The sequence below is a fragment of the Ambystoma mexicanum genome, chromosome 14, assembly GCF_040938575.1.
Source record: "Ambystoma mexicanum isolate Mex_15411 chromosome 14, UKY_AmexF1_1, whole genome shotgun sequence".
Lineage (NCBI taxonomy): Eukaryota > Metazoa > Chordata > Amphibia > Caudata > Ambystomatidae > Ambystoma > Ambystoma mexicanum.
This window is the reverse complement of record NC_090940.1, coordinates 641,537,781-641,609,869: the sequence shown is the minus strand read 5'-3', so window position 1 is coordinate 641,609,869 and position 72,089 is coordinate 641,537,781.

Here is a 72,089-nt window from a genome sequence, read left to right as displayed (position 1 = left end):
TCAAAATTAACAAGAACAAATCAGAACTCTTACTTTTAGCCGGAGGGAGGCCGGAATTGGAAAGAATAGCAATCTCGCAAAACCTGAAAATAGCCGATAAAGGAATTAAATATTTAGGGATCACCTTAACACGTAAAATAGAAACATTATATAACGAAAACTACCCCCCCCTACTGGTACGGGTAAAGAGAGACCTGGAGCGCTGGAACCCCCTAATGGTCTCATGGTGGGGTAGAATTCAAGCAGTAAAAATGGTCATCCTCCCCAAAATGCTATACCACTTTCAGGCTCTCCCAATCAGGGTCCCCAAATCGTTCTTTAGAGCACTGACCAAAGCTATCTCGTCCTATATATGGAACAAAAAGCCCCCGAGGATTGCCAGAGCGACCCTTACTGCCCCAACAAAGGAGGGGGGAATGGCCCTACCACACTTTCGCAAATACTACATGGCTGCGCAACTCTGGGTCCTGAGAGAATGGCTGGGTGACAATCAACAAACAATATGGGTGTCTCAGGACAGAGCGGTAGCCAGATCCCCATTGGAGGAAACCCTATGGAAAGAAAAACAACTTAGGCACCCAAACCTCCGCATAAGCGAAATCATGAAAACCACCCTAGAGGCCTGGGATGAGCAGACACGGAAGGGCATCATGACCACAGTGGAGGGACCGTTCACACCCATCTGTCGGAACCCACAGTTCCGACCGGGAATGGAACAGGGAGCCTACGAGAAATGGGAGGCAGCAGGATACACAAAGATAGGCGAAATGTTCCAAGACAAAGAAATAAGGACCTGCAAAGAATGCAGAGAAATATTAAAACTAACGGAAGCAGACAAATACAAATATGGACAGCTAAGGCACTGGCTCACAACCTCAGACATCAAAACAGCAGCCACAAGGGATCTCAAGCCATTTGAGAAGTTTCTAATCACCAACTCAGGAACTAGAAAATTAATCTCCTCGCTCTACACATTTATCAACTCCACAGGGGAGGAACTCAAATGGGCATACATGGTCAAGTGGACGAAAACATTGGGGGAGGAAATCCACAAACGCCAGTGGGAAGACCTATGGAACACCATACCGAAAATGACCCGATCAGTCCAAAAAAGAGAAATGTGGCTAAAAATAGTAACCCAATGGCACTACACTCCGGAAAGACTGCACGCCATGTACCCACAAACAACAAACACGTGCTGGAGAGGCTGCGTGGAGGTGGGCACGTGGAAACACATCTGGTGGGACTGCCGGGAAATCAAAGCCTTCTGGTCGGAACTAAAGGTGGAAATTATAAAAATATTTCCAGAGGCCGAATTCCTGGGCGAAAAAGTATGGCTATGCGGAATCAAAGATCAGGCAGCTAAGAATTTCAGGAAATCACAATGGAGGGGCTTCATGGGTCTACTAATACCCGCTTGGGCGACAATTGCCCAAAACTGGAAAAAACAAGAGCCCCCACAAATGTTCACTTGGCTCCAGAAAGTATGGACACAACTGACCATGGAAAAGCTAACACACACATTACAAGGAACGAAAGAGACCTTTGCAAAGGAATGGGGAGAGATACTCGGATATCTGCAATCAGATTACATGGAGCAATGGTGCCCCCATAATATAAGAATATCGGACATATTGAGAACATAGACTTGCACAGAAACGAAGAACTAACGAGAACCTTCCGGGGTGGGAGGGGGGTGGGAGTTAGGTGGAGTTGGGGAACGGCCAGGGGTTCCCATTGTTGTAACTGAAAACATTAAATAAATCTTTTAAAAAAAAAAAACATCCTGGATTCGAAACGTACCAGATCTACGCTATACTATTTAATGGCCTGGAAAGGGTACGTGCCTCAAGACAGAACTTGGGAACCAGGTGAACATATTCACGCACCACGTCTGCTTAAGAGGTTTCACCTGGATAACCCCACCAAACCCGAACCGGACAGGAAGGATACAATGAGAGGGACCTTGGGGGGGGAGTGCTGTCATGACCACTGTGAGGGGGCACAAGTCGTGCCACAAGCAGGCTCCCACCAGAACCCTGAGGGCCTTAAAACCACTGCAAAAGGGCTCCTGGAGCCAGTCCTGGCGCCTTTGGCAACAGGCTCATATGTAGGAAGGAAGGGCTGTTCAAACTAGGTCCCATTTATGTACATGGGCCTTTAAATCCAACATGGAAGCACCCGCACAGTCTAGTTCTAAGAACCAAGCCATGCGGTCTAGTGTTTTGGGTGTGGCAGGCCTGGAACTACTTTCCCTGGTATTACTTTACCTGGGCTATATAAACCGCACCCTGACTGCAGAACACGCTTTGTGTTGTTCTGCAACCAGCAGCATGACGCTCACCATGTTCAGCTCCTGGTCTTCGGCATCTTCCTGTAATTCTGCAAGAACAAGAACAAGATTATTCTGTCTTACCTGAGAACACACCATAAAGCACTCAGCATCGCAACTGGGCTGCAATCTGTGGAAACCGAGAGAAGAAGAAACATCACTCACCTGTGAGTACTAGCTTAAGGACTTCCGGTGAACCGCTACCACAGCTGCTGTTCGAACATTGCGACCTGCAATAACGAGAAAGGGAAAAACAATATTAGAATGCGTACTTCCAAAACATCGAATCCCATCAGTCTTACCTGGATTCCATTGCGCTACGCCACTCTTCCATCCGGAGCACCACAGCAACATCTGAGACATATTCAGGTTCGCTTTCAATATTAAACAACCGCACAGCGCTGTACTTACCTTAACGGATTCCGGGGCCTGTTTTTCATCGCGCTCTCACCCACTCGTGGCACCACAGTGGCCTGTGAGGAGGAGAAGAAGAAAACACAGGTTAGCTTTAAAAGACAATAAAGGCGCTGCGCTTCGTGCTTTCTCTTATCTAAAAACGTGCCTCTCCATCCGGCACGCCAGTATCAAGACCTTCACACCTGAAAAGAAGGAGATAAAGACATTAACAAATTCCCACCATAAACAGAACAAAGACTTACATTTAACAAACTTACCTGCCTACCCGCAGATTCAGGGTTACAGCAGGCCTGGGCCCAAGGAAGGAGTACTGCACCAGTGAAGCAACTCGGGCAGCTCACCAACAAACGTCAAGCGCCCGTGCACAAGAAACGCAGGACGGATAGCTCACCCTACAAATAACTAAGGTGAGAAAAGAACCCAGTGGGAAAGTAATCGGTCAGAGGGAGGTGGGAGATTCACCCATTAGAGACAGTTATCACAAATCCTCTCTTCTGTAATTGCAGATTCATTATTCAGCACTGGGCAACTACGCATCCAGGGCTCCAGATCTCAGAGCCTTTCAGGCGCCCCCGGGAATATCAGGTGAGCGTAACAGACATCTTTTCTAGGAATGTCAGATCCTAGTCTTCAGAAAATAGTTAAGGTGGCTCTTGAGGACCTCTTCTCTAGAAATGTCAGATCCTAGTCTTCAGGAACTAGTGAAGGTGGCTCTTGAGGACCTCTTCTCTAGGAATGTCAGATCCTAGTCTTCAGAAACCAGTGAAGGTGGCTCTTGAGGACCTCTTCTCTAGGAATGTCAGATCCTAGTCTTCAGAAAGTAGTGAAGGTGGCTCTTGAGGACCTCTTCTCTAGGAATGTCAGATACTAGTCTTCAGAAACTAGTGAAGGTGGCTCTTGAGGGCCTCTTCTCTAGAATGTCAGATCCTAGTCTTCGGGAACTAGTGAAGGTGGCTCTTGAGGGCCTCTTCTCTAGGAATGTCACTTCGTAGTCTTCAGGAACTAGTCAAGGTGGCTCTTGAGGACCTCTTCTCTAGGAATGTCAGATCCTAGTCTTCAGAAACCAGTGAAGGTGGCTCTTGAGGACCTCTTCTCTAGGAATGTCAAATCCTAGTCTTCAGAAAATAGTGAAGGTGGCTGTTGAGGCCCTCTTCTCTAGGAATGTCAGATCCCAGTCTTCAGGAACTAGTGAAGGTGGCTCTTGAGTGCCTCTTCTCTAGGAATGTCAGATCTGACTTTTCAGCCCCCATTCAGTGGGACACCATGAAAGCCACCCTGCTAGGGCTTAACATTAGTGAGATTGTTGGGAAATATGGCTTTGAAAGAGCTATTTTACTCAGAGAAATTGTAGTTTTTGGATCTAATTTCCATAACAACCCTTCTAAAGAACCTATTGCTGTACATGGTCATTTTATTTCCAGCACAATAAGGTAATTACCTCAACTTAAATCCAACAGGGAAAGAAGTCTGTAAACCTCAGAAGCCACGTAGTTGTTTCATAATATCTGCATTTTCGGCTGTTGTTAGATTGATTACCCGCTTATGCTGTAGTAAATAACGACCTCCTTGATAAGTCATTATCTCTGTGCATGTTAATTGGACTAATTGATCCCACTCCATCAATGTTCTACTCGGCCTGTAGCACCACCCTGTCTTTGCAAGGCAAACCATGCCCAAAAAAGTCTAGTCATGTTAAATTTCCTGAGTTTGTCCTCAAAAGTGACTTTTGTCCTCCATAAGATACTCTTTACCCTCCAAAAGTAAGTTTAATGCCTGTTTGTTAAAAGGGAAAAATTCCATTCCCTCTTAAAATCCAGAGCAGATCACTGAAATGGTGTTACTTCTCTCCCCACTCCTCTAGCCCAAGTCTTTCCTTTTAATTATCCACAGAAACAGGCAATCGACAAGTTGTCACTGTAGAGTTTTTTACTGACATTGTCAATTGAATATACTTGTATGTTTGATGGTTAGTAGGATTTTGGAGTACGTCGTCAATGAGTGTTTGTCAAGTTTCCAACCGGCTCCAACCCCTGTTTCTCCCTGGATCACCATGTCTGCCGATCCCTTTCTGTCACCTCTTCTGTTGCAGCCCCCTGGATGATCACGTCTCTGCTGTGTCCTTGACTCCGGATACGCGGCTTGCATTCCCCTCTCACAGACCCTTACCAAATACGCTGGATCTTACCTCCTGCTGCCAGCCCACAAATTATCTGAAAGTATAGACTCCAGATCTGGCTCTTATTTGTGCCTCCTCATGCCGTTTCGGATCTGGTCCATGTGGACTGGAATTATTGGCGTTCTTGACTACAAATGCCAAGACCAGCAATTCTGACTAACGGACATTAATACGGCAAGAAACTAAGAGATAACCTAGGTTTCTTGCTGTAAATTCTTCTCACCAAGGCAGTAGGTTATCATTGCTGGGAGTTGGGCTGGTAACTACCTCATTACTGAGTAATTAATTAGCATAATTGTTTTTTTCTGCAGTCTGGGAAAGAGCCATGCATTAAAGTGTTTGCTTCTTTGCTCTTTTCGGGCCGGTAACATTAAAGCCCTCCGTCTCGGGCTTTGGTTATTGTTATTAATGTGTTGTATCATGAATGTTACATGCTTAATAAATATAACTAATAACATTTTTTTAAAGGATAGGTAGTTAAGCGTTAGATGTTGGTGTTGGGTTAATGGACATATCAGAGCCATGGGGGAAATGAGAGAGGCAGAGTTCTCTACCTCTACTCCGCCCTTTTGCTATCGCTCTCCCCACCCTCACTACTTCTCCCCCGACCAGCCACTGCACACAGCTCACATTTTGATAATACCTCAATGTTCTTCTCCCTCCCCCTTTTCTCTCTCTCTCTCTCTCCCACCCTCTCTCTTGGCCTCTCTCTCTCTCTTTCTCTCTCTCAATAAATACCGTACGCACCTTGTGCAGTCATAGTCAGGAAGTGACAGATACAGGGGACGTCTGCATGGGTACTCAGGAAGTGACAGAAAAAGGGGACGTCTACCTGGGTACTCAGGAAGTGACAGATAAAGGGGACGTCTGCCTCGGTACTCAGGAAGTGACAGGTAAAGGGAACGTCTCCGTGGGTACGCAGGAAGTGACAGATAAAGGGGACGTCTTCCTGGATACCCCCCACAGTTCCCTACATGTGAGAGGCACTCACTGTTAGCCTGAGCAATAGAATTCCCTGTGACACAAGAACACATCTCCCCATTACTCCTTGCCAGGGTGGCAGTCCACACCCTCATCCTGCCTTACAGACATGCTCTGCCAAGTGGGGCCTGCTATGTGTCATTGGTGAGGCATTCGTCTGGAGAGTACTGCCTGGTTATTAACCTTCGAAGTGATTTATCTAGTAGGTAGGATCTAGAAGTAGTCTATAGTCAGGGTTGTACCTATGTTAATGACAACTCTATCATTCCTTTGCTCCAATCTGACTTCCGTCCTTCCCACTCAACTGAGACTGCCCTTTTCTCTGTTTGTAATTCCCTGCTCACTGTTCGGAACACCAAGCATTCCTCTCTGCTCATACTGCTAGATCTGTCCGTGGCTTTTGACACTATTGATCAAACTCTCGCCTTGGCTTCTCTGGCTTCATTTGGGTTTGTTGACTCTGTTCTTGCTTGGTTTCTTTCCTATCTTTCTAACCATATGAATTCTGTCTCTTGGGCTGATTCCTCTTCTCAAACATTTCCCCTTGTACATGGGGTCCCCCAAGGCTCGGTTCTTGGCCCCTTTCTTTTTTCCCTCTGTACAACTCCTCTTGCCACCATTATCTTGGCTGTTGGGATTTCCCATCACTTCAATGCCAATGACACACAACGTTTTCTCTCTTTTCCTACCTTTATTGCTACTATTCACGATAATCTATCTTCCGTCTACTTGCTATCAAATCTTGGATGTCAAACCACTTTCTTGTCCTAAACTCCTCAAAAACTGAAGTTCTTTTCTTTCCTACCACCACTGTTCCACCCTTCTCTTCCGTCTTACGTTTCTTTCCTCCCACTTCCTTTCCTCCCACTTCCTTGCCTCTTTTAATCTTGCTCGCAACATTGGTCTTTACTTCGATACAGACTTATCCTTTTCTCTTCATATTTCTACTATCTCCCGGTCTTTTTGCTTCCATCACTTTAATATTCATAAAGCCTGCTTTTTTCTGACTTTTGGCACCACCAAAGTCCTGATCTCATCTCTTATTTTCTCTTGCCTTTTTTACTGTTCTTCTACTTTCTTTGGTCTTCCTCTTTCCTGTTTGGCAGATTATATATGTCTTCTTTACCAGTTATCCTGTTGTGAGTCCATTTCACAATCTTACTCCTTGCTTGGATGGCTGTTTTGTTCTTCCCGGCTCAAATAAAAAAAAATGTGTATGATATTCACTTCCCTTCACAGTCTTGCTCCCACTTATCCATCAGCCTTGGTCTTCTTCTATGTCCCCACTGGTTCCCTTTGTTCTCAATCTCAGTTCTTGCTATCAGTCCCTCGTCCCCCTTGTGCCTAATCCGGTTCCACTCATTCTTTCTTCTTGCTCCCTGTCATTGGAATTCTCTCCCCCTCTGCTCTATTACTTCTTAGCCTGCATTTCACACCTCTCTAAACACCTATCTTCTCGAGTCCTAACTCTCTACCTGGAATTGTTTTGTATCTTACCCATTACTTACTTGACTGTATCTAATTCTTTACTTGGAAATACTTTGTAATCTAATCAATTTTCACTTTATTGTACTGTAACCCTTTCATGTCAGTGCTTTGGAGTAAAGCACTTAACAAATGCCAAATAAATACAAATACAAAATAAAATAATCTCTGTGTGTGGATGGTAAACTGCCAAAGGGTCCACTGACTTACAAATCTTGGTATCAGATCTCTCTACTCTGAAAGATCAAGCCCTTGTACCTGTCCAGGACTTATGAATGGTGATGGAGTCCCAGGATATTTCATATATCAATGTAGGTAACCTCCTCCTCTCAGAGCTCACGGCTGCTCCCCCCACAAAGCGGCCCACCCCGCCGCAGTTCGTATACTCAGCTCTAGAGAATTTGACCCCATCACCACCTCACCTTGTGCCAATTACACTAGCTCCCCGTACCGGCTAGAAACTGATTGATCAATGCGTGTCTCACCGACAAGCAGATGGCTGGACTGGAAACGTTGGGTGGTACACGCTCAACTGGAATGTAGACGGTCTTGCTGGGAGAAAATCGAGAACCATTCCTTCTCGTGCTATGCTCCAGTACTCTGGAACTCCATCCCAGTGGCAATCCGTACTGCTCCAGGGCTCTTTTAGTTTAGGAAAGAACTAAAAGCCAGATTCTTCCAACAGCATCTCAGTGTAACTTAGATTCCAGCTATCGTGTGCACTCCCCTATCCCTATATTGTACTGTGATAATAAATACTAATGTTTATGTGTTGACATGTTAAATTCTCGTTAGCAATGTTTTGCTCGGTGATCTGATAGCGCTCTTTGTGTCCTGAGCTAGTGTCGAAAGAGAAAGTATATTGTGACTCCTATTATAATAAATATATTAATATTGGCCTACGCCAAGCTGCTCGAAAGTCGCTTGTGAAAGAAATCCGTGTTGCAAGGTCCTGACCTTAAATCCATGTAAACCGCCATTTTAGATCAAACCGCCATTTTAGGATTCACTTTGTAAAAGTCACCCTGTGAGTTAAAATGGTGGACGATGTCATTCCAGAATACAACATGGCCGTCTTGACCTCTGTACATAGCTAATATGTAACTTACCTGCAGGCCACTTGTTGAGGTTGTGAACTGAGACCTTATCCTTCGTTGACCTGTGTGTAAAAGGATTACTCGTGCAATGAAACTAATCCACGAGCATATGTTGAAACAATGTATTCAAATACTGAACGTAGAACATCTGTTTAATTACATTGTATTAATGTTAGAGAAGACCTGCATGGAAAATCTTAGAATACACAGTTAGTGCATAGGCTTGTTGATACATGTATTAACGGCAAACCAGTTATATGCGGTTGTTCGAGGCTTGGCACGAACCCTAGATCGGTGATGTATTAAAAGGAATATTAACCCGAAGTGGGACTGGACATCGTGCCCACCGAATGTATAAAAAGCAAATGCATTCTAATGTACAACGTCTCTCACTGAACACACTGAACCACGCTGGAGTTCATTGTGTTGTACTGAGGGCCGATAGCTATCTGATTTTGCTCTGTTTTTGTAACTGGATTCAGTATAAAATAAAGTACTTTGTATGTTCCTTTGTAATCCGTGTTCGGTGTATTTCCTTTTGGGGTGCTCAGCCTCGATATATTGATTTTGTTTTCACAGTTGGTGCCCGAATAGGGACCCTCAAGATTGATGCCGGATTGTTGAAGGTTGACGCACGCAATCGGACCGGGAAAGGACGGTGTGACATAAGGGGACCCCTGAACGAGACGCGAATCCTCAGCAGCGCTGCACGACCCGATTCTTGGACGATAAGCGTGTGGTACGAGACGGCATCTTGACGAGGGTCCACTTATCGAGGCAGGCAGATTTGCCGAAATCACCATACACAAGGTAAATTTAGTTAGGTAAGGTTCTTAGAAATCCGATCGGACCTCCGTAGGTTTGGTCAGGTGAGTCGTGACCCGATTCTTAATTTAACCCTGACAATTTGAAATTTTTGCGCATTGAATCTGCAGACACAATTATTGACCAGGTAACACCAAGAATTTTTAGATATGCCTGCAAAATTGTCTACCTGCTTTAGGGCATTATTCCACAGTGATAGACAATCGTTGGAATTTAGCCGTCCCGCACCACAGGAGGGGTCGCCGGCATGTACTATGTACTATAAGCATGGCATTGGGAGTATAATATTTAATAACATTTGGCACAGACAAACCAGACATGCCTCCGAACTTCAGTGGCCAATCAATGGTAGTTTTGAAATCCCTCGTATTGAGTATTTAGAGTCAATTCTATTACAGAACAAGGCTAGCCCTGCAGCATTTGATGTTTTGCAGAATTGAAAAAAAGAAGTGTTGCAACAACTTAAAAGTAGAGAGAAACATGCACGCCATCATAAAATGAACGCTGAAAAAGCGTTGTTATATGATCAGGACAAACAGTCTGAGGCGACTAAAAATATGGATAGGGCTTTCTCACTCGACTTTCTCACTCGGTATTCAGAAAATCTATCCTTCTAAAGATCTCCGTATGTTCCTCTTCCTGCTGCTTTGCCTCATCCTCCTGTTATTCCTGCTCCACCTGTTGTTGTTCCCGTTGTTCTTGCTCCGCCTAATGTTCCCCTTCCTCCAGCTCCCCCACCTATTTTTATCGCACCAGTTATAGTACCTCCATCAAATATGCCTGCTCCCTCTCTTCCAAGTGGTCCTGAGCCGCTTGTAATCGATCGGGGTGCAGGAACAAAGGTTGTCACTCGCAATACTGTACGGCCGGAGAAGAAACGTGAGTTAATTGCATGGGCTAAGCATTGTATGGAGAAGGATGATCAAGCTAGCGTTTTTGCCACACTTTGTAATATGGATAATTTTCCTGAGAAAAATGTTTTTATTGAAGGTTTAGGGATTCAGTTATGTATAATGTGGGGAATATTAAATAATGCGGATCTTCTGCAAGGGTTAAGGGATCTAAATACTCTAGCGCTTTCTAGAGACACTGTGGAGAAGGTAAATGAGCATGTCAAGAGGTTGTTTGGGTATAGAAAGGAGTTAGGGAAGTTACAGGATGAGGATGATGAGGAGAAAAATATGTATGTGCAGAAAAGGTTCCTTCTGTGTCGTAAACCGATATCTGAGGAAACGCGAATTTGTAAGAAAGACGCGATTAGATGGATTTCAGACATATCCATAACTCCAGTTGAGGTATATGACACATACAGTCAATATATGCTAGAAATGCAGAGGAAAGTGATACAGGTAATGGTAGAGTACCTGCAGGATGAGTGTGTAAAAAGGAAGATTAGTTGCCCCACAGAGTTATTGAGCATTTATAAGAGAGCTTTTTCACTTGACACTTCTTTGACTGCTTTAGCACTCGACTTGGCTCTGTTGCTTAGTAAGAGTTCGGAGTCACCTACTTCTCAGTTGCCTATGAGAGAGGTTCCTCCGACATTTGTCCCGAAGGTTGAGATTGCGGCCGATGTTGCACGGAATATAGTCGCTGTGGACATTCCTGCACATTATGTATCGCAGTTCGTTCATGTCCCGTTCTCGAGAAAGGAAGTGAATACTATAAGGCAATCTATTCCTGATTTTAGGAAAAATCCGACAGGGTTCTATAAAGAGATAGAGTCCGTTTTGCAATCCTCAGTGTTCACCCTGGGCGACATTGATTTGTTTTTTCCTGTACTCCTGCCCGTAGATTTATGGAAGCAAGTTAGAACTATTGACGACGTACCCGGGTTGGTAGATACATGGGTGAATATAACTAGACTCGATGGGGAAAGGCCAGCTCGTGAAAGACGATATTAACTTTGCCTGACACAATCGTTGCTAAATTAAAAACCATAATTCTCGAAAAGAGAATTATTTGGGACAAGCTTACGGCCTGTGTCCAAGGAAAGTCTGAGGGTACTACCGAGTTCTTTAATCGGTTTGAACAGGTATTCTCGGATTTCAGTGGACAAGACTTACGCACAGAGTCTGGGAAAAGATTATTTGTGGACAAATTTGTACTTGGATTGCTGCCTGAGCACATACATGCATAGGACCATGGGCCATGATGACCATCATCATGACATACGCGTCAGGGAGTAGCCATTTCCCTTCTACTATGTCCACCCAACACCGTCATCATCAAGTTTCCCCAAGCCTTCAGCCCACCTTTTGTCACAAATTATGTCTTCTGAGAGCGCTTGGCAGGCGAAATCACAATCAGAAGTACTGCACATGGCTCAGTACTATGAGAACCGCGTCAATAATGAAAAGGATAGGATTGAAAAACGAAAGGCGATTTAAAAACTAAAGTGCTATTGCAGCAAATTGTTAGCGGCCCCAGAGGGAGTAGTTCTCAGGTTAGAAGTCAGTATGTCCCACAGGGGAATGTGCCCTTGGGTCCTGTGAACATTAACCAGTGCGCTTATTGTCGCCGAGAGGGTCATTGGCCAGCACAATGCCCCGTCCTTCAACAAAGGTCAAATAATACATTCGGTAATATGGTTAGGCGATCCAGAGGTCACCAAGGTGTAGGGGGCCCTGGTAGAGGTCAGTTTACAGAGGAATCTCAAAAACCTTTTTCGCAGGACAATCAGACTCCGAGTGTGGACACCAGGAACATATTTGATCATCCTTCCGCTGCATATTTATCTGAAGAGCTTCCTTTTGATGATATTCTGTTTCGTTAGGATTGCCCGAAGCAGGGTTTGAAACCTACACCTATTCCCGTCAATCAGAAAGGTCCCTACGTTGAAATGGTGGTGGGAAATAGGAAACATCAGTTTTTGATAGACACTGGAGCACCGAAGTGTTCCATTGACCATTCACGGGTTCCAAACATTCCACTGTCAGGGCAAACCAATGTTTCTGTAGGGTTTTCTGGTACACCAGCTGTTTGTCCGGTTTCTATGCCGGTACCTATTTCTTTGGGTCCCTTTATGGACCATTGTCCATTTCTGTTGACTTCGGATTGCAGAGAGAACTTGCTGAGGTTGAATCTGTTAAAAGAATTAAATGAAGTGATTTATTGTTCTTCTGATGGAGTGCGCTTGACGATTTCACCACAGCAATTTTCTGCCTTGCAATTTTTGACTAGACCTTTGCCTCCAGAATTCATTAATGTACCAGAGAGCTTGTGGGCTGTCAACGACAATGATGTCAGTGTTTTACAGATTGAGCCTGTCAAGATAGTTTTGAAACATAGAATTGAGCTGCCACGTATTCCTCAGTATAAGATTTCAGTTGAGGGCAAGCAAGCTTTGAAATGCATTGTTTCCGATTTTGTGCATCACGGGGTGATTTGAAGAGATTTCAGGAAGTTTGTGTAACAGTCCGATTTTATCCGTGTACAAGAAAGGCAATAATGCAATTCCATTCTGTTTCATAATTGATTTACGTGCCATTAATAAAAGTGTGTGGCACCACAATTTCCAATTGTGCCTGATGTAACGACAATCCTAACCATGATTCCAGCTACAACTACTTACTTTAGTGTTGTGGACCTGAAGAATGCGTTCTTTAGTATTTGTATACACAAGGATAGTAGATATTTGTTCGCGTACACCTTAAGGGGACGCTCGTTCACATTTACTTGTGCACCTCAAGGGTACACAGAGAGTCCTAGCATTTACAGTAGGGCTTCGAAAGAACAGCTTGATACCCTTGAATTGCCCTCTACCTGTAGTTTGCTTCAGTACGTTGATGATTTGCTTCTAGCTGCTGACTCTGAGAGTGCCTATAAGGAGGGCACTGTGTTATTACTTATCCATCTAGCTAAGCATGGTCACAAAGCTTCGCTTAAAAAATGTCAATATTGTTGTCAGGAGGTGGCTATCTCCTGTCAAAGGAGGGAAGAAGATTGACACCTGAAAGAATAAAACACATTTCCGGTGTGTCTGTCCCGAATACACAGAAGGAAATTAGGGCCTTGATAGGTATGGCTTCTTACTGTAGGTTGTGGATCCCAAATGTTTCACTAGTGATCAAACCGATGTTGGCTTTGACAAAGAAGGGCATTTCTTCGCCATTGCCATGGAACGCGGTACACCAGCAGTCGTTTGACTTGCTTAAGACTGCATTATGCTGTGCAACAGTTTTGGGCACACCAAACTATGAAAAGGCCTTTGTGTTGTTTGTGCATGAATGTGATGGATGTGCTTTGGCTGTACTAACGCGGGAACATGGAGGGAAGAATAGCCCGTGCAGTTACTTTCCTTCCGCCCTTGATCCTTTAGCATGCGCTTTGCCAAGATGTTTGCGAGCTGTCACTGCTGCTGCCGCGTCTGTAAAACAGAGTGAGGGAATGATCCTAGGCCATGATCTAATCCTGATGGTGCCTCACTCTGTAGATGTTCTACTGAACCGAACTCAAACGCAACACCTTACTTCTGCACGGTTGACAAGATATGAATTGATCTTGTTTGCTCCTCACATTCAAATTAAGAGGTGTTGTGTTCTTAATCTGGCTGAACTCCTACCTTTCCCGCAAGATCCTACTTGCGGCGATGAAGGGCCACATGGTTGTTTGTATACGACCGAACAAGAGACAAAGGGTAGAATTGATTTGAAAGATACTCCCTTGGATAATCCACAAGGAGAACTGTTTTGTGACGGCTCCTGCTTCAAACTTCCGGATGGTACATCCACAGCTGCTTATGCGATCACTACATTGAGCACGGTTGTGGAAACTAAGAGAGTCACGCATAATACTGCGCAGGCCACAGAAATTATAGCATTGACCCGAGCTTGTGAACTTTCCGAAGGGCTTGCAGTAAATATATATACTGATAGTCAGTATACCTTTGGGGTGGTCCACAACTTTGGGAGACTTTGGTCAGAGAGAGGGTTCCTAACTTCGCATGGCACCAAAATTCAACATGGCTCCCTAATAGTACAACTACTCTCAGCGCATGTGCTCCCTACTCAGTTAGCAGTTATGAAATGTGCAGCACATCGAAAGATTACAGATGATATAGGGAAAGGGAATGCTTTTGCTGATCAGATAGCTAGGCAAACTGCTACCGATCTCTTTACGGAAATGTATGTTTCAAGGGAATCTGTAGATGCTTATGCAATAGATGAGGGTGTTGGGTCTTTACGGGATATCCAAGCTGATGCCACGTTAGAAGAATCCAAAAGGTGGGCTGAAGGCTTGGGGAAACTTGGTGATGACGGTGTTGGGTGGACATAGTAGAAGGGAAATGGCTACTCCCTGACGCGTATGCAGTGCTTTAAGTGGGGTAAGAAATTGAGGGGGGGCCCTCGTTTGGGGGCGTGGCTTTCATTGTGGGCATGGCCCAAAAGTGCACAAATCATAGTAAGGTGCGCAAACAAATATATAAATGTATGTGAGCATTTATATGTTTGTATGCGTACTACTATGGTGTGTGTACTTTTCAAGCCATATTTTATAAAAATAGCAATGTTACATATTTCTATGTTTATAAAAGGTGGCTTGAAAAGTGCACAAACCATAGTAAGTTACGCACACTTGTGTGCTTAGCTTACTATGGTTTGTGTACTTTTCAAGCCACCTTTTATAAACATAGATATTTGTAAAATGTTTCTATGTTTCTAAAAGATGGCTTGACACGTAAACAATTCAAGGCATCTTTTATAAAGCGTTGATGACGGACAAAACAAACCGCAAGGTGGCTTTGTCCGTCGACAAAGCTTTATAAAAGATGCCTTGAATTGTGCACGTTTCAAGCCGTCTTTTATAAAAATAGAAATATTTCTACCTTTATAAAAGATGGCTTGAAACGTACACAGTTCAAGGCATCTTTTATAAAGCTTTGCCGACGGAGAAAGGCACCTCGGGCTCTGTGATCTATCTGCTCAGAGCACATAGATCACTGAGCCCGAGGCGTCTTTCACTCTCTGCGAACCCGCGGGCTCCGTGATTTAATCTGCATATTAGATCACGGAGCCCGCGGGGGTCAGTGACCTGGGGAGGGAAAACAAAGGGACAGTAACTTCCTCTGATGACCCTGATGAGGGGTCATCAGAGGGAGTTACACTAAATGACAGAAGTGCCGCCAGCCTCAGCATTGCTCTGGCTGGCTGGCACTTCTGTCAGCTTGGCCGACATAATGACGGGCGCATCTCCCGTCACGGCTGCGGCCGCGGCGGGATAATGCATCCCGCCAATGTTGTGTGGGACGGGGGGGCCCCGGCTGGGCCCCGGCTCAGCCCCACTTTCTGGAGACTGCCGGGGCCCGGCCCCGGCAGGCCCCGGCCCACTTAAAGCACTGCGCGTATGTCATGATGATGGTCATCATGGCCCATGGTCCTATGCATGTATGTGCCCAGAAAATGACAAAAATGTTAGAGAAAGTTTGGGTAAATGACACAATTTCAAAAATTGCCCAGCGCTACGTCCAGGATTGCATGATTTGCCTGCAACACAATGTTGGAAAGGGGACAGTAACTCCAAGGGGTAGTTTTGGGCCACCCTCTGTCCCCTTTGAAGTGATCCACTTTGATTTCATTGAAATGGAATGATGCGATAATAAGAAATATGTACTGGTGGTTATCTGTGCTTTTAGTAAATGGGTTGAGGCTTTCCCTGTTAAAGATGCTAAGCTATGACTACTGCAAAAATCATGTTAAAAGAATACTTCCCACGGTTCGGTTTGCCAAGAGTTATCTGGTCGGACAATGGTCCCCATTTTGTCACCCCTGTAATTCTACAGATATGTACAGCATTACGAATTGACAAACAGTTCCATTTGGCCAGACATGCTCAGAGCGCCGGACTAGTAGAAATACACAACGGTATCATCAAGAACAAGCTCGCTAAAACGTGAGTCGGCACCAAACTAAAATGCCCGGACGCCTTACCGATAGAGTTGTTATCTATGCGCACAACCCCTCAAACTAAGACTGGGCTCTTTCCATTTGAGGTGGTAATGGGGACACCTGCCAATATTTGGAACCTTCCTAAATGTAACTCGTTAGGAAATGTTGAAAATGTACTACTTTCAGATTATTGTAGCCAATTGACTAAAAACCTGTATTTGATTTATCACCAGGTATGAGAAGCTTTACCTGTGCGATACGAGGGCCCGGGCCACAGCATAGGCCTGGAAGTTGGGTGCTCGTCAAATCTTTTGAACGCACCTCTTGCCTCGCGCCTCGCTGGCGTGGCCCATTCCAAGTCCTGTTGGTCACCCAGACAGCGGTGCGGGTCGCTGGGAGAAAGAACTGGATCCACGCGTCCCACATCAAGAAACTTCCTCACCCTGTGTCACACGTTACAGAAGAAACAGAACCCCTCGCTGACACTGCAACCAATGATCCCAAAGCAGTAAGTGTCGCTGAGAGTGTGTCGGAGAATCTCTCTGAGCCCGTGAGGCTTGGGGAAGCTGCCATTTTGTCTCTGCACTCTCTACAAATTTTGCATCCGGAAGCTGCTATTTCAAATTCAGCACCTTCACTTGCTTCTGACGCGGTGCTTAGAGCAGGAAGTGACGACATATTGTTTCCAGATCAATCTGTACCGGGAAAAGTAAGATATAATGTACGACCACGAAGATAGACTTACGGCATGGTTTTGCTGTGCATTTGATAGACTTACGGCACGGTTTTGCTGTGCATCTGATAGACTTACGGCACGGTTCGGCTGTGCATTCGGAGAAGGAAAAGAGTCATCGAGGGCTTGCTTTTTGCCCAGATTTGAGAAAGGGGATTCTGTTGGCTAGGGTTGTGGAAGGACTAAGAAGTCGCTCGACCGGGAGGTCGCCAGCAACAAACTTTGGAGTGTCCATTTGAAGACTACGATGCCTGCCACTGCTACTGCTCGTATGGGACTTGTAAATAAGGGGGTGACCAACCGAGACAATGGACAAAATGCCTGGGCCCAAAAAATGTATTGCTGTATTTTGATAATGATATGTGGGTTTTTAATAGTCGCTGCGTTAGGATTGTGGTACCTCGAGGAAACGCACTCTTAAGAACTTTGGTTGCCTACTGAAAGTGCACCCATTGTTCCTACTCCCTTTGTACATTTGCATACTCTATCCCCTAGGGATTCTCAGCACAGACAAAGGTACCACAATAACACTTTACTGCTTATCATGAATGCTACACATGCCATTTTTAATAAATCCAACTGTTGGGTCTGCTTACATTTACCGCAACACAGGGATAAGGGGCAAGGTGACATATTCATCCTTTACCGTTGACAACTGCTTTCTATGCTTCTCTCAGAGTACTGTTCTTTGGCCGATGGAATGATAGCATCTCAGGGAACTTTGATGGCACCAATTTGAATAGTTTTGAGAAACGTGTTTTGACTCCCCTTGGATGCTCGCGTTTTGCAAATAGGAGTAAACCGAATGTTGCTTCTATTAGGCCTTCTGATAAACTGTCTCGTCCTTTCCAATCTTTGATTTCCTTTAAGATGGCTCCAATAGGCAATTAGGATGCCATGCCTTCTTCTTACACTGTTAACCATAGCCCCGATTCAGTTTCTTTTTGCATACAGAGGAATGGAACTCAGTCAATGGGAAATGTTCTAGGTTGTGCCAACGTTGCAAATTTGACTGGGGAAAACAGACCTTTGTATGTAGGCGAACCTGTCTACTTTGTCTACGGTAATGTAGCATTCCCATGGTTGCCCAGGGATTGGCAGGGAACCTGTTATTTAGGGATCCTGTTACCTGGGGTGTTTATAGCTAGTACAAAAGAAGTTTGTAAGGCTTGTCCACGGCGGGACGAGAATGGTGACACCCCAGCACAAATCTTGGGAGATATAGCTAAATCGGTTGTGCCATTTTGGGGGCAGATAGCGAATTTAAAAGATATCGAGAGTACTGGAGAGAACCATCAACCAGACCACGGACATACTCTATAATATGACGTTAGAACAAAAGGCGATAAGATTAGTAGCACTTCAGAACCGAATGGCATTAGATGTCATTCTAGCTGAGCGTGGTGGAGTGTGCAAATTAGTGGGGTCCGCTTGCTGTGTTTTTGTTCCAGATTCCTCCCCATCTATCTTCAAGGCAATACAGAATCTGCACGTCCTTAGTTCCGAAGTGCATGTTTCCGAGAGAAACTGGGATCTAAGCGCTTGGTTCTGGGACTTCTTGCGATCTTGGGGTTGGAAGGTACTTTCGGTCTTACTAATTATTTTGGGAATCCTGTTGTTTCTTTGTTGCTGTATTCAGTGTCTACCTGGTATGTGTTCGATGCTAGGGGGATGTTGCGCATAAGCGATAGGTTCGATAGGACATAAAGTGTATGCCCCGGATAAAACCTCTAAAGAATATGTGTTGAAAGATATTGTAGCAAATGACCTAATGGCAATAGATATTTCCGATAGTGATTCAGGGTGCATGGACGATGATGCATTGAGTTATTTGCAAGGAGATCCAAAGTAGTTTTTAGCACTTGCCATAGGCCAAAAGGAGGGTTTGTCGAAAGAGAAAGTATATTGTGCCTCCTATTATAATAAATATATTAATATTGGCCTACGCCAAGCTGCTCGAAAGTCGCTTGTGAAAGAAATCCGTGTTGCAAGGTCTTGACCTTAAATCCATGCAAACCGCCATTTTAGGTCAAACCGCCATTTTAGGATTCACTTTGAAAAAGTCACCCTGTGAGTTAAAATGGTGGACAATGTCATTGCAGAATACAACATGGCCGTCTTGACCTCTGTACATAGCTAATATGTAACTTGCCCGCAGGCCACTTGTTGAGGTCGTGAACTGAGACCTTGTCCTTCGTTGACCTGTGTGTAAATGGATTACTCGTGCAATGAAACTAATCCACGAGCATATGTTGAAACAATGTATTCAAATACTGAACGTAGAACATCTGTTTAATTACATTGTGCTAATGTTAGAGAAGGCAAGCATGGAAAATCTTAGAATACACAGTTAGTGCACAGGCTTGTTGATACATGTATTAACGGCAAACCAGTTATAGGCGGTTGTTCGAGACTTGGCACGAACCCTAGATCGGTGATGTATTAAAAGGAATATTAACCCGAAGTGGGGCTGGACATCGTGCCCACCAAATGTATAAAAAGCGAATGCATTCTAATGTACAACGTCTCTCACTGAACACATTGAACCACGCTGGAGTTCGTTGTGTTGTACTGAGAGCCGATAGCTATCTGATTTTGCTCTGTTTTTGTAACTGGATTCAGTATAAAATAAAGTACTTTGTATGTTCCTTTGTAACCCATTTTCGGTGTATTTCCTTTTGGGGTATTCAGCCTCGATATTTTGATTTTGTTTTCACACTAGGTTTGCATTTTAAATATATAATAACAATAATAGAAGCGGTAGAGCGTAGTTTAAGACTCGTGTAATATACACCACTCCCAGAATCAACCCATCCCAGCAGCGTGCACGCGCGCACACGCATGTACACGCACACGCACACATACACACACACATCCTCCAGCATAAACATGCGTGGATACAGGATCCCTCAGTCCTTTCCTTGCTGCCCAAACACATCTTCTTGTAGAAGGGATTTGACCAAGCAGTTTGGGCTGGACTGCCCCTTTTGGGGTGGGACCAAGCGTGATTTGCATATGGTCTTTCCCCTTTTGCAATGGCTTGGCAGGCGAAGAGCGATTGAGATTAATTCTAAACCTTCCTGCCATCACCGCTTTTGTTTTTCTCTAGTCACCCTGAGTGGGCCGGGTATGCCCAGACATAGGTCCAATGCCTGCTGGGCCTAGAGACCCAAGCTACTCCTCACTGATGAGGCCAAACGAGTTTGAAACATGTCTGGGGATGCTTGTGGTCCAGTGCAGAAAGGATGTGACCAAGCAGATCAGACTGGTCTGCCCCATTTGGGGTGAAACCAAGCCTGATTTGCATATGTCTTTCCCCTTCTGTAACAGGTTGGTAGGCGAAGAGCGATGGACTGGAGGGTTGCCCAGAGCTATGCCCGTGGTTATGATTAATTCAAAACCTTCCAGCTATCACCTCTTTTGTTGTGTTGTGGTCATGCGTCAACAGGCCTTTCAGTTATCCGTGAGATGGGAGCAGGAATGATGGAGAGAATCCCAGATGGATGCTTGGGGATTGGAGGGCTACGTCTCATCTACGATAACAGAAGCCCGCTGCTGGTGCTGTGACTGCTGCTGCAGTGGGCCACACTCGGGCAGCTAATATCTGTTAGTGGCCCTGCGGCGGCAAACTGTGCCGCTTACTGGCGGCTCTGGGAATGGAAGCGCCCACTACTGGGACTTAATACTGGTCGTGTAGCTTAGGTTTTCGAGGGCCTCGGAACAAATAGGGGTTAAGTACACAAAATACCACTTGTGGCTTAGATTTCTGTTATAAGAAATTATAGAAAATGCAGATCAAAGGTTTCAAAAATAAATATTGAACGGCAAACGCGTGCATGTCTGAAAAATGCTCATCATTTGTATTTGTATTTATTAATTTTATATAGGGCTTTAATCCAAAGCGCTTCAATTAAAACAACTTGAATACAATACAAGCGGGAGGTACAAATCATGAGTCCAATCACATATATTGTTTTTTTTTTAATGTTTATATGTAACACGGGTACTACATAAACCCTTGAGACTGAGCAACTCGTTTTAAACAGATTGTGATACGTACAATTGTAATGAGTGTGTTTGTATTAACATTTAAAAGCCATTTTGATTTAAACAATTTTATATATTCCATTCTTTGATAAACATCATTGTACTTAACCCCATGTTTTTCTTTTGAGAATTTGGAACTGGCAGGAAAGAAATGCTTTGCGAGGAGAGCTTAACGTTCCGCTTCTTGTGGGATAAACTCGGCCAGAAGGCGCGGCTTCCCTGTAAACAGCGCGAGGGAAGGCGCATCTCCCCTGCAGGGGGGTGGGGGGGGCGGGGATTCACGCGCTCCCAGACACGATCCCACGTGGCTTGGCAGAACACCGGTGTCATTTTGTGCAAACAGACCTCGCAGAACAGCTTGGGTTTATAATAGGCAGAAGGTGTGCGAGTGCATATATACATAACTCAGGGGCCCTGGGGCTGGGTGGAGGGGGGGGGGAGATGTGGGGGGCTTGCACAGTGGCTTTGGGTAGGGGAATAAATAATGAAAGAGCCCCCCCTACCAAACACACACACACGCCATCACATCTTTTCAGAGCACTGACAAGGCCCTAACCACGCTGTCAGTCTAAGCATAGTGCTGTGTTAGTGAGTGGAGCTGTGTTGCATGGCCCCAGAGGAGCACACGACACAGCGGGCGGTGTCCAGTTAATGCGAAGGGCATGCAGACCACTGTGTGTGTAAAGATGAGAGTGGGTGAATATCGCCGCTGTGGGTCCGTCAGGCTCGCCAGAAGCCGATGCTGCACGAAGTGTGTGCTTCGCAAAATTCTTGGCTTCGCATTTAAATGCCATTCCAAGTTGCCAACGCCTGTGCTCAGCTGGGCAGCGTGGCTGCATAATTACACCCTGGCATTCCGACCAAGAAGAGAGAAATTGCACGCTTTTAGGGGAAAGTCGGTGTTTGATGAATGCACGCTATTAATTGGGTCGTAAAGGATTTTTCTGAGATGTTTTAGTTTTAAGCAATACCAATAAAAGATAGAAGCACATTGACGCTGACCTCCCCATTGCAGACAACCAATCTCTCGCAGGGAAGCTTACATTTCTCTCTGAGTCCAACAGTCTTTTAGCTCTGTCTCTTACTCCTGGTTATATATCTGTCTGTCTGTCTATCCATCCATCTACATAACTACCCACATGTCTATCTATCTACCTAACTACCCATCGGTCTCTCCATATATTTACCTAACTACGCCCAAGTCTGTCTGTCTGTCTGTCTGTCTGTCTGTCTGTCTGTCTATCTATCAATCCATCTACCGACCCATCTATCTACCTAACTCTCCACATGCCTATCCATCTATCTATGTACCTAACTACCCACCTGGCTATCTATCTGTCTATCCACCGAACTACCTATCTATCTATCTATCTATCGATCTATCTATCGATCTATCTATCTATCTATCTACCTACCTACCTAACTACCCACCTGTCTATCATATATCTATCTACCTTACTACACGCCTCTCTATCCATCTATCTACCCAACTACCCACCTGCCTATTCATCTATCCACCTAACAACCCACCTGTCTATTCATCTATCTATCTATCCGCCAAACTACCCGCCTGTCAATCTAACTACCTAACTACCCACCTGTCTATCCATCTGTCCGCCTAACTACCCACCTACCTATCCATCTATCCACCTAACTACCCACCTGTGTATTCATCTATCTAACTGCCTAACTACCCACCTGTCTATCAATCTAACTACCCGCTAACTACCCACCTGTCGATCTATCTACCTAACTACCCACCCATCATATATCTATCTACCTTACTACACACCTGTCTATCCATCTATCTACCCAACTGCCTATTCATCTATCTACCTAACTACCCATCTATCATCTATCTACCTAACTACCCACCTGTCTATCCACCTAACTACCCACCTGTCTATCCATATATCCACCTAACTACCCACCATCTATCCACCTAACTACCCACCTATTTATTCATCTATCTATCTATCCGCCAAACTACCCGTCTGTCAATCTATCTACCTAACTACCCGCCTGTCTGTCTGTATATCTATCGCCTTTGTCTTTATGCTACTATCACAAGATTTTATATTTCATTTTGTTATTACAGATACACGCAAAGGAATTGTGCCGAATCTAATTAAGAATCAATCAATCAATCAATCAGAAATTCAACAGAAAGTGGAGCAGGCACCAATTATCTAACAAACAGGTAATGACTCTGCCCACTGCTCACCAATATTAATTGGCAAAAGGAGGACAAGAAGGCGGCAAAACCTTAGATCCGCCGAAACATCAAGATAAGCAAAAAAATACCTGTGTAGAAAGCTCTTCGAGAGCAGACGTGATCCTGGTTACTAGTGAAGTGTGTTTTGGGGTAATTAGTGGGAGTCGCCTCACTTCACAGGGTGATTTAGAAAAGCTGTGCCTGCGGAAACAGCATTTCTCTTTGTGAAAGAGGTGATGTGAGTTTTGTATCACTATTACAGTTGTGAAAGCAATGAATTACCAGAGGTCTGTTGAAAGAAAAAAAGAAGAAAAACAATACATCGCTATAAATTAATGCAAATAGTACGTGAACTTGCTACGAAAACCTAATGCCAATATCAAGAGAAAGAAAAAGAGAAAAAGTAAATTAATAAGCTGATTATGTTTGGCTATTACAGAGGAGTCAAGATATCTTTTCCATCACCATTCAGTGCAGTGTACATATAAAAATGCAAACAAGAAAGACAAAGGAAAACTATATGCCGGGTACAATGGTGTAATGGTGTGGTGCAGATTCCGGCACAAGTCTGCTTTTGGGACGCTTTTTATCAGCAAGAGTGAATTGCAAGTCTTGCTTCATGCCAAAGACCAGTGCCCCAACTCCCCCCCTCCACCCCCGCAAACCCACCCAAGGCATCAAGATGGCGCCATGATAGATCTCATGTCGCGGCTGCCAAAGGCTCCAGATGCGGTGAGTATCGCCCCTCTTGGGATGGCATGTGTCATATAAAGCGGGAAGGGGCAAGGCTGAGAAACATCATATACCGATGCTGATGCACGCCCCCCCGCCCCCCCCCCCCCCCGCTGTCAGTGGTGGATGCTTTTAGGGAGGTGTCCCCATAATGGAAGGTCACAGCGATTAGTGCGCTGATGGCTATTCCTTCCATGCCCCACACATTCCTGCCCCTTCTTTGAGTCTGGACTGGTTAGATTGGAGGTGTCAGTTCCTATCTCTACTCACTGATTTCCTTTGTTTCTCCTCAGTCCCTCTGCTGCTGGTGGTGTTGATGCAAAGAGTGGTTTTCAAATGGCGGCCGGCGACAGCACTCTGACCTTCCTTTCCCAAAAGGAATCCATCCTAAAGGAAGCCGGGAAACAACTGGAAAGAAACGACTAGGAGCCTTGGACTCAAGCTCCCAGCAGTGTTAGAGTGGTGCATGTCTCTATGAATCATGCTGTTCCCATCTTCATCTTGCATCCTGGCTTGCAACATTATGTGTTACTACTGACTTCTGCAATTGTATCCGCTCTCCACTCTTGCTTCTCCACTCTTTTTGACTACTTACTCTCTGTTCTCTCCTCCTCTCCCTTTCACCCTTTTCCTATCTCCTCCCCTTACTTTCTTCTGTGCACTTACTCTATCAGAATTGTCCCTAGACCTAGTATGATAGTAACCTCGTCTGTCTCCTACCCCCTTCCCTTATTGTTCCCACCCCCCCACACTATCTGAAATGTCGTCAGGCCTAGCATGATAGTCGCTTGTTTTGTTCCTCCCCTCCCTTTCTGCACCCCTCTCCCTCACCTTTTGTTTTTCTCCAGCTCTACCAGAAATGTCGTCAGGCCTAGTACGGTAGTCGCCTGTCTGTTTCCATTTCCTTCCCCCTCTCCCCCTAACCCCCTCTCCACCTCTCCCCCTCCCTTCCTTATTTATGTCTTAGCTCTTTCACTATATGATAGTTAATTTCACATCCTTACTGTTCATGGCCTGCAACAATGTCATTGTATTTTCCCTTGTTTCCTCCCTTGCCTTGAAGCGCTTTGAAACACGTTGTGTATAGGCGCTATATAAATAAACTATCATATCATATCATACTGTGAGAGTCAATTCTGTTGAAACGACTGTCAGAGGGTTTGATGGGATAAGTGTGGATCTCAGAATACTGCAGGGGTGCACTGTGTTCCTGACTCTGGATGTGCAAGTGGAAACAGAGAGGCGCAAAGTGTCATGTCAGGCCATCCAATTTAGGAATGTTGGCCCTCCCGAATCCAGGGGAATTTGAGGATTTGGAGATCAAAGTACCATTTTTCCAGGGACGGCTTTGCGATCAAAGGCCAAAGTTGAGAAGGCAGTTGATTGCAGGGCGTGTCTGCTCCCCACCCAAGGACCTGAAAAGTGGGGACGTGAGAAAGTGATGGTGATCGGGAAGCGGGGCCACAACCTGGAGAGAGAACCGGTCTTATGAACATCGGCTAAACACGGCAAGACCCTGTCCAGAGATCATAAAAAATGTTTATTTGTGGCACGGTCTGTGATGTGTGGAGAGAAGGAGAGATTGGAGTCGAAGATGACGCCAATGATTTTTGCCACACAGGAGGGTGAGGGAAGGGGGCCCAAAGAGGGCGGCTAGAGGGAGAGGGGAAAAACGGGGGCAGGGGTCCCAATGAGAAAAATCTCTTTCTTACTGGCATTATGGCAGAGGTCGTTAGAGGCGCACCATCCCTAAATAGAAGATAGACATCAGGAATGAACGAGGAGGGAGAGGAGGATGAGGGTAGCCTGAAAGGAAGCTGTTTGTCATCGGCACAACATCGCAGGTTAGAGGAGAAAGTAGAGATCAGGTGGGCCAGGGTGACCAGATAGGCATTAAAGAGGCAGGGCGATAGACTAGAGCCCTGGGGAACAGTACATGTGGAGAGAGAGGTGGTGGAGACAAAAAACCCGAGTTGGGCATGGTAGGGTCAGTCCAAGAGGATAGACGTCAGCCACGTCAGAGCCTGACCAGTGATGCCAAGGTTCACACTGAGACGGTTGATCAGGGTGGCGTGATTGATCGGGTCAAAGGCAGAGGAGAGGTCAAGGAGGATGAGGACAGAGTGGGAGCTAGAGTTAAGGTAAGAGAGCAGATCTTCATGGGAGAGAATTGGTTTGTCCCAATTGATTTTTTGTCTTTAGATTTTTGGTTGTGTGTGTCTGCTGTTACTCAGCCTCCCTTGTCCCCGGCCCACATGAAACTTGAATTTTGTCTCACAGCTTAATGATGGCTTTTGAGTTTTTACATTTTGTTTGTATCCTAAGGTCTTCAATAACAAAAATGGGAAAGTGGTGTCTGCTGGTGGGTGCTAACATGTGGTGTGCTTTTGGTGTGGCATATTTTCCTGATGCACCCTTCTTGTAACATTTCTGTATTATTTCTACCAATAAACAGATTATTAGAAATAAAAATACATTTTATAATTACCATTAGGTGTACAGACTGTTAGGCTGGATAGGTACAAAATGAGGAACAAACTTGCAACACCAACTGAGGAATGTAGGTCAAATCAGGTGAATACAGCATTAGCATCAGAAAACTATATGGGTAATAATAAATGACAGACTTCCAGTCACCAATCCATTCTTGTTACTTGGTAACACTTCCTGCAAAGTGGCAACGATTCCTTCTAAAATAGCCGCCCTCTACTCCCCGCAGGGGGCAATTGGAGGGCTCACTTTGCTGACTAATTTGCATATTGGCATATAGTCGATTGCAATTCGCTAAGGCGTCACTGATGATTACCTCCATGTTATGAAAAGAAAATCGGGCACGATATCACCCCTTCATTTATGAAGCCATGGCGTCATAGCATATTGACCATGCCAGACTATGTGTTTGAACATCTGGCGTTTTCTTTAGGTACCGAGGCCGTTTCAGGGTGACATCTTCCAGAAGCTATTGCCAACCTATTAAAACAAGAGAAACGGACGCATAACATGACTAACAGGCTGACTCAAGCTATCTGAAACATTTACTTTGCAAATAATGCAGCACTGGTGCGCTTCATTCCATCAAGATGTCTGCTCTGATATAAAATGGCGGCCTCGGCACATCTATGCAATGAGCGGGGTGACTCAGAACAGAAGATAAATCCATGTTTCCACCTCAAAAGCTGTCTTCACCAGGCCCTGTGCTCTTTGCATAAGCGTTTGCTAGGGAGCAATTATGCAGCAAAAGGTAGAAGGTTCAAAGGCAAACAATTGCTCTGATAAATTCTAGGGCACCATCGCCTCATGACCAATCAATGCAAAAGTCGCCTTTTGTGACTCCGCTCGTCGTTGCACATATGTAGAGATGGCTGTGTTGGAGCCCAGAATATAGTAGGGAAATGGTCATTGTGCATTCATTGCTATGGGTCTCTTAAGGGTTATCAGATGTCCTACTGAACTCCTACACTGGCCCTCAACTAACCAAGCCGCTTTGCCTTATGATATCACAGAATATTTGCCCGCCGCAATGGAAAGGAAATGTCTTTGTGATGTGATATAAGTATAATTGTTCTTTTAAAATACGATTAATACCAGCGAGTGGTTTCTAAGTGCGGTATCGGGATTCAAACCTGTGTGGTGCTGTGTTATCTTGTTTCCAAGCTGCGTTGTTTTGCTTTCAAGACAAACGCGTTGCCCCTGAGCTGTCCTTCCTGATGAATCAATTATAACGCGCCTGTACACAAGTGCTTCTAGGCGGGACAAGACAGGGTAGGGAAGACAGAGGGAGGACAAAACAAACAATCTTACTAGGCCTTGGGTCATTCAGATTGTGCAAGAGCACGGGGAGAGGGAGAGGAGAAGTGCCAGGGCGAGGGGGAAGTGCTGACATAGCATTATTGCTCTACTTAAGTGCAGCCAAGGCAGCGTGACTCTAGGTAAGTGCAAGAAAGCAGGGGACTGTAGAGGGTACAGATACAGTCCCAAGTGCGTGATAGGCAGTACAGGGGATACTCGTCGTAAAGGCGCCTGGTGCCCATTGGGATTCTGAGGGTAGCCAGACAACCAGTCAGCGCAGCAGACAGGTAGGTCAGCAGGGGAGAGAGAGAGAGAGAAAGCAAAGCTAAAAGGAAGGTCTTGAGTTGCTTCCGGAACCTCAGGTGGTCCGGCTCAAGTTTGGGTATCTTCGAAGATGACTTGATGGCCTGACTAAGTTGCCAGTGCTCACTGTGTTGGGCAGACAGGAAGGGTTATGACGCACACTGTGGGTGGGATGGGATTTAAAGACAAGTGGTCACTATTTACAGGTTGGTGCTTCTCCCCAACTGCAGTGAAAAAAGGCAAAGTGTGTGTGCTTATTTTATCCTCCCTTTTGTGCCTGGTTGGGACACATTCCTTCCTGTCCCTTCTTTGAGTCTGGACTGGTTAGATTGGAGGTGTCAGTTCCTATCTCTACTCACTGATTTCCTTTGTTTCTCCTCAGTCCCTCTGCTGGTGGTGTTGATGCAAAGAGTGGTCTTCAAATGGCGGCCGGCGACAGCACTCTGACCTTTCCCAAAATGATTCCATCCTAAAGGAAGCTGGGAAACAGCTGGAAAGAAACGACTAGGAGCCTTGGACTCAAGCTCCCAGCAATGGACCATCAACGTGAATCCTTGAGTATCTGTTTGGACTCCAATGAATTAGAGAGACGCATGTCTCTACCGCGAGAGTCAATTCTGTTGAAACGACTGTCACAGGGTTTGATGGGATAAGTGTGGATCTCAGAATACTGCAGGGGTGCACTGTGTTCCTGACTCTGGATGTGCAAGTGGAAACAGAGAAGTTCAAAGTTTCATGTCAGGGCATCCAATTTAGGAATGTTGGCCCTCCCGAATCCAGGGGAATTTGAAGATTTGGAGATCAAAGTACCAGTTTTCCAGGGACGGCTTTGCGATCAAAGGCCAAAGTTGAGAAGGCAGTTGATTGCAGGGCGTGTCTGCTCCCCACCCAAGGACCTGAAAGGTGGGGACCTGAGAAAGTGATGGTGATCGGGAAGCGGGGCCACAACCTGGAGAGAGAACCGGTCTTGTGAACATCGGCTAAACACAGCAAGACCCTGTCCAGAGATCATAAAATAATGTTTTTTCACGAATCTTGCCAGGAACACACAAAACACAAGGTTCAGAATTTAAGAAAGGAATTGTTATGGAGAGGGCTGGAGACCTCAGTTGTATTTCCAGCCAAGCACAGAGTTGTCAATGAATGGAAAACATATGCTCACACAGTAGGAGGCAGCCTGCACTTTCATGGAGGGGCTGCCGGGCGCTACTGAGGGCCATAACCAAGTGGCGGCCTCCGGCATTCCTCTCACTCTGGTAATGTATGTCTTGGCTCTGATGAGGTTGGTATTTCCACATGACTGACAGATTGATGGCATTGTTCAGTTGGCGGCAGGCCTCAATAGATGGGCTATATCAATGAAATTATATGGGTTTATAAAGCGCCTTCTAGGCGCCACAAGACATGTAGGGGAGACAGAGGGATGACAAGACAAACAATCTTACTAGGCAGTGTGACATTCAGATCGTGTAAGTGAACTCAGAAGTGTGGGGGAGAGGGTGTGGGGAGAAGTGCAGGCAAGGGGTACGAGGGGAAGTGCAGTCAGTGCACCAGGGCTCAGAGTAAGTGCGAGGACGGCAAGGTCTACACAGGTGCAGTCCCAGGCCGGGAGTTCTGGGGAGGCTAGAAGGCAGTGAAGTGTGACTGGTCAAGGGGGGTGGGGGCATGGTACCCTATGTGACTCTGGGGGCAACCATGCCACCATTGAGGATGAGCAGACAGGTAGATTAGCAGGTGAGAGGGAGAGAAGAGGAAGGTCTTGAGCGACTTCCAGAGCTTCCGGTGATCTGGCTCAAGTCTGAGAGGGGCAGGGAGGCTATTACAGATGGAGGCACCTGTAGAGGAGAGAGATGTACCCCACACTCTCTTTTTGGAAAAGCGTCCCACCCACAGAGAGTATGAGGTAGCTGAGTGGAAGGCTCTAGAAGGAAGGTATTTAAGAAGAGAGTGTTGGATATAGGTAGGGCCACAGCCCCAGAAAGCCTTGTGTATGATGCAGCGGGTCTTGAACTTGATCCTCGTGGCCACAAGGGGCCAGTGGAGAGATTTCAGAGCTGAGAGATGTGGTCCCTGGGCTTGAGGCAAGGATAAGCCTTGCAGTCCTGTTCTGGATTAGTTGAAGAGTGTCAAGAGTAGAGTTAGGAAGATTGAGAAAGAGGCTGTTGCAGTAGTTCAGCCTGGAGAGAACAAGAACTCTGGAGACAGTGAGCTTCTGGGGGAAGGTGAGAAAAGGTATGATACCTCTGAGGAGGTGCAGCTGGAAGTGGGCCATCGTGGCACAGTCTGTGATGTGTGGAGAGAAGGAGAGAGTGGAGTCGAAGATGACACCAAGGATTATGGCCAAACAGGAGGTTAAGGGGAGGGGGCCAAAGAGGGCGGCCAGAGGGAGAGAGGAAAAGCGGGCGCAGGGGTCCCAATGAGGAAAATCTCTGTCTTACTGGCATTGTAGCGAGGTCGTTAGAGGCGCACCTTCCCTAAATAGAAGATAGACATCAGGAATGAGTGCGGAGGGAGAGGAGGCTGAGGTCAGCCTGAAAGGAAGCTCTGTGTCATCGGCATAACTCCGCAGGTTAGAGGAGAAAGTAGAGATCAGGTGGGCCAGGGTGACCAGATAGGCATTAAAGAGCCAGGGTGATAGGATAGAGCCCTGGGGAACCCTACATGTGGAGAGAGAGGTGGTGGAGCGGAAGAACCCAAGGTGGATATGGGAGGGTCAATCCAAGAGGAAGGACGTCAGCCATGTCAGAGCCTGACCAGTGATGCCAAGGTTCACACTGAGACGGTTGATCAGGGTGGCGTGATTGACCGTGTCAACGGCAGAGGAGTGTTCAAGGAAAATGAGGAAAGAGTGAGAGCTGGAGTCAAGGTAAGAGAGCAGATCTTCACGGGAGTGAATTGGTTTGTCCCAATTGGTTTTGTCTTTAGATTTTTGGTTGTGTGTGTCTAGTGTCACTCAGCCTCCCTCGTCCCCGGCCCACACGCCACTTGAATTTTGCCTCATGGCTTAATGATGGCTTTTGAGTTTTGAAATGTTGTTTCTATCCTAAGGTCTTTAATAACAAAAATGGGAAAGTGGTGTCTGCTGGTGGGTGCTAACATGTGGTGTGCTTTTGGTGTGGCATATTTTCCTGATGCACCCTTATTGTACCATTTATGTATTATTTCTACCAATAAACAGATTATTAGAAATAAAAATACATTATATAATTACCATTAGGTGTACAGACTGTTAGGCTGGATAGGTACAAAATGAGGAACAAACTTGTAACACCAACTGAGGAATGTAGGTCAAATCAGGTGAATACAGCATTAGCATCAGAAAACTATACGGGTAATAAAAAATGACAGACTTCCAGTCACCAATCCATTCTTGTTACTTGGTAACACTCCCTGCAAAGTGGCAACGATTCCTTCTAAAATGGCCGCCCTCTACTCCCCGCAAAGGGCAATTGGAGGGCTCACTTTGCTGACTAATTTGCATATTGGCATATAGTCGATTGCAATTCGCTAAGGCGTCACTGATGATTACCTCCATGCTTTGAAAAGAAAATGGGGCACGATATCACCCCTTCATTTATGAAGCCATGGCGTCATAGCATATTGACCATGCCAGACTATGTGTTTGAACATCTGGCGTTTTCTTTAGGTACCGAGGCCGTTTCAGGGTGACATCTTCCAGAAGCTATTGCCAACCTATTAAAAAAAGAGAAACGGACGCATAACATGACTAACAGGCTGACTCATGCTAGCTGAAACATTTACTTTGCAAATAATGCAGCACTGGTGCGCTTCACTCCATCAAGGTGTCTGCTCTGATATAAAATGGCGGCCTCGGCACATCTATGCAACGAGCGGGGTGACTCAGAACAGAAGATAAATCCCTGTTTCCGCCTCAGAAGCTGTCTTCACCAGGCCCTGTGCTCTTTGCATAAGCGTTTGCTAGGGAGCAATTATGCAGCAAAAGGTAGAAGGTTCAAAGGCAAACAATTGCTCTGATAAATTCTAGGGCACCATCGCCTCATGACCAATCAATTGAAAAGTCGCCTTTTGTGACTCCGCTCGTCGTTGCACATATGTAGAGATGGCTGTGTTGGAGCCCAGAATTTAGTAGGGAAATGGTCATTGTGCATTCATTGCTATGGGTCTCTTAAGGGTTATCAGATGTCCTACTGAACTCCTACACTGGCCCTCAACTAACCAAGCCGCTTTGCCTTATGATATCACAGTATATTTGCCCGCCGCAATGGAAAGCCAATGTCTTTGTGATGTGATATAAGTATAATTGTTCTTTTAAAATACCATTAATACCAGCGAGTGGTTTCTAAGTGCGGTATCGGGATTCAAACCTGTGTTGTGCTGTGTTATCTTGTTTCCAAGCTGTGTTGTTTTGCTTTCAAGACAAACGCGTTGCCCCTGAGCTGTCCTTCCTGATGAATCAATTATAACGCGCCTGTACACAAGTGCTTCTGGGCGCGACAAGACAGGGTAGGGAAGACAGAGGGAGGACAAAACAAACAATCTTACTAGGCCTTGGGTCATTCAGATTGTGCAAGAGCACGGGGGGGGGAGAGGAGAAGTGCCAGGGCGAGGGGGAAGTGCAGACAGAGCATTATTACTCTACTTAAGTGCAGCCAAGGCAGCGTGACTCTAGGTAAGTGCAAGAAGGCAGGGGACTGTAGAGGGTACAGATACAGTCCCAAGTGCGTGATAGGCAGTACAGGGGATACTAGTCGTAGAGGCGCCTGGTGCCCTTTGGGATTCTGAGGGTAACTAGGCAACCAGTCAGTGCAGCAGACAGGTAGGTCAGCAGGGGAGAGAGAGAGAGAAAGCAAAGCGAAAAGGAAGGTCTTGAGTTGCTTCCGGAACCTCAGGTGGTCCGGCTCAAGTTTGGGTATCTTCGAAGATGACTTGATGGCCTGACTAAGTTGCCAGTGCTCACTGTGTTGGGCAGACAGGAAGTGTTATGACGCACACTGTGGGTGGGATGGGATTTAAAGACAAGTGGTCACTATTTACAGGTTGGTGCTTCTCCCCAACTGCAGTGAAAAAAGGCAAAGTGTGTGTGCTTATTTTATCCTCCCTTTTGTGCCTGGTTGGGACACATTCCTTCCTGGTCGTTCTTTGAGTCTGAACTGGTTAGATTGGAGGTGTCTGCTCCTAACTCTACTCACTGATTTCCTTTGTTTCTCCTCAGTCCCTCTGTGGTGGTGTTGATGCAAAGAGTGGTCTTCAAATGGCGACCGGCGACAGCACTCTGACCTTTCCCAAAATGATTCCATCCTAAAGGAAGCCGGGAAACAGCTGGAAAGAAACGACTAGGAGCCTTGGACTCAAGCTCCCAGCAATGGACCATCAACGTGAATCCTTGAGTATCTGTTTGGACTCCAATGAATTAGAGAGACGCATGTCTCTACCGCGAGAGTCAATTCTGTTGAAACGACTGTCACAGGGTTTGATGGGATAAGTGTGGATCTCAGAATACTGCAGGGGTGCAGTGGGTTCCCGACTCTGGATGTGCAAGTGGAAACAGAGAAGCTCAAAGTTTCATGTCAGGGCATCCAATTTAGGAATGTTGGCCCTCCCGAATCCAGGGGAATTTGAGGATTTGGAGATCAAAGTACCAGTTTTCCAGGGACGGCTTTGCGATCAAGGCCAAAGTTGAGAAGGCAGTTGATTGCAGGGCGTGTTTGCTCCCCACCCAAGGACCTGAAAGGGGGGGACCTGAGAAAGTGATGGTCATCGGGAAGCGGGGCCACAACCTGGAGAGAGAACCGGTCTTATGAACATCGGCTAAACACAGCAAGACCCTGTCCAGAGATCATAAAATAATGTTTTTTCAAGGATCTTGCCAGGAACACACAAAACACAAGGTTCAGAATTTAAGAAAGGAATTGTTATGGAGAGGGCTGGAGACCTCAGTTGTATTTCCAGCCAAGCTCAGAGTTGTCAACGAATGGAAAACATATGTTCACACAGCAGGAGGCAGCCTGCACTTTCATGGAGGGGCTGCCGGGCGCTACTGAGGGCCATAAGCAAGTGGCGGCCTCTAGCATTCCTCTCACTCTGGTAATGTATGTCTTGGCTCTGATGGGGTTGGTATTTCCACATGACTGACAGATTGATGGCATTGTTCAGTTGGCGGCAGGCCTCAATAGATGGGCTATATCAATGAAATGATATGGGTTTATAAAGCGCCTTCTAGGCGCCACAAGACATGTAGGGGAGACAGAGGGATGACAAGACAAACAATGTTACTAGGCAGTGTGACATTCAGATCGTGTAAGTGAACTCAGAAGTGTGGGGGAGAGGGTGTGGGGAGAAGTGCAGGCAAGGGGTACGAGGTGAAGTGCAGTCAGTGCACCAGGGCTCAGAATAAGTGCGAGGACGGCAAGGACTACACAGGTGCAGTCCCAGGCCGGGAGTTCTGGGTAGGCTAGAAGGCAGTGAAGGGTGACTGGTCAAGGGGGGGGGGCATGGCACCCTATGTGACTCTGGGGGCAACCATGCCACCATTGAGGATGAGCAGACAGGTAGATTAGCAGGTGAGAGGGAGAGAAGAGGAAGGTCTTGAGCGACTTCCAGAGTTTCCGGTGATATGGCTCAAGTCTGAGAGGGGCAGGGAGGCTATTACAGATGGAGGCACCTGTAGAGGAGAGAGATGTACCCCACACTCTCTTTTTGGAAAAGCGTCTCACCCACAGAGAGTATGAGGTAGCTGAGTGGAAGGCTCTAGAAGGAAGGTATTTAAGAAGAGAGTGTTGGATATAGGTAGGGCCACAGCCCCAGAAAGCCTTGTGTATGATGCAGCGGGTCTTGAACTTGATCCTCGTGGCCACAAGGGGCCAGTGGAGAGATTTCAGAGCTGAGAGATGTGGTCCCTGGGCTTGAGGCAAGGATAAGCCTTGCAGTCCTGTTCTGGATTAGTTGAAGAGTGTCAAGAGTAGAGTTAGGAAGATTGAGAAAGAGGCTGTTGCAGTAGTCCAGCCTGGAGAGAACAAGAACTCGGGAGACAGTGAGCTTCTGGGGGAAGGTGAGAAAAGGTATGATACCTCTGAGGAGGTGCAGCTGGAAGTGGGCCATCGTGGCACAGTCTGTGATGTGTGGAGAGAAGGAGAGAGTGGAGTCGAAGATGACACCAAGGATTATGGCCAAACAGGAGGTTAAGGGGAGGGGGCCAAAGAGGGCGGCCAGAGGGAGAGAGGAAAAGCGGGCGCAGGGGTCCCAATGAGGAAAATCTCTGTCTTACTGGCATTGTAGCGAGGTCGTTAGAGGCGCACCATCCCTAAATAGAAGATAGACATCAGGAATGAGTGCGGAGGGAGAGGAGGCTGAGGGTAGCCTGAAAGGAAGCTCTGTGTCATCGGCATAACACCGCAGGTTAGAGGAGAAAGTAGAGATCAGGTGGGCCAGGGTGACCAGATAGGCATTAAAGAGCCAGGGTGATAGGATAGAGCACTGGGGAACCCTACATGTGGAGAGAGAGGTGGTGGAGCGGAAGAACCCAAGGTGGATATGGGAGGGTCAATCCAAGAGGAAGGACCTCAGCCATGTCAGAGCCTGACCAGTGATGCCAAGGTTCACACTGAGACGGTTGATCAGGGTGGCGTGATTGACCGTGTCAATGGCAGAGGAGTGTTCAAGGAAAATGAGGAAAGAGTGAGAGCTGGAGTCAAGGTAAGAGAGCAGATCTTCATGGGAGTGAATTGGTTTGTCCCAATTGGTTTTGTCTTTAGATTTTTGGTTTTGTGTGTCTAGTGTCACTCAGCCTCCCTCGTCCCCAGCCCACACGCCACTTGAATTTTGCCTCATGGCTTAATGATGGCTTTTGAGTTTTGAAATGTTGTTTCTATCCTAAGGTCTTTAATAACAAAAATGGGAAAGTGGTGTCTGCTTTTGGGTGCTAACATGTGGTTTGCTTTTGGTGTGGCATATTTTCCTGATGCACCCTTATTGTAACATTTATGTATTATTCTACCAATAAACAGATTATTAGAAATAAAAATACATTATATAATTACCATTAGGTGTACAGAATGTTAGGCTGGATAGGTACAAAATGAGGAACAAACTTGCAACACCAACTGAGGAATGTAGGTCAAATGAGGTGAATAGAGCATTAGCATCAGAAAACTATATGGGTAATAAGAAATGACAGACTTCCAGTCACCAATCCATTCTTCTTACTTGGTAACACTTCCTGCAAAGTGGCAACGATTCCTTCTAAAATGGCCGCCCCTTTGTCCTCGCAGGAGTCGATTGGAGGGCTCACTTTGCTGACTAATTTGCATATTGGCATATAGTCGATTGCAATTCGCTAAGGCGTCACTGATGATTACCTCCATGCTTTGAAAAGAAAATGGGGCACGATATCACCCCTTCATTTATGAAGCCATGGCGTCATAGCATATTGACCATGCCAGACTATGTGTTTGAACATCTGGCCTTTTCTTTAGGTACCGAGGCCGTTTCAGGGTGACACATCTTCCAGAAGCTATTGCCAACCTATTAAAAAAGAGAAACGGACGCATAACATGACTAACAGGCTGACTCATGCTAGCTGAAACATTTACTTTGCAAATAATGCAGCACTGGTGCGCTTCACTCCATCAAGATGTCTGCTCTGATATAAAATGGCGGCCTGGGCACATCTATGCAACGAGTGGGGTGACTCAGAACAGAAGATAAATCCATGTTTCCACCTCAGAAGCTGTCTTCACCAGGTCCTGTGCTCTTTGCATAAGCGTTTGCTAGGGAGCTATTATGCAGCAAAAGGTAGAAGGTTCAAAGGCAAACAGTTGCTCTGATAAATTCCAGGGCCCCATCGCCTCATGACCAATCAATGCAAAAGTCGCCTTCTGTGACACTACTAGCAGTTGCACATGTGTAGAGATTGCAGTGCCATTGTTGTGTGCATGGCTGTGGTGGAGGCCAGAGTTTAGTGGGAAAAGAGTCAATGTGCATTAATTATTAAGGGTTATCAGATGTCCTTCTGAACTCCTACGCTGGTCCTCAACTAACCGAGCCGCTATGCCTTATGATATCACAGTAGATTTGCCCGCTGCAATGGAAAGGCAGGCCCTGGTGCCCGTGTGGATAAGGGGGTACATTTAGAGTGAGACTGCTCAACCAATGTCTTTGTGATATGATATAATTATAATCGTTCTTTTATAATACGCGTAATACCAGCAAGTTGTTTCTCAGTGCAGTATCGGGATTCAAACCTGTGTTGTGCTGCTTTGTCTTGCTTCCAAGCTGTGTTGTTTTGCTTCCAAGACAAATGCGTTTCCCCTGAGCTATCCTTCCTGATGAATCAATTATAATGCGCCTGTACACAAGTGCTTCTAGACGCGACAAGACAGGGTAGGGAAGACAGAGGGAGGACAAAACAAACAATCTTACTAGGCCTTGGGTCATTCAGATTGTGCAAGAGCACGGGGGAGAGGGAGAGGAGAAGTGCCAGGGCGAGGGGGAAGTGCTGACAGGGCATTATTGCTCTACTTAAGTGCAGCCAAGGCAGCGCGACTCTAGGTAAGTGCAAGAAAGCAGGGGACTGTAGAGGGTACAGACACAGTCCCAAGTGCGTGATAGGCAGTACAGGGGATACTAGTCGTAAAGGCGCCTGGTGCCCATTGGGATTCTGAGGGTAGCCAGGCAACCAGTCAGCGCAGCAGACAGGTAGGTCAGCAGGGGAGAGAGAGAGAGAAAGCAAAGCGAAAAGGAAGGTCTTGAGTTGCTTCCGGAACCTCAGGTGGTCCGGCTCAAGTTTGGGTATCTTCAAAGATTGCTTGATGTCCTGACCAAGTGGCCAGTGCTGACTGTGTTGGGCAGACAGGAAGTGTTATGACGCACACTGTGGGTGGGATGGGATTTAAAGACAAGTGGTTACTATTTACAGGTTGGTGCTTCTCCCCGACTGCAGTGAATAAAGGCAAAGTCTCTGTGCTCCGAAAAATGTAATAGTGTTGCCGGCATCGCCTACCCGGTATTACTTCGCATGACTCCAATGGGACTCCAAAAATGGTGACTGACTTATGAGTTTCAATTTCCCTATAACTCATGGAAAATACGAGAAAGAAGGAAAACTATGACTCTACAGTAATACGCTTCAAAAGTAAAACAGATTTTCATCTTCAAATGTAGAATTGAAGGTCACCCTCAAATGTCGTCTTTGCCTGCAGTCTGGTGTTTCTGTGCTGCAGAACCACACATGTTAGAGAAGATGACCACAGCACTGCATCCCTTGCAGGCCAGCCTTAGTTCACCTCCCGCAATGTGTCCCTCCCCCCCCGCATCTTCCTGTTAACATCTGGTAAAGAACTTCTTTCCATCCCAGTTTGATAGTCTCAGTCCAATAAAATGTGCCCAAATTCCTTTGGAAAGAGAGAAATACTGGAAAGGACTTTCTATCACTGCTCCAGGCTGGACCCATTCCTTCCTCTTTTACAGCAACCAACGTCTACACAGGGTTACGTGTGGCGTCCCTCAAATATCCCTCATCTTTCCTCTTCCATGTCCCTCAACTCAATGCTGCGGTCAAAGGAATACACTTATATTTATTGATTTAATAATTAATTATAATTTGGCATTTATATAGCGCTACGAACCCTCAGGTATCTGAGCGCTGCTTATTATTACCCACGGTGTGTGGGGCTCATTTATCGACCTCGGAAGGATGAAAGGTTGACTTTGGCCCTGCTGGGATTCGAACCTGACTCGCTGTGCTATCGGACCGGCCAATTTATGTTGGCATTTGTAAAGCACACCATACCTGGAGGCATCTAAAGTTTATCTATGCGCTGACACTTACTCCCACTACTAGTCAGCCTGCCAAGCAGACTGGAGCCTTGGTAATAGTGGCACTAGGCTATTGTGGTGGAGTATTCCTCTGAGGTCATGAAAAACAAGTGTGCACACTTCAAATTAGGCATCTAGACTTTGCTTACATTTACAGAAACATGACCGTGTGAGACCAGCCTTAAAAGCACTCGCCTGGCCTTCAGGCGCGCCGACCATCACTTTCAAAGCACTCTTCCTCACTCACAAGGTAGACCAGTGAAAAAGGCCCCAAGCACTTGCAAATAGGGCGCCCTCAAAGCACACCTGCCGGACAACTATGCTCAGCCAGGGCCCCCAAGATCCAGCAAAGAACATTCAAGCATGTACAACGTGGGCGTGAGTAGCACATAGTCCTGGGTCTAGAGCTCTGGCACATGTTTAACCCCTGTGCCAGACTACCTATATGCTAGCACAATCCTCAAAACAGGGCCTTTCCTTAAGATCTGCCAACAAAGGAAGACATACTGGACCTGGGGCCCTCCTCAGGACCTGACTGCACTCATATTCCTTGCAAGTACCATTGTATCATTTTGTTGTCCAGAGGGCTTTGGGGTTCCCGCCAGGTGACACTGAAACGGTCTTGGGAAACACCTGAATAAATGAATGCCGCACAGTGCGCCACTGCGCGGACAAGCCTAGTAGCTGTCAACTTCTGTCGTGGTGACTTGGCACCGTAATGTAACACTACTCTTCACAGGCCTAGATTTGATAAACACATGTATCATGGATTAGGGTACATGCTTGGCCAATGCACGCTTTGTGTGGTGCATATGGGGGGGAGGGCATATCGTCCTTTATATTGAAATGTATGATGCTTTTATTTTTGGGCCGGGAAGATAGCTCATGGTCAAGACGCTTGTCTTGTTCGCAGGGCCACGCAGAGCAACACAGGTTTGAATCCTGGTCCCGCCCTTAGAGACTGGTCTCCGGTGTTAAGCGCATTATAAAACGTGAATTCATTAAGTATTTTTCCAGTTTTTAATGTGACTGTACATATCATAATAACACGCTCACAACCTTAGAGAGCAATACAATTGCTCTTGTGAGGTTTTATAGTCAGTTTGGCAGTAGTCTTACAAGAAATGGTCTTTGGAAATTCAGCCTGCTAAACCACTCTGCCTAATTTCGGTACCGAAACCTAGAAAAAAGTACATTTGTGTGGAGGTAATTGCCTCAAGAAAAATATATTAATATTGGTAATATTACTATGCGGTAATGCTGCATCTAATATGCAGTATTACTCCAATGCAACACAATGGGACTCCAAAATAGGGGCTACCCAGCAAAATCTCATAATTCTAAAGCAAGGGGACCACAGGTGCGTGGTTACTGCATGAAATAAAGTCAAACGAGTTTGGCGGGAGTAGCAGAGGTAATTCCACACATAAAATGAGCAGTGTTGCATAGCAATTTGCTATGCACTTCTGTAGGTTTGCTAATTATATTGACACTTGTGTATCACAGGTAGCTATTTAAATGACCCTGTACTGGTCAATGAAAGCACAGCTCACCCTGCATTCCTCTCTCTTGCCCTCTAGGGTCTCTCCACCCCTTTTTCTCTGTTCACTGCAAGTTCAAAGGGGCTAACTGAGAGAAAGTGCAGAAGTAATCATCTCCCCACTCTTAAAAGTGCCAACGGCCAGTGTGGGAGTGCTAGGCAAGACTAGTGTTTCCTTATTCAAAGCATTGCAAACCAGAAGTAATCAGAATGATACTTTCATTAACCCCTTAACTGCCAGGCTATTATGCAAGTCTATGCAGAAAGGATAAGTATACACTTCCTTGGCACTTAAGGGCTTAAGCTAACTTCATCATGTTAGGCAAAGAACAGTATGTGTTCATTTCATTTCTTTTGACAAGACAGTCCTTCAATTACTTTGACAAAAATGTATGTTGATACATGATGCAGAATTACCGTATTGCTACCCTAAAACACAGCACTGTCTCTATTTAGTTAGCCTCCAGAGCTCGCGTTACTCTACGATTATGTTAACGTTATACATTAGCACCTGCGGAAGAGAGCTGGCCAATCCTCAGGTCGGGATTGCAGGCAGAATCTGCAAGTATCGGCCCCCATTTCATGCCGACATGCTGAGCCTCTGCCCAGCCTTCACCCTCGCCTTGGAGGTGGTGCCCCACCACTGAAGTGCCACACTTCAACCCCCGCTCCCATTCCCCAACTCTGCCCACACACCTGCGCACCACCTAGCTCACACCTAGGTCCTGCAAATAGTTATTTCCAAATACAGACTTATGTGTCATTTCTTCTGAAGGGAAGCATGAATTGTGCAAAGCCTGGCTCCCTTAAAAATAAACCAAAAAAGTAAGTTCAGCGCAGATGGGACTCTGAGTGCTAACAGCGATAAATACAGTTTTCATGGTTGCTCAGGGCTGGAATGCTGCGCTTGGGCCTAATTGGCTCTGTCTTCAGGATCTTTAGGAACCCTGCCCTCCCCTGAAACTGGTATTTAACACAACATTGAAAACAGCTGATATCAGTGACAGGCAAGGGCCATCTTGTCCACCTGAAGATGAAATATACCCTCCTGCCACAACACCATACTACGTGCTTCGTCTCAGGCTATGACGTTCCTTCAGCATTGTGAACTTTTTGATTTCCGAAACTTCTGAACTTCTCCTTATGCAGCAAATGATGGGTCAAGCATACAATATATGGGACACTGCCCTGTGCAACACCAACTGCACCCAGCTATGTTAAGGTGGTTGGCAATTCCCCATTGAGCCGAACAGGTAGGTGAGTAGATCCCGCAAAAAAATGATGGACAGAGTATAAGATATGGCAAAACGGGCCTGCTTTATTCAACAAGTATAATGCAGGGGTAGCATGCAAGCACAACGTCTCAGTAGCTCTCACACAATTATATATTACAAGCTGTCTTTTTTAAATTACAGATACTTGTCACATATGACGTCATTCTACGTTTCTTGTGAAAAACCTACGGAAGGAAAGGATTGGTTAATATTGCAACAACCACATAGAAACTAAACGTGTCTACCATTTCATTGGACCTTTCATGTCATATGGCCACGCCTGGGACCACCTGTATTTGCTTACAATATTGCTGTCACTTAACAAATTGGCTTACCATTGCTTTGAAGAAAGGAAAATCAGATTATACAAATAAATGGCAGGAGTTCGTCTTACGGACCCTGGGCATCTAACCTGCTGCACACACATGGATTGATACAAGTATGGGGCGAGAGAGACCTCGATGCTACTTCAAGCCCTGATATATTCGTCGTCCCATATCTCCCAGGCCCTGAGCAAAATCATTTCCCTTTGTAGTTAATTTTCCTTGGCCTTGTAGCTCCTAAAGTAAAAGGGAGGCGAGCAGGGGACTGTGTCTACGTTTAGATGTTCTCAGCGTTAGTGCATTTATGAATAACATGGTGAAGACCACACTTCAGACGGTGTTTCCTCTGTTTTAAGCTTATATATCCCTGAGTGTCATTACCCTTTCTGACCGTTAGAGACTTGGGAGACCCGTCTGTCGTCTCCTGAACACTGTTTATTTACTGCCCCTGCCGTTTGAGAAGGTCGGCTTCTCTCCAATTAATCTTGAAGCGAACACTGGCTGGTATTAAGAAACGTGTTATCTTGACCCTTCTCCAGACAGTTTAATCCTACCTTATTTTCACAGGGACCTCGGAAGGGGGTTTGGGGGGGAGCTGCTCGGCTCCTGTTCGTTCAGCACGACTCTGTGATTTGAACGTATTTCCCCATGGCCTCTTTTATAGCTTCAGGCTTCTTTCTCCGTGTGAAATAGTTTTGTCAGTCATTGAATCCAAGATGGCTTCCCATCCTCCGTTGCAAGCAAACACATGCGTGCCTTTTTGGCACTGCGTTCCATTGCCTATATTTAGTCGTGTTGCATATGCTATAATATATGAAGTGTATATATTCTTCATGTCTAAACTCTGTCTTTAGCCTAATGTTTAATTAACTTCATGGTGAATGCTCATTTGCTTCATGTCTATGTGGAAATGGGAGTATTCTGATATCTTAATTAATAGCCTTCATCACACGCCCAGGTTACTATCCATCAGCAAGTTTGCCTCTTCCTGCATTCCTCCTAGAAGTGGTTGATATGTGAATATTTTCTCTCATATCTGCGATACGGCGGTGGGGGAGGGGCCAACGTCATGGATGACGCATTCATCTGCCTCTCTGCAGCTGCACAAATCCTTGCACCGAAAACTGTTTCCTGGGCCTTATCATATTTATTTATTTATCAGTGTTCATTCATGCTTCTAATGTCTACAGACCCTCATCTCACTAGTGTCTCACTTCACCAGTACAGAAAAATGCTGTTGCTCATTTTATGTCTTGGGCGCAAATAAGAAGGGGAAAAATGTCAAGTTGAAACTGCTAGCAAGACATTAAAAGTCACTTGCCACCTCAATCCTATAGAAGCACACAGCGCATCTTTCATACTTGCCAAGAATCAAATATCACTAGCCAATGGCTAGTGGCCAGTGCAAAGTTTGCACCTTGCAGATAATGTTTGATGACATTAAAAATATCAGTACAAAATTGCTAATCAAATAAGTTAGTTTGCTAATCAAGAAAACTTTAATTAGCTAGCTCTGCTAATCAATTTTTGAAAACGAATGCATGCCTTATAGTATACGGGAGGTGTTCTCTTAAAACGAATGCATGCAGACACTGTCAGGGCAGGAGCGCCGCGACGCACAGAGTGCACGTATAAACGGTAGCTACCCCATCACTGTGACAATTGCACATCTATGACTGCCACGAGCACAATCATGGTTTAGTGGCTGCAAAGTTATTATTTTTGAGATTGGAAGCGAATTGTGATTATTGGAGGCAATTTGACTTTTCCTGATAGGAACCGCGGCCCGCAGGGCTTTGCACACATAAAAAATGACAATGTATGTTGTGTTTAAAATGAGCCCCTTCATTGGTTATTTCAGAGAAGCAATCCAGGCGTGATTGGACCTGGCCGTGAACATACCTTATACAGAAAGAGCAGTGTGTTCAAGAAGGAAGTGGGGGCGGGGGGGAGGGCAGTCTTTACGTCAAAGGTGGCCTTAAAGGTAGAGGGGGGCAAGGGGTACAGTGAGAAGCGGACCGTCTCTGCGCAGCGGGTGACCGGAGTGTCATATGTGCTGAGCTGCCTAACATAGACCCCAGATGTGCCCCATTTTTCAATTTTTTAATGTGCTTCTATTTTTTGTTGCAGACGATTTATTCTCAGACAGATGTGAGGTGGGTGCTGTGCGGGGGCATTTTATTTTTTAACTATTTTTTCTGGGCTACTTCAGTGGAGTTGGGGTTGGGGGGAAGGAGGGGGTCCAGAGGGAGGCAGGGGTACAATCTATCGGTCATTATTGGGGAATGAGATTTCAGATCGTGTCGGTTTCGTCCTTAAGGCCGGCAGTGTGCAGCAATTCCAGGGAGCCGAGCCTTGCGAATTCCCCAAAGAGTTCAAGTGCGTGGGGGCGCCAAGGGATGCCTCGTGGGGCGGACCATGGGGGTCTGCAAGGCACCTTCCACTAGTGGAGGGGACGCATGGGGGGCTGAAGGAGGTTCTACTTTGGCTCTAAAACATGAAAGCTCTTCCTATTGCAAAGTGGGGGGAGTGTGTGTGTGTGGGGGGGGCTTTAAACAGCACTTCAGGCCAGGTGAGACAATTCCTTGCCCGAGTAGCGGGTTCCGGTCCGGTGTTATGGAAATAGCAGCTACAGAGAAAGAACTTGTATTGCACAGAATATATAGTCCCGCTGACCCCGGAATAGGGTGCTCAGATTTCAAAAGTAAAAAACCGGGACAGGGCAACTGACATAGAAGTAGGACTACTACCAAAAACCGGGACCTCTGCACTTTCCAATGGAAACATAATCTTGAGAAAGGGGGACAGAGCACCAAATTCCGGGACAGTCCTGGCAAAACCGGGACGTCTGGTCACCCTACCCCGGAATCTTCTTAAAAGCGTGTTGTCGCAGGTGAATATTCCTGTTTCTGTGCTGCATTTGGATCATTTGTTCAGCAAAGAAAGAACCCTTTTGGGTGAACGGTAGTTAATGAGGACGAAAATGAGCGAGAACTAAGACACCATTTGTAGGGATTTGGAGAAGCAGTAGGATTCGATTCTTGCACAGGGAGGCCTTTGCCTTTTTAGTGGGGTCTGACCGGCTGCTGTAGGGAATAGCGCATTGAGGGTGGAGAGTCTCCAATGGCTGGGGCTCTTGTTGAGCTGTGGTTCAACAGGGAAACGAAGGTCCCACCCACCCATCGACCTGCAAGAGGTGGGCCTTGTCAGAGGGCTGAGCCTAGATCCATCTATCATTACGTCAATGCCATTCTATAGGGTCCTGATGAAGGTTCTGGTTGCGGGTCTTCAAGACGTGGAATTTTCTAGTGAAAGGATGGTATGGATGCGCCCTTGGAAATGAACACAAAGTGTTTGTGGGGGAGAGAGGGGTTGGCTTAGTCTTTTCATGATTCTATTTTGGCCTCCTTCCGGCGGCCACACAGTGTGGATTTCGGAAACTGCGTGGTTGGGCTTCTATTGCCCAGGTACTGAAGGGGTGCTTAGCCTGGCGTCTGGGCGCGGGGATGCAAGCCATGGAAGGTAGTGATCAGAAGCAGAGGCTCTGCTTTTCATCCGCCTTTAATTATACTTGTTGGAATTTTACACCGGAAACACTACCTGAATTTAGCATCTGCCCAGGGGAAGTGCAAACCCAGGGTGGCGAGCCGCACAGCAGCACCGTATGAGAGAAACAAGTCAGGACAGCCCAGGACATTCTGAATCCATGCAAGTCTTAGAGCCTGGGGCAGCTTGAAAGATGCAAAAATGCCACCTGCTGTCAACAGCAGCACCCTGCATGACAGCAGCAGCAATATGCGCTGTTAATAATATTATTTAGTGCCCAAGTTTATCAATGTTGTATGGGTGAAGGGCTGAGTTGCCCTGTTGGGATTTAAACCAGCGACATGTGGACCATTGCCATGTGAGGAGTGTACTTAACTCGCTGAGCTATTTATTTATTTTTTGAACATGTGTATGCTGCCTATACAGCAGAAAGTGTTTCCAGGCGCCACAAGACCAAGGACCTCGGCACAAGTTGGGCAGAGCGGGAAAATGCAGTGGTAATGCTATTACCGCCGCATTTACTACTCTGTCCAATCTCGAGTTTGGGCAAAACGTGGGAGTTTTACCTCCAGCTCTTTGCAGAAGGTAAAAATCTCCCCTTTCTGCCTGTTTTCAGCACTATTAGCACAGAGCTAATTAATTACACTGGCCCTAATAGTGGCAAGAAACACCCAATGGGAATGGAGATTTACCTCCCAATGCAACTCAGGATCCAGCGTAATTTGCGGTAACGCTATTATTATTGGGCGGTATCCCGGTGCAATTAGCACCGGGATACCGCCCAACTCCTGATGATGCCCTAAGGGGGAAGGGGGAACAGAGGAAGATAAACAACAATAAACAGTCCTACTAGGCCTTGTGACATTCAGATCGGGCAAGCACAGCAAACAGGAAGTGCAGGGGGAGGGACAGTTCAGGGCAAAGGGACAGTGAGGGGAGGGATGCAGGAGGGAAGGAGCCCCAGGGGCTAGGTAAGTGCTAGGGGGAGCCCTGGAGGGCAAGTGCGATGGGAGGGCGGGATAAAGGTCAACTAGTGCTAAAAGGGGGGGTAGACCAGACTTGGTAGTCTAGTCAGGGAAGGGTGCCCAAAGGCAAGTGTTGTTAGTAGGGCGATGCTGAGGCAGACTGGTCCTCCTCGGAGCTCCACAAACAACCTGCCCATGGGGGTGGGTCTATACATCAGTTAGGGGACATCACGGGTAGCCGCAGGGGGTCGTCCCGTCGGTCCCAAGCACAGAGGTCAAGTGCTCTAGAGTACATGAGCAGAGGGGAACCTGTTGCCATAGCTACCTCTCACTCGAGATTCAGCTGCTCTAGAAGTGCTTTTTGTGGGTTGTTGCGTCTTTCGTTGGTGGAAGATCTGGAGAGGGTTCTGTCCCCTTTTGGAAAAGAGTCCTGAAGCCGGCCAGCCCCTCTCGATGAGCTGGACATTGGAATTGCTGCGATATCAGTATTGTGAGTCCCTCGCCGGACCAGGCGCAGCCGCTATCTCAACAGTGGTGGAATCAGAAGGGGACACAATGTCGACGAGAAGAGACATTGCAGCGTTGTTGAAGGAGATCAGGGGACTCATGACGGACATAGGTCACAGACTGGATAAACTAGGCCTCACAATAAATGCAATGGAGGACAGAATACAAGGTTTGGAGACCAACCAGTCCTCAGACAACATATTGGAAACGCAGTTCGATACCAGAGTGAATGCCCTCAAGAGGAGAGATGAGGAAAGACCTCAAGATGGACGATTTTGAGAACAGGGAGAGGAGGAACAATCTTAGTTATTTTGTTTTTCCAGAGACCGAAGGTGAAATGGAACAGGACATTTGCTGCACCATGAAGGATGTGGTTAGGTTGCTGTTTGGTAATGATATGACGAATAAGCCTACCGTACACAGGGCGCATAGGGCCGGGGGTAGAGTTGGAGGGCTGAGATCGGTACTAGTCTGTTTCCATTATTATGCAGAGAAAGCCAAAATCTTAGAAGAGGCCAGGAAGGCTAACTCCATCACCTACAACCATACGACGATCACGATTTTTCAGGACTGGTCCATTTTCACTCTGGCTAGAACGATGTACGTTAAAATAACATAGGACAAAAAGATTGAATTGCAAAATACCGAGGCCCTCTGTGCCGCATTTTGCAATTTGATCATGCCAGGTTTTTTTAAAATGTCCCCCACATTCACTGTCATGCATGCGGGGGTCACCCCTGCAGCCCTCGAAATCGAAAATATTGAAGTAGGAGTGCAGGTGGCACACCCTGCAACCCCCGCACACCTGCCTCTGTATTTTCGGATTCGTGATTTTATGTATATACCTAATGCGGGAAAACCATGTGCACGGTCTTCTGGATACAACCTTTTGGGTCGATTACAGCTAGAAGACACATGTGGGCTCCACTTAGGCAGTGGCTCAGAGGGAAGGGGATACACTATCAGTGGGGGTTTCTCTTCTCGATTTTGTTCAATAATGGGGGTCAGCAATACCGAATGGTACAATAGGAGGACATCAGAGGAGCCATGGTGGAACTTTTAGACCCCCAGGAGAGCAGGGTCACGAATCGGAAGAGGTTTCTGCGAGGGGGGTCTGGGAAGGGGCCGACGAGAGACAGAAGACGGTTCCCTGGCTCGAGGAAATTTAAGAAGCTGAATACTCCCCCTGCCAATAGACCCTGAGGTCTTCTCAGCACTGGAGGAAACTATAGTTTGACTCTGATTATGTACGGTTAGCTTTCTACTTGTCAAGAGGGGGTTTTGGATGGGGGGAGACCTAGGGGTTCATACTGCCCTAAAGGGGATTTTGGAAGGGAGGTGTTGTTTGCAGGTGTTGTTGGATTGAGAGGGGGTCGTTGATGATGGTCACCATAGACAGTGAGGGCGGGGGGGGTCAGTACAAGGGGCTGCCTGGAGAGATAGCCCGCGGAACCAGGGTTTGTTGGTGGTTCAGTCAGGAGCCATCCTGACTGGGTGCTGCGGGAGCGGGATTGGCGGAAAACGTTTTGGTTGAGTGGTGTGTTGGGGATATTGAGGGGGGTTATAAGGGTTTTCAAGTGATTTTGAAAATTCCATTGACCATGGGCTGTCTCAATTGTATGTAGAGCTGGCTCATACAGATGGGTGGGGCCGTATAAAAGTGAGTCATTGTGCGTAAGGTCTATCTCCTCGAATGGCTGTTTTTTTGTGAGCAATGAAGATTGGGTCCTTAAACGCCAGGGGTATTAATTCCTCAATTAGAAGATCTTTGTTGCTCTGAGAATACACATTTTCCAAGTTAGATGTGTTATTCCTCCAGGAGACACACAGGTTAAGGGGGAAGGAGCAAAGAATAGAGGGGTGGCAATCGTTGTGTTCACTCGTTTAAGTTTTAAGGTGCAGAAAGAGTTTCAGGACCCTCTGGGCTCTTATGTGTTTCTGTGGCGTAAGATTCAGGGGAGTGCGTTGACTCGGCACAGTGTATCGTCTGAATGAAGGACAACTTTTGGGAAAAGGTGAAGGAGAAACTCATGTCCTTTGTTCAAGTTCACCTAAAAGTGGGTGGGGATTACCACATGGTCTAGGACCTGGCCAGGGTTAGGAAGGGAATGAGGACAGCAGGGATTACAACATGGTCTTGGACCTGGCGAGGGTTCGGCAAGGAACGAGGACAGCAGGGGCAACTCAATGTAGGAAGGGGGACTCAAAGCAGTTTCATCAGATCAATTGGGAGTTGGGGATTTTGGATTCTCTCACAGCCTTGTCTTCTGGCAACCCTACATTCATATTTTGCTCTCGGGTTCACGACTCCTTTTCAAGGATCGACTATATTCTACTGAATATTAGCTTGCGTGATCATGTTTCCGGTTTTCGTGTCGGTCCGGTGCCTTGGTCTGACCATGACCTGGTGTGTGTGGAATTTGGGCAAGGGTATAGACACCCAGCACGGTGAAGGTGGAAATGTAATGACTCCCTATTAAAAGATAAAGAGACTTCCCAGACACTTCTTACCAGAATCAAGGAGTACTTTGAATTCAATGATAATGGGGAAGTAGAACCAGCCACACTATGAGAGGGTTTTAAGGCAACAATCATGGGGGAACTAATTAGGATGGATTCCAGCAGGAAGAGAGACAAAATGAGATATGAGAAGTAAAATTGTGGTGGTGCAGTTGGGTGTGGAGGGGATTACCCAACGGAGAGTACTGACTCCGGAACAGGCAGGGAAATTGAAGAGGTACAAATCTCAGCTCAAAGAGTTAAAGGTGCATGACATAGAAAAGAAACTGCTCTTTCTTAAGTAAAAATATTGTGAGAAGGGGGACCAGGCAGATAGGATCCTGACCTTGGGGTTGCTCACTCTGATAGAGTATAAGGGAGCAGAGTCGTATAAAACTGACTTTCTTGATCTGCCTGCCAATCCTGAGGCTGGCAGGAGACCTGGCATCTACACTGGAGGCCCTGATTACTGAGGAGGAAGTGATAAGGACAATCAAGACAATGAAAGTGGGTAATACTCCCTGAGACAATGGGTTTTTGGTCAAGTTTGATTAAACTTTTCACCTTTACTCTGGCTCCATATTTAGTTAGGGTGTTCAACATGGTTTTGGAGGGAGAGGATCATCCAGAAACTATGATGGATGTTATCATAGTCATGATTCGAAAAGAAGCTAAAGACCCTACACAGTGTGCTTCGTACCGCCCCATCTCCCTGCCCAATACAGATTTCAAGATTCTGGAGAAATTGCTAGGGAATGTGTTAGAGGGAATATTACCTTCCTTAGTCCATGGGGATCAGGTAGACTTTGTTAGAGGTCACCAGGGCTTCGACAATATCCTGAAGACAATAGACTTGTTCCATTTTGCATGGGGGGCGGAACTGGGTGCTTGGCCAGTCTCACTAGACTTCAAGAAAGTTTTCGACAGGGTGGAATGGAGGTACATGAACATGCTTTTGGAGAAACTGGGGCTAGGAGCCAACTTCTGAAGATGGGTCTTGGCACTATACAGAGCCCCATCCACACAAGTGCAGGTAAATGGTAATGTAACTGAGGCTTTTTCTCTAACCTAGGCACTGCTCCCTGCAATTCTGTAATTTGCATCACTGGTAGTGTGTCATACCCCTCCTTCAACACCACTGTCCGTATATGGTTACGCTCATGGGATGGAGTGTCATTTCTAAGATGTCATTAAAATATGCAGTGCGTTTTGCTTCCGCTTCTGCTGTTTTGTTGCCCCTGCAGATGGGATCCTCCCCCCTGTTTGTGTCTGGCATTTTGCAATTGCTAAGCACATGGGGAGTTGGAGTGTTTCTAGTAGTCTGCCCAATAGGAGCGCATGCTGCAGTGGTGACCCGTCAGCACGTCTGAAGCCCCTCCTCAGCCAAACTGACAGCCCGGAATGCACTGTGGATGTCACGTGGGCTGAATGTGAACATATTGTCACTTCCTTGTTCTTACTTCACTTTAGCACCAGTATTAGAGCTACCAACTGAGCAGGTTGTGCTGAAAAATGGGATGATAAGCATGCGCTTACTACCACCTCACTTGTTCTATCCTTTTTTAACTTCACTACTGCCATTCCAGTATGCCTTTGTCCTGTGGTTTGGTCTATTATGGAAGATCTGTCAATGTAAAGTACTTCTCCCCCTCAAGTGTGTCCTTCTTTACCTTCGGGATGTCGTCATGGCTTTCTATGTTTGTGGTACAGTCGTGTGTGTAGTCGTCCTCCTCTATAGGATTGGCATCGAACGTCGCCAGGTTCACAAGTTGTCATCTCACTACGTTAATTGCTGGATTTGATAGTATTACCTCATATCCAGAAGCCCTCATTGTTTTTAGTGTATTTTTCAGTCGCTCTAGTATTGCGAAGAGAGCACGCTCCACAAAGAGAGTGGTGCTGCATCCCATGGAAATACCTGCTGATTTCCCCACTGTGAATGCGGCAGCAGCTAGTGCCTGTTCGCAAGAGTAGGGTTCTCTCATTACTGTGTCTAATTTCCCGCTATAATGTGCTAATGATTTATGGCCCATGGTTGTCTTCTGCATCAGTACTGTGGTCATTATTACTCCTTTGGAGCATGCGAACAAATAAAATTCTCTTTGATAATCTAGGATCCCTAACACTGGAGCTGTGCCTATTGCCATTGTCAGCTCTTCAAATGCCTCAGTCATTTCTTCTTTCCATTGTAATGTACCGTTCCCTGTTTGTGCCTCTTTCAGTGTGCTCAACAAAGGTCTTGTGTATGTGCTGTAGTCGAACACCCATGCCCTACAGTAATTACATAGTCCTAGAAAATGCTGCATTTGTCTTATGGTCGGGGTTTTGGGGTTTTACGAATTGTCTCTGCCCTTTGTGGTGTCACTTTCCGTCCCTCTTGTTGGATCAGTTTCCCAATGTATATTACTTCTTTCTGGAAATATTGTAGTTTGGCCTTGACTACTTTGTACCATTTCTCTGCTAATATGGTCAACATGTGCACCGAGTCATTTCTACATTGTGCTTCTGTTTTTCTGCAAATCAAGATGTTGTCTACGTATTGTATAACAACACTCTCGACCTGCAAGTTTCCTAAGTACATCTGAAGGACCTTGTTAAATATTGACAGGGACTTTCAGTATCCTTGAGCAAGAGCAGTGTGTTTCCACTTCTTGTTTCTATACATGAATGAGGTCAAATCTTGTGAATCTGGTAGAGTGGTATAGATATGAAGGCATTCTTCAAGTCTATAACAGTGAAGTGGGTAGTTTCCATAGGAATGCTACACAAAATTGTTGCTGGATTCGGAACTAAAGGAACTTATGCCTCGACAATATGGTGCAAAGGACGTAATCCTGTATAAAATGCAATGACCCCCCCCTGTTGCCATTTTCACAGGGTAGACTGCCGTTTTACACTATGATTCTGAAGGTACTAAAATGCCTTGCCAAACTAGGGCCGCAATGGTTTTGTAAATGCCCTCGTCTCTCCCAATTATGCTTACTGGTGTCTGTCGGAAATACAATAAGAGTAAAGCTAACTGTAGAAAGTATAGAAAGTGTAAGATTGTCTGTAAAAGGAATCAAATCTGTTGCCCCAGAAGATCTCTGCGCATTCATGGCATCACCTGACTTTGGATACCTTCCCTCTCTCTGATACAGGACCTAGTCTGATACGTCACCTATCGTTACCCCAATACATAGTTCCTCTGCCAGATTTGGTGTAATTGATAGGATAGAACACATCAGGTCTGTCTGTGAGTTGTCTTATTGTGGGTATAAGGATATTCTGTTCCCTGTGAATGGATTACCCCCACCACAGTTTCCCCTCCTAATTTCCTAATGGCAGTTATTCCCAGAGTCTGTGCATGGAAGTGTCCCGTTGTGTTGCTGTACCATGTACTGTGACTGCATGTTATTCTGCATCTGCAATGTAGATGGTGTCTACAAGTACTGTTGTGTCAGTGCCTACATCTCGGGTGTCTGTGCCATGGGTTGGGATGCCTGCGGATATGCGTAGAGGTCTGCATTTGTCATTGTGTTTAGTCCTGGAAATAGTACTCAGTCTGTTCCCCCTGATATGTGGGCTGGTATTGCATCATACCATTATGCTGCATGCCCTTCTGCTTCTACACACCCTGGAAATGTGACCTATCTGTTCACATAACCCAACACTGGGACGGTTCCCTCATTTGCTTCGGATACCCTCCTGAAAATCCCTCTGGGCCTTATTGTCTTCGGTGCCCGTACCCTTGACTCCTCGGTGGCCCCCTTTCCCTCGAACCTGTTTCGCCAATTCTCCCCTCCTCTGTCTGCAGGGTCGCAGGACTATCATTGGTTCTTGCCCCATTGCACACCACCCCAGGATTTGTGTGCCCTGATTGGCTGCAGTGGGTCTCCTCAGGCCAGGGACCCTGCTCTGTTCACAGCACTCAGTGTACCTTCTCGAGGTAATATGAAAGACGGTGTGTCCTAATTGTTGCCACTGGTACAGCCACCTAGCCTGGGAGAGTGCCTGCAGGTTGCAATGTTTGTTGGGCAACACATGTAACAATTCTGTCTGTCTTTGCTGGGAACTGCTTCTCTTCCCACCACGGGTAAATGGCTATTCTTCAGCTTGGTTGGGTCACGTGGGTGAGTACTGCAACACTGTGCTTTTCGGTCTGCAATTAGTGAGGATTTATTCTGTTATTTTGCAAGTGGCTCCCTGCCATAGGAACAAAGAATGTTCCACCCGCCGTTGTCCTTGGTTGCAAGCACTGGCCCTGTGCTTTGTGCTGCATCTCTTTGTCCCTTATTCTGAGGCCTTTGGCTTCATATGAATTCAGTACAGTCATTCTATGGTTTCCTGATATATTTGTATTGTATTATTCTTCTTAGGGGTTAGTAGTATTCAGTTCCTTATACGTTCCTGTAGCTCTGTGTGGTTAGTTGCAGTGAAGCGGTTGCAAGCTTGCTCTGTGTGACTTTTGGTTTCTTGCATTTCTGTGTTTGGCTAGTGAAGAGAAAGGCTTCTAACAGTATCTATATGTTTCTGTCCTCTATCTACAGAACTGTGTATGCATGTTCTTTGTGTGTGCACGTCTGTGTCTGCGTAGCTTTGTGCAGGGATGCAGGTTTACTTCGTCGCTAACGTTACTATGTTGTGGTGTCACTAATGACGTCAGCACGACTAGATATTTATCATTAGTTAACCTGGTCCAGTGATGGGGCACCTGTATCCGCAAAGATATCAGCTGGATTGGGTTTGAACCGTTATCTGAGCGAAAATCTGCTCACATACGTGGAATGCACTGCTCCACCTGGGGGTTGGCCAAACAGTGACTGGCATCTATCATTTCTCGTCCATTCTGGCAGTCATGCGAATAGGGGACATGAGGGCCATTCCAGGGACCATCTCTTCACAGAAGTACAGGGCAGAGATGCCCGCTTTACCCTCTCCTATATGCGTTAAGTATGGAACTGCTGGCCACAGCAATACGTGAGCATCGAGGGATAACAGGCATTAGACGAGGAGAAGGGAATTTTAAGCTCTACTTGTTTGCCAATGACATTCTGTGTTATCTGGGAGATGTGGAGTCATCTGTTTGTGTGTTGGTATCGCTTATTAAATGATTTATCTTTTTCTCTGGGTTGTAGATCCATACACCTACATCTTTCATATGGGCGCTACGCAGACGAGATTCATGTCTTCATGATAAGAGACAGATATATTATATAGGGGTAAAGAGAACAGTGACAAGATACCTTGGGATTGTGCTATCAAGGGATCTTTCTAAGCTTGCAGCGGTTAACTTCGACCCCCTTATCGAGACTGTCAAGCAGAATTTGAAGAGGTGGGGCCCCTTAATATTGACCTGGTATGGTTGGATGACAGTGGTAAAGATGAATGCTGCCCAGGTTCTTATCCCTTGTCATGGCCGTCCCGACCAAACTTCGAAGTAGCTTCCTTGTGAGTCCACACTCTGCATTGAGTAGGTTTGTCTAGAAAAACAAGCATCCTAGGATTAAGAGGCCCACCCTTACTCTTCCGAGAGGGCATGAGGGGATTGGATTCCCCAATTTCTCCCTGTATGATCTGGAGGCCCAATTGAGAGTTCTATTAGAGCACATGAGGGACGAATTGGGTACTTTCTAACGTATCTAGAGGATATGGGCACCCACTCGGCGAAAGTGCGTGATCTAATATGGCCACCCCGCACGGCCATACTGAGGAGATTGTGGGATCACCCAACATTGGGGGTGCTGTGGCATCTGTTGAGGTGGGGTTCTCGGATAAATTATCCTCCTGGCCATCACCCATGACATCAGTGTGGGTGACATCAGTGGGACTTGGGCATCAGGGTTTCCGGAGAGAGCAAGCTTGGTCGGATACAGGGTTGAAAAGAGCAGGGCAGCTGTTTAGAGAGGACATCTTTCTGGACTATGACTCGCCAGGGAAATTTTAGGAAGATAAGATTACGATTTCTGGCTATCCCCGCCTCAAGGGGATCCTCATAGACCAGAAATGAGGAAACAATCTGTGACGGTCGCTTACACCCTTTGAGAAGGCGTTAGACGATTCTGTCTCGGGGAAAGGAATTTTTTGTTCAGACCCTATGGGTACGGATATCGGCAGACATGGCCGATAGGCAACATTTCAGGAAATATTGGAACACATTGGGTGAAGAGGAGGTCTCCGAAGAGAAATTGGAAAGGATCTTTAGGATTTTGGGTTTCATGGGAATTTGTTTACAGCATCCATTGAGCACAGATTTAAAATATTGAATGGTTGGCACCGAGATACACTGAAGATATCTAAGATCATGTAACTCCCATGAAATCATTTTTACTTACAGTGAGGTAGCGCTGGCTTGAGAGCGCTGCAGACGCGGGCTGAGATGCTGAAATAGTGATGATATTCCTACATGACTCAGAGCACTTACCGCTGAACGCAAGGTTAAAGAGACCCATCCAGAAATGAAATTCGACGCGCTTCAAGCGGCAGCGCATTATAATGCGCATCTCTTTGAAAATTCATCCTTTTAATTATTCCCACGAAAAAAGCAATCGGGTGCGGGCAGTTCCTTTGTGCTCCCCCTGCATTAAGTCTTTCATTTCTGAATGACTGGGAGCTGTCCTCTTCATATCCCCACTTCAAATGAAATGCCCACATCATTTGTTAATGCAGCTTTGCTGACTGTCAAAGCCTGCCAGAGTCCTTCAGTCCTGGGCAACTCTGGGCCAGGGTCTGCTGGAGCTACCGAGGCGGGCTGCAGTGCACAAGCCACTGGCAGTTTGGCTTTCTAATCTGCACAGGGCTTACATCCCATCTGACTTGTGCACAGTGCGAAAGTAAGAAGCTCACCGCTTCCCATCAAATCTGATATCTTTTCTACTGTGCGTTCTTTTGTGATCAAAAGTGCATTGTTCCTCCTGTATACAAATACATTAAATAAAAACATTCCTCACATTAATTGGAAATTAGATGGCAGGAATAGGCGCTTCTTACTTTAGAAGAGTAAAACCAATTGCCGGTGGTCGTGGTTGCATTGAAAATCCAAGGACTTTTGATCCCTTGAGGTCTTGCTGCAGGAACGGTTCTCCTCCGGGTACCAATTACTCGAGATTGTGCACATAATTTAGAAATGTACTCTTTCGTCCCAGTGCTTGTGTTTCCGTATTCCATTGGAGTGCCCCGGGAAGCAAGCCTCGCTCGCCTCCTTCTTGCCTCCAGAGGTTTAAACCCGGTGAGTGATGGTTTGATATTCGGGGCTCTATGCTACTTAAAATAATTCCCATTTGAAGTAGTCATTGTAATTGTAATTGTTTATTTATAGAGCGCTTATACGCAGGAGAAGTGCTTCAAAGCGCTTGTCTATTGTCATCATTGGAATGCGCCCTCCTAAGACACTTACACAGTTTGCTCTGAACTTTGCAAATGTATCAACATAAAACGTTTTGCAATAGATACTAAATATTTTAGATCTTGTTGACGATAAATCCAAGGCATTGAAAAAAATATCATTTTTGCAGACATGTTACATCGATTTGTTATTTGGCTGATAATGCCGGCACACCCCCTATTAAGAGAGGCAGTGGGGTTCATTATTTGCATGTGGCATTGTTTATTGATCAAAATATGCCTTGCCGTCAATTAGCGAAAAAGGTCTTATGATTTTTCCAAAGATTTCACAAGCCCTATAGCAAAATGGAACAATCGGAATCACCAAGACCCAGTCTTCTATATGCAACACAATTTTCCAAAGTACAGATGTGGTTACTTTGCGCGTTTCTAGAAATATTCCGTCATGTTTATCACAATGCCTTCACTTTTGGAGTTCTTCATTTTGGAGTTTTTTCACTAACTTTTAGGCGAGAGCAAGCCCGCGTACAGGGGAACCCCGCACGGAGCAACTGGGCGTATCCATCCTGGAGGCAGGGAAACGTCAGATACACGGTGAGCAGAGGAGTCCCGAAGCATTTTTGATAATCTTTATTTTTCGTTTTTTGAATGCCCTAAATGAGGATGACATCTTAATTAAATTGACGTTAAATACATCAAACATGGGAGCATCTTTAAAACAGTGCTTGATTTTATTTTTTTAAAGGATGTTTTTCAAGCTTGGAATATGACTTTGTACAAGTAGATTGGAAAACCCCAGTCCTTTGCGGAACAGACAGGCCGGGAAGTCCTGCACTCAATGACGGAAATAGTCAAGGTAAATGGCAAAGTTCTGCTTAATTAACAATCCACATGAACCAGGGACAGCACTAAGCACACAGGTCGCCAGAGCTCTTCCGAATCTCCAATAGAAAATGTCAGGTTCTAACCTCAAAATACGCCATGACTGACGTCACATCACAATCTCGGTTACAAAGACCTATGGGGATCTGGGATTGGTATCGGGAATTGTCTACATATAGGTGACATAGGTGTACATAAAGGTTACATAGGTGTACATAGTCTCTTCATTGGACATGATTCTCTCATGGCCCCACCTCAAACCACCCTCAAATTGATAAAGGTAAAAAAAGACATCATCAAAACAACACGTAATTGGCTACTTCAACAGCCACACGCCGCATCATTTTGGGGATCATTTTACTGACCAACCTTGAATATTTGGCAGGTGATCAGCACACAAGCAACAACAGTGGTAGGGGGGGGGCGGTGTACATCAAGGAACTGCTTCTTCCAATTAAATAAGACACAATCCTCGATTTCCCGGGAAACAAACCAGGACCTTTAGCGTTGAACTTGGCCTTGTCTGGCATCTTTGTTCTGAGAACTTGAGGGGAGTGAAGGTATGGGCTATCTGTGTCTGGCCTTGATAAATAGCCACTGTTCTCCAATTATAAGTCACGTGTGATGAGACCACATTTTGAATTATTGTGCTCAAATTCTATTATTATTTTAGCCATATTAATATGGGTGTCTTTACCCTCTCAGACCACTGGCGACGTGTTTGCGCTATCCTCCTTTCAGTATTAAGCTTCGAATTGATGGGCACCTGGCTTTCAAATGCTGTTTGGTCATTTACTTAATTTAAGAGAAATATGTCTTACGCATGGGAATTATTATCTTCTGTTCTCCTCAGAGCTACCCAAACCTGCCCTTTCGTGGTAACGTTGGAGGGGGGCGTGAGGCCACTGTCTACCCGGTACAGGTCTGCATTCTCAGCTAATTCAGCAAGCCAAGTCTACTTGCAGCTTTGGAGCCTCGTTGAGGCTTCCAATTCACTCTAACATGGTTTTGTCATCCATTTTGTTCGACATGGCCACTCGTTACCGCTGCATTTCTACGTTCCTCCAGCTTTATATGTATTTCGCTCATCTTGCGTTTCACCTTTTACATTGATTATGATATGTTAATAATGTCTATTGGTGCAGGTAATATTCTTCATGTCTAAATGCACTTGTGTCCTAATGTCTGTGTTTCTTCATGCTGAGTGCGTATTTGGTTTGGGTCTAATGTATCTACGTGTGTCAGTTTGCAGTGATGTCACTTGCTCTCATCATCTTCAGTTACAGCATGTTCATTTCTTCTTGAGCTTGCAGAATCATCTCTTCTTCGATGGTTGCAGGATAAGGTCGGTAGGGTTGCCTTAGTGAATAGTGGCTCTCGTATATGTGGTATAGAGGTGGGGCAGGGGCAGACGCCATAAATGGCGCACTACTCTCGTTCTTGTGATATAGAGGTAGGGGAGGGGCCAGCGTCATTAATGACAGCATGTTCATTTCTTCTTGAGCTTGCAGAATCATCTCTTCTTCGATGGTTGCAGGATAAGGTCGGTAGGGTTGCCTTAGTGAATAGTGGCTCCTGCATATGTGGTATAGAGGTGGGGCAGGGGCAGACGCCATAAATGGTGCACTACTCTCGTTCTTGTGATATAGAGGTAGGGGAGGGGCCAGCGTCATTAATGACAGCATGTTCATTTCTTCTTGAGCTTGCAGAATCATCTCTTCTTCGATGGTTGCAGGATAAGGTCGGTAGGGTTGCCTTAGTGAATAGTGGCTCCCGCATATGTGGTATAGAGGTGGGGCAGGGGCAGACGCCATAAATGGCGCACTACTCTTGTTCTTGCGATATAGAGTTAGGGGAGGGGCCAGCGTCATTAATGACGCACTCATTGGTCTCTCGACAATTTCTTACATAAAACCACTATTCGCTATTCGGCAGGATAGTAAAAATGCCATTTGACGAAAACTGGGCAAACAAGAGGAAAACTTTGCTCCACCAATAACAGAAAGGAACATGCAAATATTTGCTTGCTGTTTCTTTAGCAGATGGAAGGATAGCCTAGATGCAAACGGGTAGAGAGAGGGATAGTGTTGCTTCTGGATTGAGTTGGGGAAGGGGAGCACAGTCTTTCAAAAGAGTGAAGTTGGAAGGCCATTGTATTGGGGCACTTTGCGAAAGACGGGCAGACGATGAGGGCAGTAGCAGAGAGGGTTGAGAGTGTAACAGAGGAGGGAGGTTAGAGTGTGCTCTATGAAGAACTAGAGAGTTACAGGTTTCTCAAGCGCTTCCAGAATAATAACAATGAAGAGCTCTTGTACAGCGGCCGTCTGCCATTTTGTGCACCTTCCTGCCCATGGATGTGTATGAAGAGAGAAGGGCGCCTGTAAGTACCATAGCGGGAGAGGTAGATGTGAACCCTGTGGTATTGATGGGTGCAGTTTGGAAGTACCTGGTTCCACTATGCTGAGTTGCTTACTATGCAATTGGCATAGTTGTTTGGGGGGGGGGGGTGTTATCCCCAAACGAGATCAGAAAGGATGAATGTGTAGAGAATGCTTTGGGGGTGGTTGTGCGCCCTAATTAATGCAGGGGAAAGTGACGGAGATGAAAGAAGGAGTGTTGTCCATAATTTGGTGAGCTGCTTGTTATTCTGCATTTGGTGTTCTTCCTATTACTCTGGCTTGTCATCGCTGTCTTGTTGGGTGTTTGGGAGTGCTTTAAGGAAGACGGGTGAGATGTCGAGGGAGGCTGGTTAGATGAAGCAAGGGTTGGTAAGGTGGGGTGGATTTATGCAGAAAGTAGGGGCATGGAAAACAAACATGCAAGCAGAGTCGGATCTGTGGTACTACGTGTCTGTTGGTAGGTTGCATGTTTTCTGCTTATTTCAGGTGGTAGTTAGTTTTCTTTTTGGTGGCACGGCATCCGATTCTTACAGGTTGTTTGGTGGGGTGAGGGAGGGCTCCTGGTATTTTCTGTATTTTTTAAGGTAAAATGTGTAGTTTGAGGATGAGGCTAATAGATGTATTGGTCAGGCACTTCTGGACGGTGGCCTTGTGGACTGGTAATCTTGTTTAGCTGCTTTCTGAGGGTTAGATGATCTTCTGTACTGAGATTTTTGAGTATCCCATTCCTCGGTTTGGTTGGCAGGAAGGGTAGGCTGAAGCCTCAATGTCGTTCCCGGTTTAAATTTGAAATCGTTATGAGTGCGTTCTTGCTAGATCTTAGTGTTCTCAATTATAAGCAGTGCGAGGATTTCCTTCGGCTCGATTCCAGGCATCTGCTCTACTGGAGTGGTGGGTGATGCACAAGGTTTGGACACGGATCCTCTTTTTTGATTGAGAGTCAGTGCAGGGAGCGCTGGGGAGAAGGCGTGATGGCTACCTGTTGAGTTTGCAAAATTCTGCTAGAGAGTTTTTTAAAAATCCATAGAGCTCAAAAGGGGTTGGCGGTCTGCTTTTTTGCTTCTGAATTTGAATGTTTTGAACATGCTCGAGATGACCAGTTGCTCATGCTAGAAGTGGTAGCCAATGCCACTGGGCCCTCATTGTATGTGGGGAGCCACCAGCAGGGGGTGAATGTTTATCCATTCAAGCAATGTCTTCAGCTCACACCAGGCTACAGTGGCAACAGAGCACTTTGCCAGGAAACAAAAGCAAGACAGAAAATAATAACATCAACAAAGACATTCCCAAGCGAAGACGCCAATTTACCTACCTTAGTACACAGCCGGCGGCTCATTGGCGCACACGCAATCACCTTCTTCTCTATGTCAACTACCTATACTCAGTCAGACTCTCTTTTTTCTAGGATGTCGCATATGTCCTCCTAGCATCTTGGAATCCCTATTGATGCTTACTGCAATCTCCTGTTCCCCCTTAACCTATTCTCTGTGCACTATTCAAATCTTAGCAACAAAAACCTATTCCGAAAGGAAGAACATCCGTTAAGAGACGGGGAAATGCCCCAATCTTTTCACCGTGTTTCTACTTCAGTCATAGGACGATTCTCAGCCTCAAGAACCCCGACTTGGTATGGAAGGGCCCTTGTGTAATAATCTGTGCCCTATTACCTGCATGCAGTTTCATCTGACTGATGTGAGAGGGCGGGTGGGTCCTCTCTGCAGATCTCTTTTCACTGCTGAGTTGAAAGAGTTTGTTCCACCTCTGAGAAAAAAGGACCATCTTGGGAGGACAGCAAAGTAGAGCTAGAGTGTAGGCAAGGGAGGCAAGACCACTGTGGACGCGTAGGGCGAAGGTTGGGGTAAGCCGGTGCAGAAGAGGCTCCTCTGCAAGTAGGCTCAAATATATACAAGTGTGTACCACTGTATGTTGGAAAAAGATAAGGGTACAACTAAATATTAAACCAATTAATGAGGTTTATGTGATAAGTAGTATATTTATTTTATATGTTTTCTTTTTTTCTGTATTATATGTGTAAAGTTTATTTATAAACTATATGACATTAATAAAAAAAAAGTTAAAGTATTAAACCAATTTCTTTGGTGAATTGTAGAGTTCTCTGTTTTATTGATAAGTGTATGGAACTGAGCGCACAGTGTTGGAAGATACTTTTTGATTTCATTAGTTGTTGACTGGTAAAGTGTTACAGTCCTTCTCCCACCGGTTGCTGACAGTTCCCACTGAAATATAATACAGGAATGATATTAACACAAATTAGGGTTGGAGCTACGTACCTTCACAACACCCACAACACCCACACGCATACCTCTACAAGTAGTCCTCTATGGTTGAGCCAGGGGGCAGTGGTTTGTATACTGGGATGGAATGCATTGTAGGAAGCAGAGACTTTTGTTCTGGAAAGAAGGAATTTGGTTTTGGATAATGCCACTGTTAAGTGGTATTACTGTGTTGAATTTGACATGGATGATGTTGGCTAAAGCGAGCCATGGATTACGGTGGCCAGGCAGCTCTTTGTTAGTCAGAAACCACGCTTTCAGACCTGGGATCTCTTTTTATGAATACATCAGTGTTAGCATGTCCTTAAGCCGGAGAAGTTCAGTCAAAGCAAACGAGTACTCTAATTTGCAGAATTCATGAGTTAGTTAAATGGCGGCCTGTTGACTTGTTTCTTTGTTTGATGATTCTCCAGGTATCATTAATGAGTTGTCTTGAAGTTGCTCCTGACCACTAGTCATCCGATAAGAGAGAAACTGGCATCTCTCCTGGCCTCGCTGCGGGTCCTTGTGCATCAGGTCGGGTGGGCGAAAAGGGCAATAGCCAAGAGATGGTAGAGTCGGCGGTCTGCACTCGCGTGCCTAGCCATCGACTGTCACCAATGGCGAGGTTCAAGAGGAAGGCCCACAACATGCAACTAAGGGCATTCTGAAGTAGCATAGCACAGCACGGCATTCCAGAGAGTGCCATTGCATACCACGACGGCATAGCACAATGTACCATGGCACAACAATATAGCGTAACAAGCCTTAGCTTAACAAGTATACAGTAACACATTGTGAAATAGCACAAACACACGATATAACCTGTCATAAACGAGTGTCATAAAACCACAGGGTATACATAACATATAATTCAACACAGCATGCCATAATCACAGAGCGCAAGATAAAATGGTCTAAGAACATAGTATGCTATCATTGTGTACCATTACAAAGTAGCACAGCGCTTGACAAATAAGATGTTGTGGTTTGGCCAAAAAGTAGATGCACACCACGACACGGTGAGGGGTCAAAAATGAGGATAGAAACACCCTCCCAAACACGATGTGATGCTTCCGGTTACCTGCTTCCGGTTACCTCCTCGTGCAACACACATGCCAGTTGTGGAGTCCTCTGGGCGCCTCAAGTTCGGGAAATGTTGTCCTGCACGACCTAGCGCATTCCTCAAACTTTCAGGCGCTTTCCATTTCTTTTTAGACAGGTAGTTGTGTGTCTCTGATTTTAACGCACAGCTCTCAGTGAGATGTCCATCTGATTGTTTCAATGTTTCAGCAGCATAACTTGTCTATTTTTGTGCTTTTATTTAACACGCTGAAGCTTTCTGGGAGTTGAAGTCTTGCTATATATGACCTGTACACATTGGAATTAAACACCTGGTTGTGATGATTTGCATAAGGAAGGAGCGGACTGTAAAAATCAGTGTGGCATGGAGCTATTACCTGCAAAAAAACAGGAGAGGCGTCTGCACTCTTATCAAACAAATATAATAAAAGTGTAAAAGGGCTTATCATTAGAAATATTCTTTTAAGGGGTGCTAGTTGTTCAATGGACTGGCTTCTAAAGCCCTAAAACCACAGTAAAAAAAAAAACGTCTGATCAGGAGCTGTTCAGAACACACCCGCACACGTCCAAAGGGTGACCCGAACGGTTCAAGAGATTCAATCATCTACTTACAGACAATGTTTGAACGAACCAAACGTCGATTTAATGGCAAGAAGTTCAAAGAAGTTCAAAAAGAAACCAAAGAAATAATTTAAAAACATTTTTTGTGAGTAAAAAACAAATCCCTTCAAGGTATCCAACCTGGGCATAGTAGCAATCATACAATAGAAAGCACCTAAACAAAAAACGATATTCACAATAATGTGAAGTGCATATAGGTAACATTTGTAGTTTGGTAAATCTCACAAACACAGTTAGTGAAACAAACATTTAGCAAACAATGACGGTAGTAATATGCACAATCCTATGCGTTTCGGGACAGCCCAGCCCATCCTCGGGCATATCCCCTAATTTTTCCTGAAAGTAAATTAAATAATAGTGTTGTGTTATAACCAATCTTCAATGTGCTTGGTAAAGCAATATTTTTTTCAGAGAACGGTGTCACAGGCTGGTCCTGCTCCCCACGATACCAGTGTTCATCCAGCTCCCCCACGCCTCTCAGGCATTCCAGGCACTCGGCACACAGACACAAATAATACACAGGAGACCAGAAGTAGAGAGCAATGGCTATAATGCAAACACACAGCAGTGCAGAGGGGGCTGCATTCTGCTCTGCCCCCTCCCAGGCATGGCTCATCCTTATGTACAATGGAGCAGCTACATCTGTTCTCCACCCATAAACCGGCACATATAATGCACGTATGATAACAAACAGGTCATTTCACAGAACAGGTGGAAGAAAGTACATTTTGCAAGCGCAGGCTGTTTTCGGCGAGGCAGGTTCTGGCAGCCTTGGGATTTGAAGAAGTTTGATCATCACCAGGCACACCTATATTTTGAGTGTATATAGTAATGATTCAAAGTAGTTAAATCAGGAATAATGAGTAATTTGAGGTGCAGGGGAGAGGGGCTCAGCCTTGGTATCTAGGCTGGAATACATACATGGAACAATAGTTTCCTATTTAAGGAAACCCGCGTCCCCTGCACACTATCAACAAGAGGCTAAAAGCCTGTATAGAAGTTTTAATAGGTACAGTCAGTAGCCTAGTAGTTTTCACAGTTTTTAAATAAATTTCATTGCTTTGTTTAGCTCACAAAGTTATTCTTAAATCATCCAATTATTTCTTGACAACTTTTCTGTTTATCCAACAAACAGTAGTTTATTCATTTTATAACAACAAATCATAAATCACAATTTAATGTGGCCCAACGCGTTTCGAGTATCAATTTTCACTCTTCATCAGGGGCAATGTGTTCTGTATTCTTAACATTCAATACAATTTCTGTAGAAAAAAGTAATAAATGAATTATCTAATAATATGTATTCATGTTTATACTTTTGAACCAAAACAAGGTACTTCATTAGTTAGATAGGAGTACAAACAATGGCATCATCGCATGTTTTCAACCAATAACATTAGTTTAAGAGATCACGCGTGGGTGACGTCACTCGCGACCATGTTTACACTTAAATCCAATCAGAATTGGAGCTCGCAACGTGACGTCATCACGCGCATGCGCGGGTGAAGTCACTCGCGACTATAAATATACATACCACTCTTATCCGGCATTCGGGTGCGGATGGAGAATGCCCATACTCTACCTCTTACCAGCAGTCACCTTCTTGTATTGTAAGTATCCTTTAACGCTACCTTTTCTTAGGCGGCTTGACCTTTTCTTTATAATATAGCCATGCTATTTCCCTTTTTTAGAATACTACAACCAGTTCACACTGATGCCTTTAAAAGACTACTGGGGGTGTCCTACATGACATTGTGAAGTGAGTCTAGGTTTTATTCTACACTTCATAAATCACCACGGGTGCTTGGCATTTGTCACCATTGTAGTTCTTACATGTCTAAATAGCATAGGAACAGGATCTTGTTACACCATTCCCCACTTTTTTTCTTAATAGGTTACCAATCACACTCCGATTCTATTGATGGTATTGTCTACAAACTCAATAGGCTCCCAAGCATTTGGTGAATAAGTTCATCCTTTGTTACAAGACTAAATCTCTTAAACTAATGTTATTGGTTGAAAACATGCGATGATGCCATTTTTTGTACTCCTATCTAACTAATGAAGTACCTTGTTTTGGTTCAAAAGTATAAACATGAATACATATTATTAGATAATTAATTTATTACTTTTTTCTACAGAAATTGTATTGAATGTTAAGAATACAGAACACATTGCCCCTGATGAAGAGTGAAAATTGATACTCGAAACGCGTTGGGCCACATTAAATTGTGATTTATGATTTGTTGTTATAAAATGAATAAACTACTGTTTGTTGGATAAACAGAAAAGTTGCCAGCCTTGGGATTTGAGCCAGCAGCATCATCGCTGTGTACTTCTCAGGAAGGGCTATTCATGCCCGGTAGTCTGAGGCATCAGCTGTGCTCTGCTCTCCGACATCGCTGGACATGGGAGTTGAGCTGTCAGGCCAGTCTCTTAGGCAAGTCTGTAGTCCAGTCCCTTTGCATCCGATGTATCTCAAAGAAACGAAAAGAAAGTGCAGTATCGGAAATGGTAACAAACGGAACAATAGGTAGACTGACCAAACTTTAGAATGTACACCTTTGCAGGAAAAATAGCACTTAGCATGGACAGAGACCCAGAAATAATCACCTTTCTGCCCATTGAATCCTAAAAGGGTCAAGATAACTAGTCTCAGAAGGAATGATATCTTCATCCACCACCACACCTAGACTGCCATTATGATACCCAGATGTACCCGAAGCCTAGAAATACATGTTCACTAAAGAGTGAACAAGAAGTAAAGAATAACCAAAAGAGGAGTTTGCATAATAAATCAAAATGCACACAAGCCCAGAAAGGTGCTCAAACCTAAAACGTATAATACCGTATGGAGAGAGTCTGATGGTAACCCAACCGGGAGTTGCTCTTAGTAAGCTATTCAATATAAGCACAGATACAAGGGCAAGAAATAAATCACCATAATTTCAAACGAAAAAGAAAAGCTTTGAGTAGGAAGGGAGTCTGAGCTTACTGTTACTATCAACAAGCCTGACGCTGTAAATTAGTAGTGGCACGGAGTGAGTACCTGGGGTGCAAGTTCCATTACCAGATAGCGAGTAACAGGAAGTTGCGTGAACTTCTGGTTAACTGGACCGAAGGATCGCAGGGCCGTCTGGCCGCCATGTTGGAAAGGTGAAGAAATTATAAAAAATAACTCTGAATCGAGAGGGGAATCATATAAAAAGACTGTGCCAAGACAAAGAAAGTGGGAGGCAATGTAAAAATAAACAAAGGACAATTAAAAATAAAATGTACTCAATAAATGAAAGAAAAAAAAGCAAACGTTATCCAAACAATATGCAAAAGGAACATTCGGGTGCCACCGTGGTGGGAGACGCCAGGTGCCCGGCTCCCTAGGAGCCAGGCAGTCGGACATCACCCACATTAGTAGCACACCCAAGCAAGACTAAAAAAGGAACCTGGAAAAGTATGCATTTTAATCTCAAGCAAATGTCAAACTAAAGAAATGCAAAGTTGAATGAAAAAAGGAGGTACTAGGTACCATACACAACAAATTAATAAAGAAATAAAGAAATACTACAAAAGAGAATAAAATGCATGCACTCTATAAAGACAATATGAAAATGAAATCAGAAAAAACAATATTTGTGCACCGTCGCAGTGGGGACACAGGGAGCCAGGCATCCAGGCATCACCCTTAAAAGTGGCTAGCCCAACCCTAACTTAATAAAAAAGCATCAAGGGGTGTGCAACATGGCTCAGATATACTAAAGTAAAAAAATAAAGGGACAGGCAAAAAGTTTAAGTGATCAGCAGTGATATAAAATGAAGAAAGAATAACCCGGTCACAAGCCAGTACCTACACCTCTATCGGGAGTAACATTGAGTGGTCATAAACAAATAGAGATCATATAAAGGGACATTAGACCCATTAGAGCCAGAAACCACTAAATATGACAGTATTTGTAAATAGGATAAACCAATATCATCAAACAAAGCAGTTTAGATCAAAATCCAAATTCATGCCTTTGGGGTGAAGAGAGGGAAGTCTGTACAAGCCACCATGTTTTGCATTGGTGTAACAGTCTCTCAAGATCACCGCCTCTCTTGGGGCGCTGGACTTGTTCCAAAATGACAACTTGCAATTGCGCCACCAAATGCTTCTGTTCTTTGAAATGCATCTGTCGTGGAGAGCGTGGGTTTTGAGTCTGAATTTGTCACTTGTGTTCAGTCCATCTTTGCTTGGCTTTACGTGTCGTAAGGAACCCACAGAAAAAGCCAGATGGCATGTCAGTCCATAGACAACATTGGTTGAATCACATTTACATGCAGATGACAACTTCATCTTTTTTTCCGGAGTAAGGGTGATTCATGGTAGAGTGAGGAAGGTGAGGCACGCACTCCAGTTCCCAGTCAAAATAGACCTGTTGCAAAAAGTAACTGGGTTATATCCCAAGAATATCCAAGTATTAACAGGGTTGATTCCCAAGTCAGAGGCAGCAGCACAGGGGTTACTGTGCCCCACTTTAGAGAACCACACTGATGGTTTTCTCTCTCCCCCAAATTTGGGAAGGACTTGTGCACTAGGAGGGGTGTCGGATCCTGGTCACCTGATTTGGTAACATGTGAAAACTACAGCTACCAGAATCTCTAGAGACTATAGGAGCTGCTAATTGGAATCACGTGAATACCAGCACAGCCTCCCTCATGATTGTTTGTGACAGGGAAGTGCTAGGAGGAGACGAAAAACAGAGCAACTGAACAGCAGATGGGATCCAACCATGTTAATACTTTTTCAATGTTTTGGGATTCAACCCTGTTAATACTTATTAAATTGTTTTTGGGATCTAACCCAGTTACTTTTTGTATCAGGTCTATTTTGACTGGGAACTGGAGTGCGCGCCTCACCACCCCCCCCCCTTTTCTTCTGTTTAATGGTAGAGCCCTTAATAATGTTGTGACAGTGCTGACACGTGTAGCAGGGATAAGTGCCCAGTTTAGTAAGTCTCGACTGTTTGGTAGCCTCACATTCTTATGAGCAAAAATAGGTTTGCTGTGGAACAAATTTGCAGTAATATCATGTTGCAGAATATTCCAATGATTTTATACATATGCACTAGGTTTGATGATTCTCGTGGGGGTCTCTCTTGTAGCAGTGTGTCACGTGTCAACATAGAGGCTTTTACTTTAGCAGCTGATAAGTATGTTGCATCATACAGGGGGCGTGGCTTGGAGGCCATGCGGTCATCGGCTGGAACTCCTGTACATAAGGCGGTCAAACTGGTCTGTTTTTCATTGAAACCTAAATCAAATGAAGCTCTGTGGAATGTCCAGGTGAGAAGCAGAGCAACAGCCTAACGGAGAGTAAAGAGATGCCACGCAAGAGCGGGCAAGATGGCGGACAGCTGCAGACTGAAAAGTTGAAGAGGAGCCGAGAGCAAGCGCCTGCGTATGTGGGCAGCAGAATAGTAGGCAGCGAGGTGGAGACACATCTCAGAGGAAGCACCACGAGAACATCCTAGCTCCACTCCAGCCCTAAGCGAGAGGCGACCTGGTGGAGAAGCCGAGGTGAAGAGGGCTCCCACAGACCGAGGGCAGCAGAGAGCAACGGTGGATCATCAGCGCTGCTAGGGCCCCAGACGCAGCACGACAGGTTAGCCCGGAATATCCAGCAAGGGGGTAGCGGTTCGTGAGGGGAAACGAGGATGAGCTGGAAGTCACCATACATCCCCCTCTACTCCCCCCCGGGCATCCAAGCCAAGGACCAAGCGGGACCATAACACGCCCACCCAAGATTGGGAGCCCACACGCATGGGACGCAGAGAGGTCCGGGACACCCCATACGGCGGAGGCCACAATTCAACAAGGTGACAAGTGGCTGACACAGGGCCCCAAAGGGGGCACAAACAAACAAGGACAATCAGCATCTGGGTAGAAAGCCCGCCCCCCCACGACTGGTTAAGCGCAAGGCAGTGTACCGCTCAGCGGTGAAGGGAAGACCTGCACCATTGAGTGGGCCCACATCCCAGCCCCACAAATTAAAGGGCAGAGGCCCCAGAAAAGGGAGGGCAGGAGGAGGAAGCCTACAATGGCCCACGAGACGAATCAGAGCATGACCAGAACCCGCTCCTGAGGGCCAACCGCCGGCAGACCCCATGGAGAAGGAAAGGTTGACGCACGGGGCAAGGTGACAGGAGGGCGCCATAAGACACGCTGCTAGCCCTGAGAAGGCGAGAGGACCCCACCAACACCCACAGGCCCGAAAAGGGGGCAGACACGGGACATCCACCTCAGAGAATGTAGGGGGTAAGCTACCTCCGGGGAACCCCAAGAGGCACCAGAACACAGGATAGACCTCTCCCCTTAAGCCAACCAGAACTCCCGGTTAACCTCAATGCAAACATACACCAGTAACAAGGTGAAAATATAACAACAGTGCAACACTGCACAAGAGAGACTCCAAAGGTGAAAAGAGAACATAAAAAAAGGCAACATAGAATCTGCTGGACTGTACTTAATCAATTAATTATGTGCGAGGGCACAACCCACCACCCTGGGGTAATGGTGCAGAAGTGGGCAAGGAACGAAGAGGTTGGCCTGCGGCCCCCGGGAACACGAACTTGCTGGACAGTACGGGGTACCACTATATAGGCATAAAAGTGAAAATGATGCATCCCAACGGAGGGGGAAGGAAAGACCCGGTCGAGACATAGAACGGCGAAGTGAATATAATTCTGCACGGAAGGGGCGATCGCCAACACATCACACTGAAAGGGAGAGGCATGGGAAATTCAGCATAAGGGTGTAGATATCGAGCACCATAACCCACAAATGAGACCCTATGCCAATCCCGAGACAGAGGAAAGCGGAGCAACCCACCCCTGGACAAGCCTGTGCAAACACCAGAAACAAGTGCAGCGAATAGAGACACCAGATAACAAGGAGGGCGCTATTCACCGGGCCTGCCTGAAGCCACACTAAGGCAGATCGCACTGATCGGCCCTAGGGATGACGCACAATAGCACTCCAAGGGTAGTTACCCCCACACAAAGATGAGAGGAACGCCCTGAAGGGGGTGCAGGTGGAGAGGGGATGAATGTCCCGAAAGAGAGAGGCACATCTCCGACGATAGACATACCAAGAAGGATATTACCACAAACATTTTCTAACCAATCCCCAGAAATCTCAGGAAGCGACAGGTGAACCTTACAGGTGCATAGTAATTAACTCATCAAACCCACAACAGAGTAAGTGGGTGAGGGGACATTGAAGACTGGCTTAATGTCAAAGGCAGTGAATAACTTCAACCAGGCAGCCCAGCAAGACATCACAAGATACAGGAGCGACACCCACAATCACTTCTGTGGCGGGAACAATTTACGGAAGCAAGCCCTGCTCCGGATGCCTGATAAGAAAAGTGAATCTCGCAACATACTAAAAGGGAGGAGAAATGCCAGATAAATCAAAGGGTGGAAAGGGTAAGCAGACCAGTATGGAGACATTTGCCAAGAAACACAACAAGAACCAACCCACCACATCTTAGGCGGGTGCGACCGCAACAAGCCCAGATCCACAGGAAGGAAAAAGAGATGAAGGTCCTATATTAGAGGGCATGGTGTTGCTGAAAACATCCTTAGAACACAAATTGGATGCAGTCATCGTGGATGTGGGCCTTCTTAGGAAAGATGTACGGTCCCTAGCGGACCGAGTAAGCACGGCGGAGCAGCAGGTACAGAATAATACTACGGACATTGTCACCGCCCAATCCCAAATGTCAGAAGTTCTTCAAAGGATCAAAACCCTAGAGCACAGGGCAGAAGATGTGGATGGAAGAGCAAGACGGAACAATGTCCAGATTGTCGGATTGCCGAAGGGAGAAGAAGGCAGAGACCCCACAAACTATGTGGAAAACCTGTTGCTTCAGGAGATCGGAGCAGGAGTGCTATCCCAAGGCTTTGTAGTGGAGAGGGCACACAGAGCCCTGATCAGGAAACATCCACCGGGAGCTCCCCCAAGACCGATGATCGCCAAGATCATGAACTTTAAGGACTGAGAG